Here is a 72089-nt window from a genome sequence, read left to right as displayed (position 1 = left end):
AGCGCCATTAATCTGGGGTGAACTGGTGGGTCGTGGGACCTACGAGGGGGCACCTCTGGCCTTTGGTTATGGCCAGGTTTTACTGCTGGGCTGTAAATAATTCAGGTGGCTGGCCGTGGTCATGTGAGCTGCGGGGGAACATGAATGCTTGAAGCGGCTCCAGCCGAATTGGGGGAGGTGAGGCGGTGTAGCTCGGGCCTTTGCTTTCTCTGGCAGGCTTCAATGGGAAGGGAGGGGAAGTGACCTTGGATATGCCCACAATGATACTCTTCACGTATGCTGCAAATTATATTGAAAACAAAGGGATTCGTATAATGTATAATGCTTATTGATTTTCTAAAGGGTTACACGTCTACATTCTTTGCACCTTTACATAGTCATTTTAAATATGTTAACTATACCAACGTTTCTATTAATCACTACAGGGTGAGTATTTGCAAAAATAGCAGCTCTTGCATTATATGGTAAACACCTTATAATGCCTTATAATACCATTATATGGTAGAGAACGTGAGGTAGCATTAGGGTTGGTGGAGCACGCAGGAACGACAGACCAATATGGTTGACAGCAGTAATACATGTTAACCTCATACATTCACATTTAATTGCATTCTATGTATCTCTTTAAGCAATTTACATGAGCTCATAGTACTGTCGCGCTTGTGTTCCTTTGCACTCTAGCAGCATCAGGTTAGTCATGGCATAAGGACTTGGTATCGCTCTCTTTATATTACCCCTAGAGAAGCACGTAGTAGGAGGCCAGGGGCACTGGGTGTTTGGTCAAGATACCCAAACCTCCTCAGTTATCTACATTTTGTCAAATAATAACACATTTTTCTATTCTTACAGTGTTTGTAGATTTTGACAAGGGGGTAATGCAAAAGAAATATCATTATGATGCAATATATATATATATATATATATATATATATATATATAAACAGTTTCTTGGTATAGGATGGAGGCTTTTGTTTCATTGGGGACGATTTACAGTTATTTTCCAAGCCAGCCCCGCTACCCGGGTCACGCTGAGGATAATGATGCACTGCGGAAGGTGAATGATACAGTGTTTGCTCTAACAATAGCTCATGTCCGACTGTTCGTGGGAATGGGCTTTCAGCGGATCTGCCAGGGAGCGGAGGCAACAGGGGTAGGCGAGGACTCTCTGAAGGTGGGGGCCGTGCTGCAGCGCACAAGGAATCATGTCTTAAGATGGCGTCTGGTTTTCAAAATGATTTCCAGGAGCTAGCCTAATACAGTACGTTTGGTCAATGTGTCAGCCAGTGGTCCACCCACCACCTGGGCCCTGGTGGCAGGAGGTCCCCTGACGAGTCAAGGACCTCACAAGGAGGGGACTGCAGGGGTCAGGGGGTCCCTTGGACCTGTCCTCCCATACAAAACTTACCAATTATTGGATCCACTTTTTGAGCCGTAACCAAATCAGCATCTGGGGTCTCCTTACTCCATTGTGCAGTTGAGAGTTCATTGTGAACATTTGTCTGGGACCTAGTGATAGCAGTGACCTGGATTTCCCCCAACAGAGACTCGATCTCTAGGAGATCCCCTTGGATGGCTCCTGTTTTGGCCAGCTGATCAGCTAAGTCATTTCCAGTTTTGTCTGGTCCCTCTACTTTAGAATGACCCTTGATCTTTTTCCAGTAGATGGTCATCTCATTCGAGGTGACCAGATCATCAATATTTTTAATTAATTTCCCATGTTTCAAGGGTTTCTTGTTAGCACAGAACATGCCTCTGGTTTTCCAGTTAACCAGGTGTTCCACGAACCCGTTCCGTACATAATCCGAATCTGTGATTATGGCCAGTTCGTGGAGTTGATGTTGGACAGCAGTGAGGATGGCTTGATGCACAGCCATCAACTCTGCCACTCAACTACTTCAGGGACCAATCTTGTACCCAGCACCAATCTTGTACCCAGCGGAGGGTTCAGGGTCTCATTCACCCATGCATTCCATACGCCGGCCACAAGTTATTTTTTCCCTATGTTGTCAACATGGTCAGAGCATCCATCCACATAGACAGTGGGCATTCCATCACACTTGTCTTCTTCAAAGACTTTGTGTGGGGAATTTAGGTATGCCACCATGTTGCCCTTGATTTTTAGACTCTCGTCCTTGAGAAGTTTTCTCTGGCACAATCATGCAAGTCAGCCAGACCTTGCGCGAGGGGACTCTTCTTGTTTTGGCCATATCTGACCTCCACAGGAAAGCCTTGCATTGACAGAATCCAGGAAGTAATTCGGGAATTACTCACATTTACGGCCCGGATCCTGTCACTTTGGAGATATTGCAGAGGCTGGTGTGGAGTCTCCACTATGATGTGCTCCCCCTGGATGAACGGGCGGTAATTCTTCAATGCCCACACCACTGCCAGGAGTGCCTTATCACAGTCGTTGAATTTTTCCTCCACAGAGGATAAAGTTTTGCTCGCATAGGAGATTACTTTATTTACCTTGTCATGCTTTTGGTATAATACTGCAGTCAAGCATGTATTAGAGAACCCTGTCTCCAAGAAGAACTCCTTGTTTTTGACAGGGTAAGCTAGGCAAGACGCTTGTGAGAGGCTTCTTTTGAGTTGTCTTAGTGCCTCGGCTTGTTCTGGACCCCATTCCCACTTGACCCCCCCTTCAAAAGATGAATCAGCGGTCTTGTCATCTCTTTGCAGTCGTCAATGAACTTCCTACTGTAATTTGTCAGTCCAAGGAGGCTCCTTAGTTCCCGCAGAGTTGTGGGGTCTTTCAATTTCTGGAGTGCTTCCACTTTCTTTTCCTGGGGACAGAGACCCTGAGGAGTAATCTCATGCCCCAAGAAATTTACACGGGTTCTACATCACTGTGCCTTTTGAAAGGAAAGTTTTGCTACGGCTGCCCTCAACTGGGTCAGAACATAACGGATCTCCGCAGTATGTTACTCCATAGTTGAGCTTTTGATGAGGACATCATCTACATAAGCCAGGTTACCCCTCTCACCCAGGTCGGGCATGGCCTTATGTAAAAAAATGTTGAATTCATTGCCGGAGTTGATGTATCCGAAGGGAGTCCGGGTCCATGTGTACTGCTGCCCCCCAAAGGTAAAGGCCAGCTTGTATTGGTCCTCCCTACTGACAGGTACAGTACAGTATCCATTGGTCCGGTCTATTGCAGTGAATACCTGTGACCCCTGGATCTGGGCCAGCCCTTAGTCAATGTAGGGAAGAGGCCATCGGGAAGTATGGACCCGTTTTTTGAGCTCCCTAAGGTCGGTGCAGAGTCTCCACTTGCCGTTTGGCTTCAATATCCCCAGCACCGGATTATTGAGGGTGCTGTGGACTGGATGGATTATCCCATGGTACTCAAGGTTCTTAATTATTTCAGTGAGGGACTCCATTGATGCGAGAGGCAAGCAATATTGATTCACAAACACTGGAGTCATGCCAGGGTCTGTGGGAATTGTTGTTGTGTGGATGTCGGTGCGACCAAAGTCATATGAGTCCACCGCAAAGATCTTGAAAATCCAAGAAAACTTGTTTCAATTTTTGCTTCTGCTCCAGAGTCTCACAGGCATCAGCTAGGTTGACTCTCTCTTCAACCATCTGCCTGAAACCTGGAAAGACTTCTGGTTTTTTCTATCTCAGCGGCCTCCTCCAGAAGGGTGGAGAAGTCCCTGGTCAAAGTGCTGATTTGGACTGGTGGCTTCAGGTGGGGAAAGCAGCCCGCATGGACCTGGGACCTCATCCCTCCTGAAGTCACAGGTCACATCTTCCTTACCATAAGGGCAGGAAGTGTACACCAGGAAGTTCCCCCCATGCCAGATAAAGATCCTGTCTAGTGTTGTTATGTCATCACTATCACTGTCAAAACAGTCCTTGGGGATTGGTCCGAATAGTTCATTACCTAAATCTGTACCTAAATCTATGGAAAAATGTCGGTCATCAACCGCCATTCCAATGATGGTGCCTGCGGCTAGAGTGATAATCTTGGAGTCGCTGTTATCCACCTCTATTGGAATGGTGTCATCTCTATATTGACTAGTGGTGTTGGGTTTAACCCCAACCCTTGCTGTTGGAGAGAAGCATTTAGATGAATATAAGCATCAGGGTTTTTCAATTTCTGTCCTCTTAACTTTCACTTCCAGGGAGAATTGTCGAGTCCTTTCTGGGATAGTGACTTCCTCTCCCATCTGAATTTCGGCTGCATAAGGCAGCAGTTGAGCTGAACTAAATGCTTTCTCTGGGTCATCAAAGCCCATGGGATTATCCGCTAATCGGGACCAAGCTTTCAAGTTTATTAGGTCCAAACAAATGACAAAGCGATTGAGACTATCACTGCTTAAGTAAAAGGCGACAGTGACGTCTCGCACGACCCAACAATTATGGACTATGCTCTTGTTGCCTATGGAGATTTTGAGCATACACCTGCTTGGCAGGAGATGTTTGGAATTGGGTGTTTCCAGATCAATTTCCCATTTGTCTATCAGTCTAAATGTGGGAATGGCTGGATCTTTTGGGAGTTGGCGGAACATAGCTTCGCTGATGAAGCTCTTACCGTTGTTCACACACACTCGGGTGAGAACATAGTCCTTCTCTTCATTTAACTGAACAGGGATGAACAACTGCTCTCCAATTTGCTGAATATCAGCCAGGCTCTGAGCTAATTTCTCATCTTTCTGGACTATAGGAGTGGGAATGTCTGATTGTGGATTGGTAAAGAGTGTTTCCTTCCAGTGTGGAATACCACCTTAGACTGGAAGGAAGGTTGACTTTCAGAAATAGAGAGGACCCCCCCCATCACCAGTTTGTTGTCCTACTGCTATTAGGGTCACGTCTGAGATTTGGTTGTTCTGGAAGTGAAATTCTACTTGGTCAGATTTGTATTCAACCTTGTGGCAGGTGCCGTTTAAACTAACATAGATGACACTCTGTTTTAATTTTATCGGTCGGCTAGTCTGCGTCCAGAGGACCTTGTTTGCACAATCTATCAGAGGTGACAACCTTCGCAGGAGGTCATTCCCTGGTAAACAAGGGGTGCCCTCTGGAGTCACAACTATGACGGGTGCTTCACCTTGTGTGGCCCAATTTTAATGTCCAAATTTGCAGTCCCCGGGACCTTCCTTTTCCTTCCCGTCAAAGTTCTGAAGTTGTCCAGGAAGAAGGGTAAGAGGAATTTAATAATTCTCCCCCCTTCCTGAATTCAGTTTATCAAAGGCCTTTTTGGACAGAAGGGTAGCTTGGGATCCAGTGTCCATCAGTGCCAAAATGGTACCCTGGCCCTGTATTTGTACCGGGGCATCGAATCTTCCCTCCTTCGCCGCAAGGGGGGACAGATAATATACATTTTTGGACAACTGGTGGGTTAGCTTTTTTGGTTTTGGACACTGATAGAGATTTGGGCAGAATTCTGTTCACAGTCTAGGGAATATGAAAAGAAAAGGTGGCAACTAGAGATGGGAGAAGTTTTGAGTTCCTCTGGTTCTGGTGCTGGGCTGCCCACCCCTTTTTGGAGGCAGTCACCAGGATGGGTTTGAACCAGGGGATTTTTATGCTGTTGGTTCTGGGTATGGATGCTGGGCGGCGCTAGCTCAGTCCCCACATCTACCCAGTCTGGATTTGAATCCTTTGGGACCCATTTTTCTTTGGGAGGAGGTCCCTCATCTCTGAAGGAGAAGATCCTTTTCCCAGAATCATCTGAGGACCCCTCTCCTTCAAATTGGAAGAGCTGTACGTCCTCCACAAAATGGGTCTGTTTGGGTTGTTTCTCCTACCCCACCTCTGCTCCTTGGGTGGCAGACTTTCAGGGCCAGGAGATTTTGGTTCCGGTTCCTGGGTTTCCAGGGGCTTTCTACAAGTGGGGAAGGAAGCTTCCTCCAAGGCTTTACACCCCCCCTTGTGCCTCCTCCCTGGGAACCGGTGGGTTGTCGGGGCGCTCCCCCGTCATTGTTCTGGAGCAACAGGTCCAGAGTTTGAGGCATTCTTTGCCGGCATGGTCATCTGAGGGTTCGGCTGAGCCCTCAGCATGTGACCCAGATCCTGTGCCATGTTTTGGACCTGGCGGTCTAACTGTGAATCCCGCTCAGGCTGATATGGGGTTCTCATTTCACCCCTGGGCTGAACCCAGGAAAGGTAGCTATCCCTTCTCTGATAATACCCGGGTTTGGAAAATGTGGGTACCCCTCCACCCTTGGCCTCCCCTCTCCCGGATTAGGTTGTCTGGGCCCAGGAAATTGGGGAAAGGATTGTTTTGGAGTTGAAAGTTTTGTGGGTACCTGGGGAAAAAGTTCTGCCCAGGATTTGGGGAATTTCTGCCCTCCTGGGGGAAGTGAGGAGGGAAGTTCCCTGGGTTAAGTGCTGTTTGGTTGGATCCCCCTCCCCCCTTGGGCTGGAGGAGTCCACACATAATCCAGGATGGGTCCATTCCCCTTGTAGCAGGGACTTACGTAGTCAGGGGAGTGAAGGATCCCATTTGTGGGACAGACTCCTTGGCTCCCTGTCTGTGACTGGCCCGAGGGCCTTATAGGCTTGGGATTATTCTGATTTTGTGCAGGTGGGTTTTTAGGCACCCCCATCTCCAAATCTAAAATGGGGGCAACCTTCACCTCTGCCACCTTAGCAGCAGCAGGGGTGGTGTTGGTTGGTTTAGGGCTTTTAGGATTATTCTTGATTTCTATGGGCTTTTGCACCTCATAGATTCGGGTGGCCTGTTCAATGGCCCAGTCTAGTGATCTTTTCTCATGAAAATCTCTCACTAGCTGGGTCAAGATGTACCCTTCTGGTAGTCTGCGCAAAGGCATGCTTTAATTCCTGTACAAATTCTTGTGGGGCCTGATGCTCCCCACATTGCAAGTTGTAGGCTGCCTTGCGATGATTTCTATGTACCGAAAAATGCTTCAAGATGGCCGCCCTATAGGTGGACCATCTAGAATGATTTTGGTCCTCCAGCCCCGCAAAGAAACTGGAGTATTCTGGTGAGAAGGTCCATTTCACATACTGAATGCAGCTACTGCTGTCTTTCAAATGGAAAGTTTCCATTATCTGCTCAAAGAGCTCTAAGTGCTCCCAAACAGAATATTTGGCATTCTTATGATAAGGCATGATGACGCTCCTTATTGCCTTGATTTGTTTTAAGGGGTCCTTAAGCAAGGCCCTTTTTGCCTTATTGGCCTTCTTGGTTCGGGTCAACCTGGTCCAATCTTCCTCTGACTCAGAGGCACTGCTCACAGAGGTGCCCGTTTGGTCTTCTGGGAATGGCTGACAGAATGTGGGGACCTAGTCTCCTGTGTCCTGGGGCGCTCAGAGGAGTCTTCTGATTCCTCCTTGCTCCCAGGATTTGATGGGTACCCCCGCCACTGTCCTAGCTGGGCAGAGGTTTTTAGGATGCCCTTAGTGGGCCTACCCTCATGGAGTTCCCCACTAAACTTCACAGTACTTGGGTACCCATACCCAGATGCCCGCCCATCCATTCCTGGGAGGTACTGGTTTATGAGCCCCATACTTCTAATTGGATTGAAATCTGCCATCCCCATGGCCCTGGGCTCATGTGCGCCAGTGGACATGGGGGTGGCAGAGTCCAGGGAATGGGAGAGATGAAGGCCTCTGGTACTAGGGTTCCTGAGGTTATGCTCAGGTGTTTCCCTTTACCAGCGAATCTCATCTCTATCAGCCCCTGCTCCCTGTTGCCATGAAAGAACCTGAGCTTTCTGTTCCTCAATTAAAGCCTTACTAGTCTCTATTAGTCTCTCTTGCATGGCTACCTGCCGGTGGAGCCTGTCATTGTTCTCACAGGGAGTCTCATTTTCTCTCTGTGCTTCCTGGGTTGTTTTTGAGTACTGGGCCAGTCTTTGCTGCAGGAGGGTTACCTCCTGAGTCCTGTCCAGACTGTCCTGTTCCTTCCTTGCCAGAGTATCTTCCACTCTCCTGGTGTGCTCTAACAATCTTTCCTGCTCTTTTTGTAGGTCACCCAGTCACTGAAGGGCCGTGATTTTCTTCCACTTTCGCTTCTAAGTGACGGTCTTCCTGGCCTAAGGTGTCCCTTTCCTGAGCAAGAGCCTGCCTCTGTGCCGCCAGGTCGTCCCTCTGTCTGGCGCTCTTCATCAAATTCTGCCTGGGTGTCCTGGTCTTTCAGCATTAATGTGTTGCTCTCTGCCTTCTCTCCCATCTTCTGGAGAGCTTCTGTTCACAAATGACAGTTTTTCGCGCTTTTGGTCGGTTACTCAGTGTCAGTTTTGTACCAATTTTTCCACATACATGCACATACCTTTTGAGATTAGGGAAACCATCATTGTAGCAGTAGGTATAGGAGAGGTATTCTTCCCTATATAACGTACACAGTTAAAACATATCTTTTTGTCTGTCTTATATGTCCGACATACCACATCCTATTCGTCCAAGTCTTGGGGTGGCTCTTGCCCCCCCTTCTCCTGTTCATGGGTTGACCACTACCTGCCTCCTCTAAATTTCACCATGATTCCTTCACCCCCTTCTGCAACCGTGAGGGACGACTCATGCGCTGCCTCCTTCAAAAATTGGAGTGACCCTTGCAACACTTTGTTAGACACTCAGTGTGGTCCATGCACCCTTCCTCAAAATCTCTGGGTGATCCATGTGCCCCTTTCTCCAAAGCTCTGGATGATCCATCCATACCCATGTCCAAATGTCGGTGATTTCTGCACCTCCTTCTCCTAAGCTCCTCCCCACAGTAATTTAATCTCCCCTTGGAATGTATCCTTCTCTCTTCTTGCAACTCCACTCTCCAGCTTCTTTTGCAGTGGTCTCACTCTCCAACAAATGCCCAGAGAGATTGAACTGTCTGATGTATGTACCATCACCTCTCAAACCCCTGGAAAGGGCTCAGCGTGAGAGTTTGAAATTTTTGCATGTGAATTGTATTTCCTCCTGAATTTTGAGTTGCTTAAATGATATTAATTCCTGAAGACGAAGTCTTGCAGGGCAGCACAAACATGGTCTGTGGTCGGTGAAAGATTCTAAACATGTGATGGGGATTCTTCATCTCTCATTGGCTAACAGAGCATGTTCCCATTGTCACCATCATCCTCATCATCATTAGCACTATTTGGAAAGTTATCTTGTGTTTGGCAATAGCGCATGATGCTTTATGCTCATGTTATGTTAACTGCAGTGTATAAAGGTTGTTTTCTATAGCTTTTCATGGTTGTACATGAGGACACCCCCAGTTCTGTGGAGACCTGCATATTGCATCTCAATGGCATTTTTCCTCAGAAGTGCATAATTATGTAGATGTTTCTTTTGGCCTTGAAGGCTCAGAAAATTCTTATTGGCCGAGGAAAAGAGGAATATCCGAAGTAAACTGCAGTATTTGGGTTTTACACAGATATATCTTCAAATAAACCTATTCAAACAGGCAATGCCTGAACTGTGCCCTCTCCTGTGGAATAACATGGGTTTAATCATGGGGAAAGCTGACAGGTTTACAGTGGGGCGTTAGTCTTAATTTGTACCAATCATTTTGACCTTTGGTGCCTAACTCATAATGCGTCCCAAAATAGGAAAACACTGAAATAGGCATCTGCATGGGTCTCCACAGCCCACAATTCCTAAATGAACACCCTGCAAACTCAATAAAAGAAGCAAGTAACAAACACATGTCTTATCTTGTAATCAATCTTCAGTACGCGTGGTAAAACATATGAACATTAATGGAAAAGCCAGAACTGTGCACATAATGGCTCAGATTGACACTCCACACAACCAACCTAAGAAATTATTTGCGATTCAATGAGAAGCATGAACGCACTCATCCACAATCACTCATAACAATCTCTTGAAATGCCTTCCATTTGAAAAGATTTCTGCAGACAAAAAGCAGAATGCAGCGCATATGCTGTCGGCACCCAGAAACATGATTCAGATCTTCCCAAAATAGTTAGCTGACTTGATTTCACCCGTATTTCTCTGGTAAATGTCTGAAAAACAATACATTCTCTGAAGCCCTTGGGCCGCTTTGGTCAAGACTGCCAATCAGAACGTGCTGCCCAATGCTAAATGTATAATAACTTCTCTGCAAAAGAAACACCACAGCTGATCCAGATGTTATGAACAATTATTGTGCCATCACAAGCCTCCTTTTCTGGTCAAAGAAATATTAAAAGATGACTCTTTCCACAAATTCCCAGATTTGTCGTGAACAAAACTGTAACAGTCTGGGTTCCATCTTGGATACAACGCCTAAACTAACCATGCTATTTATTGAGAAAGTGCTCTTTCATCCTGCGCTAACATGATTTACATCAGACCATGTTGCCAGAGCCTACCCTTCAGTCTAGACTCCATAGGCAGTCAGAAAAATGTGCCTGCTACTCTGGCATGTTTTGCATCAGAAAGAAATGGCATTGGCGTCGCCAGGTTCCAGCGAGAGTTCGATCTCTGTGCTTTACGGCAAAAAGAACCCTCTACCGTTGAGCACTTGGCAAATGTATTATTAGGAAGCATGCCTGTTTCAGTTCCAGCAACACGGAGGAAGTAGAAACCTGTTCCCATTAGCCTTATGTCAACTACATACAGTGCATGTTTATACTCACACACACAACACATAACGAATGCTCGCACACATCGGTTTCGCAATTATATATTGTGGTGTACCATTCTAATATGTGTAGGGGCAATCCCCAAGGGACTGAGTTGGTCCGTCCGCTACCCAATGTGCCTTCAAGAGGGTGGCTGGGGCTACTCGCATAAATACGTAAAACTACCCTGCCAGAAACATTGAAGATCCTACTCGCAAACGGGAGTATAACATACAGACTCCTTCCTGCCCTGCTGGGACAATTCAGGTGATGAAACAGAGAACTTCCAAGAAGATTTTCGCATCCATTTGCAAACCGACAGTGACCACATATACTGATAATAATGGTATTTGGATATACCTTCTGAGAAGAGCAAGGATAAAACTCAACCGTAAACTATGTGTGCCACTTTTTTGCTCGCCAAGCATGGGAGAACCTGGGATGCCACAGACTGAAAAGCTCCTGCAGACAAGAATCCAAGATGGTGCCATTATTGCACAGCTCCTATAAATTGGTGGGAACCCCAGGTGAGAGGAGTACTGCAATTAACCAATATGGAGAGACTGAAGGTTGCACATTTATAGGTCAACTAAGAGAAAACAGATGAAAATCCCAATCAAAACCCATACTACAAATCCCTAGCAGCACGAACCAATCACAAGTGGTGTCATAAATACCCAAACCACTGATGCACTTTAAAGAAGGTTGGGTGAACACAGCAGAGCAGCTACAGACTGGGAGGAGGACGTATTCCTTACTTCTTCTTGCCGAGACAGGGAGACTGCCACTTTTTTTTAAAGTGGCCACTTGTCTGAAGCCTGTTCGAGGCTATGAGAGCCCTGCACAGCTGAATGCAGAGGAAACGGGCCCAATGAAAAGCCCGAGGCCACTGCTGCCTGATTGCGACCTGTCCTGAATGCTAAGAAGTAAGAGGCCAGGAAGACTCCAACCTGGATGCATGTTGTACTAGAAGCTGGGGAGCCACCCAACAGTACAGTGAGAAGCACTGGAGGAATTTCCAGGACAAGTCATAAGGCAACGAGGATGACAAGAATCCTAAAAGAGAAGTCTGATAATCCAGCGACCTGGAAGTGGTTTAGAGGTACATTATAATATCAGGAAAACTGAAGAAGGGTTCAGGCTGTGAGTAGCCCCAGGAAGAATCTTTCCAAGAGAACTTGATTTCTATTATGTTTCAGACTAGGACAGGACATTTGTTAATAGGATTTTGAGCTCTTCGTTTGGCAATGACTTGGACCATTTTGTGCTTCAGTTTAGGGTTAGTCAGGAGGCTAAGTAGTTTTTAAGACTAGGTTTTTGATCTCTTTGTTGGCAACCTCTAGGGACATTGATTTGTGGAATAGGGTGTCCCTAGGCAGACAAGGACTCTTAAGACTAGGAAAAAAACATTATGATTTAGAGAAACCCCACTGGAGATGTTGGATACATGTGGAATATGCCACGTTTTGTTCCATTCCCGACACTGTTTTGATTAGGAATGTCCCTAACATTTGTAGAGCTTTTCTAGTTTCTTTAGGTGTTCCTTGCAAACACTTCCATGACTTGTAGCACATAAACCCACTGGTTTGAAACAAGCCTACCTTGCATCAAGTGCATCATTGCTCAATCTTCCCACAGTATATGTATTCTCTATAACAGATAACATATGAACAATTGAAATTATTATATAAAAAATAAACAGTTCCCACTATTATCAATAAGTGTTTGAATATAATACTAGCATGCAATTCCTGTCCTACTTGTTTCTAGGAAACTAAAGCCTACAGCCAATCACGAATGTGCATAGGCTTCTTAAATACAACACAATACTATGGGGGGGACATACATTAGTGCTAATAGGATAGGCAAGCCAATAGTGACGCTAGCAACTGGAAACTTGTTAAAAGGAGTAGCTAAAAATATATTAAAAGTCCATGGCTACTAAAGGTGATATTTTAAGAATGATCTCAAGCCATGGTTAAAACAAGCACTGGCAATGCATACAGTTTGGGCTTTTGTGTAGGCATGGGAAATGCACTTGCCAGGCACAGCCGTAGTGGTATTAACTACCCATTGTTGGAAGTAGTGCAAAATTGTGCGAGTACCTGGGCATCTGATAGCAGTGCCTGGCAAAAGCTTAAAACGTATGCACAAGCCAAAAATGTTGGCTTTGTCAATACTTGTTTTTAACAGGACTTCAATGAAGGACACACAGGGTGCTTATAAATCGAGTGGCTGAAGGCAGGGCCTGGTAAGACATTTTTACTACACACACAGCGTGTTTACAGCTCCATTTAAGACATTAACTCTCAGAAAAGTACTTTGAACAATCACTGGCAGCCTCTTTGAGTGAAAAATTGGATGGTAAGGCTTGATTAAAGCGAGCTCATAGAGTTCCCATGAGGAGGTGTTTTGGTGGGGAGGGGCAGGAACTTGGTGGGATTGACCATAGGGATTAACAGGGCCATGGGCAGTCAATTGGTGGGCAAATAACCAACATTTCCTGCAAGCTTTGAGTTCCTACTCATATGCCATTTCTCCCTACCTGTACTCCGATTCAATAGTTTTGGCTTTGCCACAAGCGACACCTAAAAGCCCAAACCAAAAATGGAGTAATGTCTACTTGCATATGGTTATTGATGGACACGTTTTAAAGTGCAGGAGTGAAAAACAGAATCATGCACTGGGTCAGTGATGTAGCACACATATATATTTCTCTAATGTGCTCTTTGGTTTCTTTTGTGCACAGTATTTTATGATAGTTCTGTATATAATTTGCTGCATCCACACATGTACCACATGTGAGTGGCCCAGCGTCTCACGTATTTGATTACATATTGTATCCAGACATTTTTGCACTTCTGAACAACAGCCTTAGAATGACACACAGAGCCTTTCAAATTAATCTGAATCAGATCAAAATAACCTAATTAATTAATTGAAGTGCAGCATGTTATCAAAAGCATAGGGAAAAAATAAAACATTTTAGTTAAACACAGCTAAGGCTTAATGTGGTCTCGTAACTATGATTTGAATTGTCTTTGTGAATTATTTGGCTATTTAATATTTTTTCATTTTATTTCAAGTGTTTGGTTTATTAAAAACCTTTCACAACTATAACAGTTAAAATCCCATCCTCCTCGAGGTACACAATAAAAACATAACATCTTAAAATTAAAATGATCTCATCATATTACTTTCCCATTCCCAACGTTCCTTAAGATCCCTGTGCATACAACATCAATCTTCAGATTACAATGTTAATACTTCCTCCAAAAATGTAATTGCTGCAAATATCATTGCATTGTTTTCTTCCGATAATAAACATTTCCCACCATTCATCCACAGTCAGTGTCTTACATTGTGAGGACACCTCGCTCATATATTTTGTTCTTATGTTGATCAATTCCCCACACTCTATTAGGAAGTGCTTTGCAGTTTCCACCCTATCACTTCTCCTGCAGAATCTGCAAGAGTGAGAGTAGCACCCTCCAGTTGTTTCCAGGCACACAGAACTTCTCTCGTAAGGAGGATATTGAGTCTAATCCTCAAAAAAAAAAAAAAAATTCTATCTTTATAACTCGGAAATTTCACCAGGTATCCAGCGATCTGATTTATCGACCTGTATTCCAAAGACTAAGCAGACATTAGTTTATACGTACTTCTTTTTGCCCTGGTATCGATCCAGTCCATGAACGTATTTGCTTTTTACCCTTGTCTGGGTTTTTTAAAAGGACTTCCTCAGACAAGTCGATAGATACCAGCAGTTCCCTGCAAGTAAGTTTCCAGAAAGCTACAATTCCATCCTTTCCTCCTTCATTATTGTTCTTATTCCCTTTTAGAATATCAAATGGAAGAGGGTTAAGGTCTACAATACTTTTCTGGTATAGGCTCAGAGATTTCCATCTCACCATGGAGCTCAAGGTCTGTAGGCCCAAAACTCACTTTCAGAGTAGACCTTCAAGTACTTCCCAAATATCTTGTGGAATTGACAGGGCTGTTTCAGCTCCATACAACAGAATCGGGATAACCTTTTGCTTGCAGAAGATAATTATTGGGCCAGTGTACATTTACTGAACCTACTCTGGAGGACTCTAGTCTGGGCTGCCAGTCTTAGACACTTCAATCTCAAGCCATCCACCCAAAGGTTCTCACTTATGTTACAGTTTATTGAAATTGCCAAATATGTGATCTAGTCTACGATGTCAATCTTGTCCTTAGCAATTGCCCAAGTAAATTTAGGTTTCCGCTTCACACAGGCATTAGAAAGTACCAGGATTTTAGTTTTTTTAAAATTAATCCCGAGTTCATTGGCCTGGCAGTAACTCTCTAGCTATGTCAATCTTCTTTGTAGTCTGATGGGTGTTAGATCGATAACAACCAAATCATCTGCATACATCATCCAGGTGGTTGGGTGGTTATTTAACCTATGAGGGAAAGCTTGTATCCCTTTCTGGCAGTGTGCCATATCTGAGAGATAGAGATTGAAAATTGCCGGTGCCAGGGGCAACCTTGTTTCAGTCCTCTAGAGGTCCTGATTGATTCCGTTAAAAGTCCCTCGGCTGACATTCTTATTTGAATTGAAGTGCCATTATAGAGGGCTCCTATAGTATCCAAGAGGTCTGGTGGGCATGACCAATATGATTATTTTTGCCAAACTTTATCTCTACTATTGAAGGCTTGCTCCAAATCTATAAAGGCCAGGTATACCTTCTGTTTTGTTTGAATTGCCCTCATCTTTAGTATGTTCAAAAGAAAGATTTAGGCATGTCCCCAACCCCGGGACAAAGCCTGCTTGCCTTACATCAAAATGCCCCAAATCATGTACCCATTTCAACAGGATTGAGGCAGCGATCTTCCCTAGAGTATCAAGAAGGGCAATTGGTCTATAATTTTTAGGATCATCCCTGTAACCCTTTTTATAGACAGGGACAATCAAAGGCCTTTCTCCATGACGGTGTTTTTTTTTGGCCCTTATGATCTGATTAATTACGACCCAACAGGATTCTGCCCAATCATCTCGGTTCTCTTTTAGCATATTAATATTTAGACCATCGGGGCCTGCTGCTCTAGATGTATTTAGCTTTATTATTAGTATCCGTAGGTCTTCCTTATCGAATTCTATGGACCAAGGAGCAATGCAATTTCCTGGAACCAGCCTGAGACCACCATCTGAGCCACTAAATAGGTTGGTGAAGTATTTAATCCAGACATTTTCTGGTACCCTGGGGATCATTGAGGCCAATTGGAACATGCCGTTATTATTGAGAAGCTTCCATAGATCTCTCGTGTTTATAAGATAGAATCTTCATTTTTTTAAATTTAAAATATCGTTTATAAACTTTTCATTTGCACACATTACTACATATCTTGTACTATTTGACTTACTATTTATGCATGTTATCTTAAATGCAATCACAAAATTGTAAAATAACAGGATCAATATATTAAGGCAAAGTTAGAATGCACTAATAGTGTAATTTATTGAGGTCCAGGATATGGCAAAGAAATTGCACAATGGTATATATAAGTCTTTTATCATGACCACTCAGTATCCTAGTCCATCTGGAATCAGCATCTAATTGCTGGGCTGACATCTTAAAGAACTCTCCAAACAGTCCTCTTTTTTGGGAGCGTGATGGACAGACCATGATGATATTATGCAGCATTTCTGATGCTTTCTGATCCAGACAAAAATGACAAAATTGGTCAGACCGAGGGATTTGTCTTATTGTCACTAGTCTATACCGCGTTGGGATAATGTTCAATCGAATTTTCATAAACACATCCTGAATATGTTGATCCGGAAATAGTGACAGATATCCTGGAAGTTGATTGATGGCTCGAATATCGGTGGCACATTGACGATTCATGGTGTACGTTGTTTTCCCATGTATAGTTTTAATCCAGTCATTATGCGGGATTTTTAACTTTAGCGTGTTGAGGGCGATTGATAAGCATTTCTATGGACATATTTTCCTTTTTCAGACAGAGTTCTAGCTCGTGTTTCCAAGCTTTCAATATGTTATTGTTCATTGCGTTGTGAATATGACAGAGTATTTTAGTGGCTATAGTTTTGTCAATATTCATCAGTTTCCGGAGTAAGTCTAGTTGGTTCCATAAGACAAAGGATGATAATGACTGGAGTGCCACTTCGAATCTTATTCTGACCATTGGAAAGTTCTTAGGAAGTTTCAGAATCTTCCACCAGAAAGAGGCTTCTATTCTTTGCCAGTTTATCTGAGCTGCATTGATCATCGATTCCATAAGTTATGATGGGTATAACTTTTTGTCGATAATACGCAATGATAGGTTTAAGCAAGAACTTTCCATATTGTCTCAGTAGCAGGCAACGTTGTCTCGCTAGGGATAGCATCTTCCCTTCTATGCTAATCACCCAGTCCTTTTCAGATTTAGATTGGTTTATTGGAATTCCGAGATATTTGAAGATGTTTACTTCTGCTAGATCTTTATCATCTAGTGTAAATTTTGGTCTCCATTTTTGTTTGCTTATGTGTTTCGTTAATTTCATTATTTTTGTTTTTTTGACTTTTATTTGCAGTTCATTGTGCTTCATATAATCTTCCATCATTCGCAGAATGTTCTGTAGACCAGCTGGCTGTCTAGTAGCACGATGTCATCAGCATACATCATATATGGGATTGGCACAGAGTTGATTTTTGGAGGATTTAGTTTATTAACTTTGATGTGATCTGCAAAGTCTGCATTAAAAATATTGTAGAGTGTGGCAGCAATGCCATTATAGTTTCTGCGTCTTCCTGGAAGGATGGACTCTAGTAGCCAATAGCCAATTTCTATATTGCTGTTTTCTTTTCCTTCTCCTACTATTTTTTTCCCTCACCTCCAATTTTCCCGGTCTATGGAACGTAGATCTGATCTCAAAGTTTTCTTCATCGCCCTTACTTCGTGACTCTGATAATATAGTCTTTTAAACTCAGATGTTACACCAATCAGGGGCTTGGTCATAAAGCACATCAGGGCACTCAAGTAGTCTACCCCGCCATGGGTTGCCTTTAGGGCCATTTGATACTTAATTGTCAGGCTTTTTAGATCCATTGATGTTATTCTTAGACGGTTGCCACCCGGTTTAACATTTAATTTATTCATCATTGAGAGTGGGTATACAGTATCACGACCATTGAGGGACAGGGTCAGAAGGTGGTGATCACTATCTCTCATCTAGCTAATTTAGTATTTAACCCTTTACTGAAGTCTCCTGACACAAAATAATAATCTAGGCGTGCTGACTGCCTGTCCCGAGACCATGTAAACTTCCCAGAAATATTGCCTCTTAAAGGGCCATTCACCAAACACACATCACGTTCCTCGAGTTCTGAGACCCTGAGCACCGCCTTTGTACTGAACAGCCTTTAAGGTAACTTTGTACCTGCCTAATTCAAACATTTTATGTTGAGGTCGCTGCATGCTGTTATGTCCAGGCCACTCACCGTTACTCGTAATTCACCTATTAAATTGGCAACTGCCCCCACAATGTCTTCCTCTACAACCCTTGCAGGGTTCCAGTAGAGATTGAGTAGAAGTATGTTCACCAGATCTTGACCCTCTACCGTTTCCCACAACAGAGTCCCTACTTGGATAAATGCATTTAGGTTCCTTGACTCTAGTATAGAGCATGTGCGACCCCTCTTCACCAGTGTTATGAGACCTGCTGATGGCCTTCCTGATGTTCTCTGGATGGTAGGATTAAAGCAAATGTCAAAGCCTTCACATATAGGTTTAGTCAAAAGCCACGTCTCCTGCGAGCAGTATATAATCGTAGGAGGCCATATTGAGTCCCTCTTTTTTAAATAGGTGCGTAAAGCCTCACTAATTCCATGAGGCTAAACGCAGACCAGATCTCTTAATAGGAGGGAGTTATGAACCTGCAGTCTGTGCTAGCGTAGTCGCTAGCACGGTCCAGTTTGCTGGGGGGCTTGCCAAGATCTTTGATTCCGCCGACATTTGTACATTTCTCACGTATCTATTTGTTGCTCAAAAAGTCATTTCCAACCTGAGGCCTACTCCTCCTCCTTTTAGCGCTGATCGCGGGAGGTTCGTTGCCTCATGTCTGGGGATTTCCGTGTGTCTTGATGATGACTTCATGTCAGAGCTTAGATTTCTATCTCTTTCCTGGACATTTTCTCCAGTTCCCCCCCCCACAGATGGTCGGCCAATCTCAATGATTTCAAAGTCTAGAGGAAGTAGGTCGGGACCTGCCTCCGTGAGCAGTTTCGAACCAGCATGGACTGTAGGTTTAAAATCACCCAGTCAAGGAAGCTTTCTTTTGCAAACTCCACACTTTTGATGTCAACAGGACCAATAAATCTGAGCTTGGGGTAGCAGTGGAGCAGTTTTAAGATGTTTTTCCGGTTCATGATCAGACCATCTCTTTCTGGGATCAAGCGTTCTATTGACACCAAAAGGTTCTCATCGCCTTGGGGGATCGGAAGAGGGTTTTTACCCATAGAAGTCTTAACCTCTCGATAAGTCGGAACTTTCCCAGAAGACATATGGCTGAGATCTTCATTGTTGCATCGTGCAAAATGGGGTTGAGGTAGATAATCCTTTATTTGAGCTGGCTGGTGAGTCGTCTCCGATTCCCTTATAGTGAATGTTGGGAGGGATGATTACCCGAGACTCCTCCATCTCAACAAGATTGTAAGTATTGTTGGCCTTTTCTTCATCCACCTCGGTTATTCCATCCGAATATGTTGTTAAATTCATTAAGAGGTGAATATTCTCTTCCAGCTCTTCTTGTTGTGTTGCTGGTCCGCATTCGGAATTCTTTGAGGAGCTTGCCACATCTTCTAGTTCTTCACAGCAACCTAAGGACGTGGGAGAGAAAGATTTCATAAAAATGCTCTAGATTCATTTGTACGGTGGCCTTTTTTAAAAAAATGTGTTGGTTTTTTTACTTTTTTTGTGGTGTCAAGGTCGCGTTTTTCCTCCTTAATCCTCTGTAATTGCTTCTCCCTAAAACCGAATATAGTTTATTGTCCTTATCTGTAGCAGTTGCTGGTTGACTAATTGTTACAGAGACTTCCACAATGTCAGGTACCTGGATGTCTCCATCAGTGCCCATGAAGTGGACTGGGTCATGTGCCTGACTTGATGTTGGAGCTGATTTTTCTCTTTCTATGTTCTTACTTTGACTTTGTTGAGACCCTATTTCCATTATATCATAATTACATCCCTGATGTTGCGAGGTCACAAATCTATTAATAGGGGGCCCCAGATCCAATATTCCTCCTGTAGATTCCAAATGAGGATGGTCACCCCGAGCCCCCTGGTCCAATGGGTTAGATGTAATTAGACCTTTTTTATGTCTTAGCCACTTCTTTTGATCTAGGATTGAGACCATTAAAGTGGTCTTTTCCGCCACGTCTCCTCTTGCCAAGTCGAAAAGCCTTACTTGCCACTGTGGAGTCATCTCGGCTTCTTTGTCAAGCCTAGACTGCATGGGCTCAGAGAAAGACTCCAGATGTATCAGCTTTGTATGTAGGATAGCCAATAGAGTCACTTGGTCCTTCATTGTGTCATTCACATTTTCATACCGCTTTAAAAATGGATGTAATGTCACTGTTAACACTGCCATTATCAGATGCTGCAGGTGGGTGTAATCTACCCCTCCAAGTGTCCGTGCTTGGTGCATCCAAGCATCCCCTATTCCCATTGGGGATTGACTTAGATGTGAGTCAGCAGAGTTGGAAGCCGATGAGGTTGACAGTGAGTCTTTTGATATAGGGTTAGAGGAGGTTTGGAGATCTTGAAATCTGGGCATAAAGCCCACAAGTTCTTCTTGCATTCCTGCATTTCCACCACCCTACCTACATCTTCCCCCATGACCGGATGAAGGTACAAGAGCATTCTATTTTAAGCGAGCAAGATACCACCCTTTATACCAGCGGCCACAGGGGTCGAGGTATTAGTACTGGTATAATCGCTTAGTCTGAATTGGTAGTTCCTTGTAGAGAAAGTCGCTACATCGTGTGGTAGCCGCATTTCCAGGGCAAAGTGTTGACGTTCGAGAAGTGTGCCAGGTGAACGGGGGGCAGTTGGATGGCCAAATCCCACCTCAACTCCGATGGTGAGTCAGGTAGATTAAAGAGCTTTTCAAGGGACGCGTGGGTATCCTCAAATATTGAGGCCTCCTCAGAGGTCAGACCCATAGTCCCTATTGTGCTCTGGGAAGAGTAGCTTGCAAGAGCCCCCATCTTCATTCCTGCTGAAATAATACTGGGACCCATTGTCGTGGGCACAGATGGAGTGGGTAAGGATGGGGATTCAGCAGTGTGGGGTTTCAATGCATTTGTCGGGCTGCATCCAAAGGAAGACTTGTTTGGGGGGCTATGCATCCCTTGCTCTTCTTCTTGCTGCAAATCCCCCTTCCGCTCAAAATCATCCCTAGCAGTATTACGGGCATATATATCCGTTGTACCATTTTTCTGTGTCATTTTTCTGTGTAGGAATCAAGACATATTTTATATGTGGCCATTTCTACTCTCCCTTTAGCCTGCCTTCTAGTGCAAGGACCTGGTAAAGCCATGTCACAGTGGACCAAGGCTTGTGGTTGTGGCAGGTTTAGCAAATAGTATGCAATTAATATGTAGTTGTAGTTATTAACCACTTTTAGTTCCTGGCAGGCACAAGTTCCTAATGCAGCAAGCGGGGGGCACTTTACCGTCTCAACAGGGGGTTATAATTATCTGAAAGGGTCCTCGCACACCGTTGCTCCGCCTGCTCAGACTGCCGAGAGTGCCTCATTCAACTCCTCACTCCGGGAAAATTCCAAGCTCTCCAATGCGAACCTGCAAACATACACCAATGCACTACAAGTTCAGTCGCACCAGCAATGCTGGTAAATGGTTAAGGTGTGTCTCACCACCAGCCGCTGGCATCCCCAGCAAATCCAGAGCAAATTTGGCCACAAGAGCAGGGCGCAGCTGGCCTCACAAACACACAGCAAATTGCTAGCTGCTTCCAACGCTTATCGCTGCAGCTCTCTGCTTTCCGCGTTTGCCGGGATCACCAAAGCCAGAAACCCCCAACAGAAAGTATAGTGCTTAGTATTAGGGATCACATTGTTTCCAAAATTAATTTTTACCAAATAAATTAACTGAGTGCACTACCTAAGATAAAGTAATTGCCCAGGATCATATACGTTATGCAAGTGGGGAAGCCAGGTTTAGAACTCATGTTACTTGGTTGCAGAGTCCATAGCATACTTGCCAGGCCATGGGCTTGAAGGCATTGTGACACTAGGCATATACTCAGAGCTTTATGAGGTCAAGTGCTCTAATATGGAGCTCTAATAGGACCACATTTTCTATTTTTTCAATTGATATTGAAATGTATTGGTAGTCTAAAGCAGAGTCCATGTATGTGTGCATATACTACATGGAATTAAAGTCTGGTATTCAACCCATGCAATATTTTCTATATACCCCTCGATTTAAATATCCCACGTGATGCTAATCTGTAAATAGGTTGCATTTTAAAAATAGTGGGTATTGAAGACACACTTAGTTTTTACCATTACCACCAAGCCTGTAACGAAGCCCAAAATACCTTAAACTGTCCATGCACTAAATTATTTATTATATTTGAGTAAGCCACCCCCCACGCCTCCTCCACTGTTGTATGTGATAAGACAATAGCAAGTCGCGGAGGGCTTCCCTTAGAAGGTCGGGGAACTCTGAGGTGGCTTCCCATATCTTTCTGCATCGCCGAGTACTTTATTTCTACCACAGTGTGCAGAGCGGTCCCCACTTCCCACATGCGTCCTTTAATACTTGATGTTACTCGACCCTCATCGGCAATAGACGTCCTCAAGCAGTTACATAGAAATATGTGAACCCATAAGTTGGAACTAAATCAACAAATATGCAACTTGTAATTTGTGACCAACTAATATTTTAAGCAGTTATACATTTGAAATTAAGCCATGAAGACTGCTTTGAAATAACACTGTCAGGCTATTTACATACCAACGTTCAATGTTACTGCATGATAGAGCTATCTCAAAGATGAACTTTTGGTAGGGAACGGCAGGTTGGGGCTGCAATGGCTATAGATATTAGCATGGTCATGGATAATCAATGGGTGAGTAAATAAACAACGTCCACAAGCTGCTTGTCCCTCCTCACATCCCATCTTGCTCCTCTCCTCTCATATTACAATACCATCATTTCAGCTTATAGGTGGCGCTTTAGCACCACCTAATAGACAAATCTAAGTAGCGGGGTGACAAATTAACATAATGTTTGTACAATACCACCGGAGGTGGCGTGGGAGGACATGTACACACAGCAACATAATACCAGTCTCTTTTAGGACATAGGTGTTGTGATATAGGCATGGTATCATGAGAGAAAAAACAGACACAATGATTCAAGTTTATGAAAACCTTTATTTTGTAAAGAAAGGGCTTTGGAGACTGACTAACATGTCCTACATCTACAATGGGAGTAGTCTCGACCATCAACTAAAATATAAGTCCAAAGTCAGTAAAGTTAGTCAAAACAAAAAGTGTCAGTGTTAAACATATGCTTGCCCTCACACTCATTAATAAAATAATGTGCATGGGATCGGACTAAATAAAAAGTGTGCTTCAAAGTACAGGTCAGGATAGTAGTGGAGCTGGTCCACAGCTCCCTTCCCAAGTCTTGAGCCACTTGGGCTTCAGAATGCATTCCTCAGCTTTCAAAGGCACTGCATAAAGTTCTTCTTACAAAGTTCAAACAGTTCTGGTTGCACAAGTTCAGAGTTCCTTTAGGTAACAATTTCCCTGTGTCACCTCTCCTCAGGTAGTCTGCTGCTTATCATTAAATCACAAGACTTTCAGAGTTCACAACAGGTTGGTGTATTGAGGTATCAGATTTTCAACAATGCCCAGTATTCCTCAACCCCCGCGGGACCACACTGACACCTTGGCTCTCCTCACACAGTTATTCAGCAGTTCAACGTATCAAAGACTTTCGATGAACACACAGTACTTCCAGCCCTGTGTGGGACCACTCTGATACTAAGACCTCTCTTTCAGTTTTCTCTTCTCATCGCGCCCCCAGCACCTTTTTGCTTGGCTTACTTTCATCAGTGTGCACCTTTTTACAAGTCACAAACGTGTTTTCACTGGTTTTCAGCATGCCACCCCCCGCCCTCTTTCTCTCCGTGAACGTTCGCTACTTTGTTTCGCTCAACTTTCTACTTTCACAATGGACAATCGAAGCTTTCCTCTTGCACTACTTATCCCATGCTCGTCCTTGTAATTATCTTATTTCTTGTAACATTTTATCCCTCGTGTTTTCCTGCTATCATTAACCGGGTTCCCCTCTGGCTTTGAACTCACTGGTTGTGATTTCTTTAATGTCACAATTCCGGTCTCATCGACTAAAGACCAAGGGCTCCACGCCAGCACCTCCAACTCTCCTGGGTGGCCTCACTGGCCCAGGATAAAGAACACCCATCCACGGGCTTCACTCTGGAGAACAGCTTTGTACTTAACTCCCTTTTGGCTCCTTTGAGACATGGCTCCCTCGCCACACTTTTGTTATCCCTTTTACACCATAGACTCTCAGCGCCTCGGCCCTCCGTTCTCTCCCAGCAGGTCTCGGGTTGTTTGGGCATCCCAGTTCACCTGTGCTCTTGTACTCCGACTCGTGGACCTCCTTGGGCTCCAGCTCATTCATTCTGTTTCTCTGGCTCACTCCTTTTATACACCTCTGGTGTGCCAACAGTCCTCAGGAGTGTTCATTCTGTATTCAGTGCCTGACTTTGCCTGTCCTTGTTTATGGGACATTGATAGGAATGGAAAAGTAATATGTCCTCCGCCCCTTGCTACTTCTTCTTGGTTTACTTGGGAGAGGATGTCAGTACCTGAGCTTCTTGGTCTGGATGACCGTTAGCGGAATATTAAAGAGGGGATTATGAGTGTTCAGAATAGCGCAGCTGGTTACAGGGTTTTGTGAATTTTCTGGGTCAGTGTTTCTTCTTTTCCCTAGGAGCATATTCCATAAGCACCTCTGGATATATATCCCTTGTGTTCCCTTGTGCTGGAACATACCATGTCTCACCCAAGGTTTCTGTACTCTCATCTCGCAAGGACCCCTCACCCATGTGATCCTCCCTCTCTTGTCTGCCCGTAGGGCTGGGATCCAAAAGCGATGTCCCTTCCCGGGCCACCTGGATAAAGGATCACCGGGATTTGCATAGGAGCAAACCCTCAGGTTTCTCGGTGTGCACTAAGCCGAAGCCATTAATTCACTTAATTGGCAGTAGAATATGTTTCTATCCTACTACAGAGTAATAATCTACTTGTAGTGTTAGTTTCCTTTTATAGGAGCCTAAGTACTAAAATGCAAATTGTTGTAAACTTCATAAACACAGCTAGCTAAACACCTTACACATGAAAAGGAGCAACCTGGGATTTCTGCAAACTGGCTACTACCTACAAGTTTTAAAAGGCACTCCAGAGAAACCTGCAGTGTAGCCACTGTTGTGAATCGTTCTTATTCAGGAGGTTGCACCTTGCTGTTATTCCTGATGAGATTAAATCTGCATTTTAACAGCAGTCAAACAAAAAGTCATCATACAAATGAAATATACCTCTTTGAACCATTCACTTATTTTATTTAGATTTGCTTTCTCGAATTCAGGAAAATATTGAGAAGCCGGTTGTGGGCAGTGTGGGGTTTGCCTTTGTTCTGCATATGTGCAGATGACAGATGCAGCACAAAACAAACAAGAAACGCATAATAATAAGTGCAACTCAGCATGAGTCTGCTTTGGGGTGCTCAGCTCCACAGGCTCACTCCAACCTTTGGTTCTAGTGAGACTCGTCTTCTTTTTAAAATAAAAACAGTGTCCTGAATTTTCCACCAAAGATGCCATGTAAATGTGAAATGCTCTCCTATAGCAAGCATCAGTAACATAACATAACACCCCACTGTTCGAAGTAACAGTTTAACATTCATCTGCATGTTGCTGCAGACCACCCAAAGCTACTAGTACAAACCCCATAAGATACATAAACACCCTCTATAGTCTCTGCAAGATGCTAGTGCCAAGTAGCAGATTTACAAGGTGGGCTACATAGCTTTACTTAAACATAAACCGTTATGCCTTGTTGCACTACATGTATGATGTGCTGCCAGCTTCCCGCATGGTATATAGCAGTGCCTGGCAAAAGCTTGTGCATAAGCAAAAAATGCTTCAGTTGCTTTGCTAATGCTTGTTTACATGATTTCAGTGAACACAGAGAGTGCATACAAATTAAGTGGCTGAAGGCTGGCCTGCTAAAACCATGTGTTTAGGGATTAGCATGGCCATGCAAAGCCAATGGGTGGGCACAACAACAAACAATACCTACAGACTAGTGTCCCTTGTCATTTGTCATTCCCAGTCCACCCCTGTTCCTCCCTATCTGTACTTCAATGCAATAGTTTCAGTTTATAGGTGTTGCAATGCAAGCGACCCCTAAAGGCCCAAACTAAACAGTATAGTTGGGCCAAACAAGTCCATCTGCTGGATTCCTCTTTCCCATCTACTAATATTTTTGTGGCATTGTCTATCCTGGCCATAGGAAATGAGATGTAACATGTATTTTGAAATGTGCTAATCCCAAACTCATCCCAACTACCAGCGGGCAGTCAAGAGCTAAACGTACAAAAATAGCATTGTTATCCTGCAACCCCTTTCAAGACAAAGAATTTTAAATTCAAAGAAAACACACTATTTTAATATTGGGCAGCAATCACCAATGGGGTGATAATTACAATGTAAACGAATGAAATAAACTTGGTTGACCTTCTACTATAACATATCCAAAGCACAGGTGAATAGGAGGTAGATAGCACCCGAGTTAAGATTTCCCCCGCAATGCTCCCTCAAACCCAATTAATCGAATTTTGAGTGGATAGAAAGGAGCAGCAATGAGTCAGGAATGCTAGGGAACAAACAGAAATAAAATCAAAAACCTTTGCAATTGCCTCAATAACACTCGTAATTGGTAGATAATTAATTTAAATGTGCGGTTGAATAAATGGGGTAGATAGGAGTTATCACAGTATCACGGATGTAAGAACACTAGCAACTAAGGGGCAAGGTACCTACAGAGGGCATACAGTTTAAAAATCAACTTTGAAGTGACAAAACAGTGCAGCCAAAATCACACGCACAGAATTTACATTAGCTAAATTACACAGGTTTAAATGTTTAAAAAACGGTTTGAAAAATGGGTGAAATAGACCGAATGGGAATGCGGTTTTTATGTTGCGGGATAGATGCACATCAAAGGGATAATATAAAAGTGAAATAGTGGCTCTAGCTGAATAACTGGATGAGATTTTCAAGGTGAAAGAAAATTCGGTTTTAAAAATTAAAGCAGTTAAAAGAGAAAATCGGTTTAAAAAGGAAAGGACACATTTCACTTAAACTAGATTTAGTGGCTAGATTGTTAAAGAAAGACACAGTACGCTCCAAGGTTAATTTGCAGGGTTAACCTTTCCACCCCGCGTTCATCCCTATGTGGGAATTCATTAAATTATTCAAAATATGGCTAAGGATTTATGCAAGACAGAAATGAATGGAAGAATTGCACTAATAGTAGAAAATCAAGAAACAGAATACACAGAGGATTCAGACTATCTTAAACAAGTTATCACGATATGGATGGGATTCCCTAAGAGGTGGAACAAAGACAAGGTATCAAGATGGGGTAGGCTATGTGTTTCTATGGGATGGGGATGGGGTAATACTCACAACCAGTGCTTGAGTTTGGGACAGCCAACCGAGTTTCTGGACAGCAAGGAAATATCTGGTCACTGGTCACAGTGGCGGGCTCTCCTAACAGAAAACTGCGGGGCTAAGGTCTGGTTACGGCACAGCGGCATGCAGGTAGTGGGGCAAAAGGCCGGTCTGGTCACAGGATACTCCCAAAAAGGGTACCACAGCTTTTCCCCCTTTCTCCCTGAGTTAGTGGGATTTTGTTATGGGGTTTAGTTCTGAAGGGTCGTTCTGCCTGGATAGGAGGGCCTGGATCAAGTATCCCTTTCCTGGAAGTTGAGTCTGGAATCTTGCAGGATGAATATAAAATGTCTGGATACGCAGGCTCTGGAAAATTCAGAAGAGAGTGTCCTTTGTCTATGTGAGCTTCCCCCTTTTATAAGGCGGATGACATTACAGGATTATACGGTGGGGCAGGCTTAGGCTGGACATGTCTCTAACAACTGGATTGGCCAGGGATGACTGTTACTGCCTTCCTGTCAGCTGGTTGGACTTCAAGGACATGACATCAGTTTTTAGGGTGTCTGTTTACTATGCCCAGGCCCTCCCACAGTTAATTTTGGCAAAAATCAGTTTTGACATAAATTTCACATTTTTACAGTTGTGGTGCTCTCGCAAACCACATAGGCAAATGACGTATTCCACACAGAGCATGTCAATCCAACTCCCAGGTCTGTACGACATTGTTTCATGCTTCTAATACTTTTTCGTGATTTTCAGTGGGAAATATTTCACTTACAATTCTATAATTTTATACCTATGTACATATTATCATAAGGCATGTTAGTACGGAATTTCAAAGTGGCACCATATACACATTCCTCAGAATATCCAATTTTCTGCCATTTCCGTCCCTGATATGCTAGTGAAGGCTACCACGTCTTAATCTAAAGCCACAAAAATTGCATTTAAACTATAACACTTTCGCATTACTGCGTTGTCCAATAGCAGAAATAACCGTCTTAAAGTTTATTCATTAAAATAGTCTTTTGAGCCAGATGGCCAGCATTGTCCCCCAGTTGAAGTTGAGGGGAGGTGGTATTTGCAATTTCACACATAAGTGTTCTGGAATCCATTTTATAAGGCTCAAGCCCAGACACAAGGTCTCATGAGCATGTGATATGCTTCCTCTTGGTCCATTCAGAGTTTCCAAGGAGTTGGCCCAATTTGGGGGGGGGGAAGGCAAATCCTGTTGCCAGCACGCAAATGTCCTTTGAAGCCAAGCAGAAAACCCCGTTTTGCTGGTTCCCCAGTACAGCAAATACATTTATTTTGATTTTTCTATTTTTTTTCCTGGGCCAAAAAGCAAGGCTGCTGGAATAAAACATATTAGATTTCAAACAAAACCCCCCTTATATTTCTATGCAAGGACAGGGCCTTAACTCCACATTTCACTTTTAAACAGCATTTTCTTTGTTTGCAAAAAAGCAACTATTTTTACACATGGTTAATTTTCCTTTTCCTGTCAAATTGCAGCCCTAGTCAATTTCTCATACACACCAATCTGTTAAAGGCAAAGGTCCACTGACACTAACATAGCACAGAGGACTAGGCTAGCAGTAAAGTTGTTTGCGATTTCACATATTTTGCCTGACACAGCCTGTCATTTGATGAGAAATGCTATTCTTTTCTGGAACACAACCTGAATATGGCTGGCCATAGCTGGGTCTCACTGGATCAGGACTGTGTATTGTTGAACAGATGAGAAAGGGCATCAGGTTCCATCATTTTAATGCTAAATATTTCCTTTTTCATGGGAAATTTTGGAGCTAGCAGCCAAGCAGAGCTGCTTTTCAACTCTCTTCTTTGGTGCACATCAGGAAACACACTAGCAGCCTTCCTTGGTGTGTTGCCGGTTCCATCTTGCCCAATATGTGCTTGGCAAAGACAGCGCAGCCATTATTTTGGTGACTGCAAAACGCAGTTTTTAAGTCAAGGCAATAGTGCTCAACAGTGCCAGCGCAGCCATTTTGCTGGTAACTGCTGAAGTGCAGATTGGTGATGGAGGGGAATTCTGCTGAGTGGGTAAATGTACCCCACAGTTTGCAGAGAAAAGGAGAAAACAGCAGCAGCATTGGCAGAAACAGGACACTTGGAGGAATAACATTACTCACAGATAACAGGGTATTTTCAGAAAAGCAGCAAAGATACTGACATAGAACTGGATGGCTTTAACAGCAAAGAGGACAAGTGATTCAGCAAAGCAACTACAGCAGACGGGATTCAGTTGCCAAAAGCAGGATTTCCAGGAAAAGTTTAAAAACTGGCAGGCTGTGACCGCTGGCTTGAAAATGGGATTCAAAGCAGCTACAGAAAGCAGAATTCATAAGCCAAAAACAAAATATTCAGAAAAAATTCAAAAACTGTTCCCAGAAGCACAAAGCTAGTACTGCCAGTTAAGGCATTTGATATAACAACGACAACTGTTTAAAGCGAGTTTATAAAAGACCTTCCAGCCCACTTGCCTACCGGGTGAAGCTAACTGCAGTCTCAGGCAGCTGTGCTCCATCAAGTCCACTCCAGGCTCCAGTAGCCTGCATCAATGGATTGTATTTAAGGCCTCTCCAACTCTTGCAGCATAGTTGTCAATAGCTTGTAACAGGTGAACGTAATCAAGTTCTCTCCAGGTCTCAGAATCCTGCTGCAAGCAGATGTTCTTAGTATGCTTCCACCAGCCCTTTGCCTCTTGGACAGCATACATGTTCCAGAATGCATTTTCTGGATTAACCCAAAATATGAAATGGCACATGAAATCAATTGGGGTAAAGCTGCAGCGGTAAAGCTGCTACATTAATGCAGAGGCAGATTGTAGCTTTTAGTAATTATGCCATAAAGATAGTCTCTGAAAATGCGCATGCAGCTGTGCTGGGTGGAAGGCAGGTAGTATCCTGACACTAATGGACATGAATCAACATGCACCTACCCCTTTAAAGTGCTTTTTTATAGGGAATAATCCAGGTCCCATTTTCACCACCTGCTCTTTACAGCCTAATCAGAACTTCCCTCTAGCATTCTTATTAAGTCTCCTTTATGCAGGAAAAAATTTCACTGGCGTTCATTTCTACATCTTCATTTATTTCTATGAGAGAAGGTAAAGATGTTTTTCTTGTTAGTCCTATTAATTATGATGGTATAAGTTATAACAGCCCATTAGATATTATGGTGCAAAATGTAACAAATTCAGCAGATTTTTCTGTCTGACCATTAGATATAATAGTGCTTATGTCTCAGTCAAGGATGTCCTTTTGCAAAAGTGAACATTAATAAGGTACCTTACAGACTTTTTCATAATGTGATGTAAATGAGCATTTTTATATGTACGTATGTATGTTTGTATGTGGTATTTGCCCAGGGCATACTAAGGCCCTAGGGCAACCAATGTTAAACAAACACTTTGTTGGCTAAGTGACTATTGCTGGTAAAAGTGTGCATGTTAAAAAGGAAATGAACTCAAGACCTGAAGCCCTGATGACGACACAGCTGCAAGTAAAGATGAAGGCCCTCACTAGCCAATCATGTGCACTAAACCAGAGGTTAGGTCGCTTCTCAGTCATACCAGTCCTCCGCTACTATAAAGCAAAAGTGGTCCCAGTGGTGACATACGGAGTAGAAGCCATGTTCAACATTCCTGAGTCACTATGGTCACGCCTTGAAGGCATATTTTGGAAAAAGGTGTTGGACGTCCCTTTATCGACTTCTATTGCGATTATTCAGAAAGAATTGGGACTCGCATCCCTGGAATGTACAGTAGAATGGAACAGACTAGCTCTGTTCACGAAATGCTGTATGCCCCACGACCCATGATCCTTCAAATGGTACACAGAGAAATGATATCTGCACGCAATCCAACTCTGAACAGCTGGAGACTGAAAACAATGAAACTCTTGGTAGAGATTGGAAGCTCACTTGAGCAGCTGGTGACTAACCCTGAACGGCTGAAAAAACGAATAAAAGAACAGGACTGGATTTTAAACCTTGAGGCAGCTGGTAGCTACCAATCTGTTGCCCTCTTGCCTTTAGTGCCGAGAACTAAACACGGTTTGCGGCTATCTAAAGCAGTTCCCTGGCAAGAAGGTCAGAGAGCAATTCCTGCATACTCGTCTAAATCTAAATTATATTTTCTTTTTTTTTAATTTATATTGCGCTCGTACACAAGTGTTTTAGAGCGTGACCAGGCAAAGGGAGGGGAAAAGGAGAGAACAAAAAAACGACGATCTTACTAAGTCCAGTGATATTGAGAACGCACAAGTGCATAGGAAAGGGAAAAGGCGGAAGTGCATGGAAGGGGGGAGAGGTGCAAAGTGGGAACAGAGGAGAGAACAGATTAAATAAATAAGTTAGTTAGTTCAAGGAGAAGATTTATGAGAAGGAAAAAGTCCAGGTAACTCAGTTCTGGCTCAGCTATGACTCAAAGCAGCTGGAAGATCGCCAGAAGCTTGGAAAGTAAACCATTACGCCTGGGGGGACCATCTACATGAACCTGAAGGACTGGGTCCTCCACATGTCCCCCTTACAACAAGGTTGGCCACCTTGGGACGCAACACCACATCTTATACCTGTTGTGGTCTACTCTGTGGGAATTTATTTGTGCCCTGTGGACTCTAGGATTTGGCAGCACGGCCAGACATGCAAGTCCACATCTCTGCAAAATGTACTGCCAGCACTTCGACCACTTCAGAGGCCTGTTCTGGCTCCATGGTTTCAATTTTATGACCTATCGTTTTTACTTCAACCAATACCTGGCACTTCTCGCCCACCACAACGCCGCTGTATGCCCCAACTTTCAGTGTTATGCGGACGACACTCAGCTAATTTTCAGGCTACACTCTGCTACCTCTTCTCCCTCTCTCATCTCTGACTGTCTGTCCGCCATCCAGGAGTGGTGTGCCGCCAATGACCTCTGCCTTAGCACCACTAAGACTGAGATTCTCCTCATCAGCACACCCACTCCCTCCTTTCCTGTCTCTCTCTGGCCGGCCTCTCTTGGCCCTCTTCCTGCTCCCACCTGCAAGGCTAAAAACCTTGGGAGTCATCTTCGACTCCACACTCTCCTTCTCTCCTCACATCTCTGACATCTCTAAGAAGTCACACTACCATCTTTCCTCCTCAGAGGTATTCTTCCTTTCCTCTCCTTCCCCCAGAAGTTCGCTGTCTCTAGAGCGCTGGTTCTCTCTAAGCTTGACTACTGCAACTGCGTCTTTCTAAATCTCCCTGCTTCTATTCTCTGCCCTCTGCAACTCATCCAGAACAGGACTGCGAGACTTGCCCTTGGCCTCAAGCCCAGGGATCGTATCTCTCCAGGGCTGAAATCTCTGCACTGGCTCCCAGTGGCTGCGAGGTTTAAGTTCAAAACCCTCTGCATTGTACACAAGGCCTTCTGGGGCCTGGTTCCTCAATACCTTCAACTCTCTCTTCCTAAATATCTTCCTTCTCGAGCCCTTCGCCCATCCGCTTCCAACTCCCTCAAGGTCAGTCGCTTCTCCAAGCAACAAGTTGTTGTTAGATCTCTTTCCTCAGCTAGGGCCGCCCTCTGGAACAGCCTCCCTGCCTCCCTGAAACTTGATGATAACCATCTCTGGTTCTCTTTGCTTCTGCTTTTTCTCCTCCTCTCCCCTGCTGACCTCCTGGTTGAAACTGTGTTGGTTACCTGGCCAACCCCTCACTCTGGCCCAGGTCAACTCTCCCACCACTCGCACACCTGCACTGCCTTCCTGGCAAAAACTGCACTTCGGGACTGTTTTCTGTATCCCTACAGCCCCACTACCAGCACTTACACCTGAAGCCTGCACTTACCCCTGCACTTGCCACCTGTGAGCCTCACTTTTACTATTGTTATTTATTCTCTTATCCCATGTATTGCACTGTCCCCTCCTCTTTCCCTCCTGAACTTTCCCCCTTCCCCCTTTCCCATGCACTTGCTTGATCTGAATGACACCTGGCCTAGTAGGATCGTTGTGTGTCCTCCCTCTGTTCCCCTTCCCCCGCCTCGTTTTGAAACACTTGTGTATAGGGGCGTTATAAATGCCATATCATATCATATATCAGATAAGTGCAGAAGAGAAGTGGGTGGGGGACTGGATGGGTACAGATACAGACCCCAGTGCAAGGCGTGGCCCGGAGGCAGTGCAGGATGTTAGCCGGGTGATCAGGTACCTGGTCCCGAAGGACAGAGGGTGGCCAGGTGCACAATGCCGAGAGAAAACAGATCAGCATCAGCAGAGAAGAGGGGCAAAGGCAGAAGCAAAGAGGAAGGTCTTGAGGGGCTTCCGGAACCGGAGATGGTTCTCCTCAAATTTCAAGGTGACAGGGAGGCTGTTCCAAAGGGAGGCCCCAACCGTAGACAGAGATCTACCTTCAGCTTGTTTCTTGAAAAACGACTGACCCTGAGGGAATTAGAAGTAGAGGAGTGAAGGGCTCGAGGGGGGAGGTATTTACAGAGGGATAGTTGAAGGTATTTTGGACCCGGGGCACAGAAAGACTTGTGGACAATGCAGAGGGTTTTAAATGTAATCCTTCCATCCAGTGGGAGCCAATTAAAGGATTTCAGAGCTGGAGAGATACAATCCCAGGGCTTGAGGCCAAGGATAAGTCTTGCAGTCCTGTTCTGGATTAGTTGTAAACGGCGGAGAGTGGAGGCAGGTAGATTTAGAAAGAGGCTGTTAAAGTAGTCCAACCTAGAGAGAACCAGAGCTTGGGAGACAGTGAGCTTCTGAGGGAAGGAGAGGAAAGGCAGAGTACCTCTGAGGAGGTGTAGTAAGAAGTTTGACTTTTTAGAGATGTCAGAGATGTGTGCAGAGAAGGAAAGCGTGGAATCAAAGATGACCCCAAGGTTCTTGGCCTCACATATAGGGTTAGGAGGAGGGCCAAGGGAGGCCGGCCAGAGAGTGAGGGGAAAGGATGGTGAAGGTGTACTAATGAGGAGGATCTCAATCTTGTTGGCATTTAGATAAAGATCGTTGGCGGCACACCAATTTTGAATGGCAGTTAGGCAATCCAAGATGAGGGATGGAAAGGAGGTGACTGAAGGAAGCCTGAATATGAGTTGGGTGTTATCAGCATAGAAATGGAAATAAGAGCAGAAAATGGAAGTGCAGTAGGCGATAGTTGACAGGACCAATGAGGAGGATCTCACTCTACACCCATAAACGAGGTACAAGCTAATCAGGGATTATCGCAAGGAAACAAGTGTTGTTTCTGCAAAGACGATTCTGAGGTTGAAATCTTGAAACATCTTATAACATTGTGCCCGGCACTCAGGGATGCATGAACAAAACATTTCTGACTTATTCTGTCGGGCTTTCAGGTCACCTTTCCGCAGTAACTGATTTGCAGCTTGGGTTATATGAAAAAATAAAAGAGTATGATGGGGGTGTCTGCTGTGAAGTGAAGACTGAGGGGGGTGAATACTGAATGCCTGGGAGTCAGTAATCGGTGACTGCAGCAGAACCCAAACCCCTGAATGTTATGCCACAGGAAGAAAGTGACCTTGCCCAATATAGACAGTCCTTCCCCATCTGGCGGAGAAGTCATTGGCCTGGCCACTACTGCTTCTGTTGTGCAGGCTAATTTTTAGGGCTTCTGATCATTCTGCATGATACATTGGCAGGCATCAAACGTAGCCGATCCCTACTGGAGTCGCCCTGGGTATGTCGAAGCTAAATTATGGTTATGGGTCCTGGCCAGTGGCCCAAAATCCTGGATCACTTCCCTGACCACCTGCCACCAGCTTAAGTGACAGGTTCCACGGCAAATCATTTCTTGACCATGCAGATAAAACAGGTAAGGCCTTAACCATAGCAAGAGGGAACCCATCGGCCCTTTGGGGCCTACCCACAAAGGTGGCCCTAGTGTACTCTAAAATCTAGGCTGCACACAGAGAAGCCACCTGGGAACTACAACTACCATGGAAGGGTTGGTGCCACCACAGCACAACTTCAAAAAGAGTGGCATGTGAAACTGGTGCTTTTTGGGTGTGTGCTCCCCACTGCGTGCATGCATGTGTGCAGCTTTGCAGTGGAGCAACACACACAGATGCCATAATACTCCAAGCTTCACTGACGTGTGGTGGGTCCGGAGGGACTCATTTGCTCCTGCGGCCCTCCCAACCCCACAAATTAGCACTGCATTCAATTTCTTTAACCTCCCATAATGTTTTTTGTGCAAAACATTCATTCCATTTGTTACTTGCAAAAGTGATTTTTGAGGGTGCTGCTCAGAGGTCAGGCGTTCAAATAAAAGAACAAGCACTTATCTTCTCTCTCTCTCTCTCTTTGCACGTTCTGAATGCTCACAAGGCCTAGTGGGCGCTTTGAAACATAACCTACTTGATGTATAAGCGCCTTACAAATGCACAATAATAAAATACAACTGCTTTGCCAGGCTGCTAAAATGATTTTGTGCAAGGTTTTGGCAAGTATGAATGCAGAATATTCTGAGAAGCATACCTTTCTGCCACACACCTTTTATGGAGGGGCGATTTCTCTAATAACACATTCTTTTATCTTGCACTTTTAAAAGATGAGCTTTCAAAAAAACCTCCATCCTCATCTCCCACTGCTTTTCACAGCTTCGCTTCATGCTGATTGCGGCACTTGGCTTGCTCATTCCTTTTCTGCCAGCTCACAAGTCTCCAGCACAGCAGTAAAATGCAATGTTAACATCGCCCGCCCCCTCCATCCCGCCTCTCTCCATCAGGGTTTTAATCAATCGGTGCATCCAGAGTGCTGCTTCAGGCAGCAAGCCTCGGGTGCTTGCATCATGGATTCATCATTCCACGCGCGCAGCATTGATGTCATCGCTGGAAAAGGCGGGGCTCTGGGAGGAAGCGACCCGGGCTCGTGAAACCTTTCAGCACGTAAAAAAAGACTGCATTGGCGTAAGCTCAGCGGCTTTCGATTCATTCCACTCTGTGCTTCAGTTCAAAAGGCCACAACTCCCTTTTAATGTATTAATCATTCCTTTCAAATCCCTCCTAGCGTTTCACTGCTTCCAATTGTATCAATGCCTTACTCATACCTATTTAGCATTACCTCGTGGGATGCCTGGCAGGTTGTTGCTGTCAATACCCGGCTTATATTTAGCCGTCATGACTCATGATACAATTTTGTGTCCAATTCTAATTTATAGTGTTTCCCACATACACCGATCGTTTTTACATAGCATCTCTGTTACAGAGTTGCAATAGTGTGTTAATTACGGCTTTTCGCTTTTATAAATTTACTTGTCAAGTTTTTTTTATCATCTGTGGGTGTTTTCTCTGCATTTTTTCAGCTTGATTGCAGCAATTAACAAGTCCCCAAAATAAAGTTGATAAATGAACATTAACCCCTTAACTGCCAGGCTATTATGGAAGTCTATTATGCAAGTCTATGAAAAAAGGACGAGCATAGTCATCCCTGGCACTTTTAAAGTAGCGCATAAACCTGCAGAGCGAGCCTTATGATATCTATCACAGTTAGGTCCAGCCATCACAACTGTTGTGTATTGCCCATTTAACGGTGGGCGTATTGCCCCTTTAAAGAAACGAGTCATGACCTCTTCATGACTCGTCTTAATAAAAGGGTCTCTTTTGGCAGGTGAGGGTCACTGCAGCAGAGCCCCATGAAGTGACAACTCTGAGTCCGTGTGGTCAATGGCCCCACCAACATGCTTCGTCAGCTCAAAAGACCATAGGTGCCCTGAAGAAGGCCTGGGTCTGGGATTTCTCTGCTTTGAGCTTTGTGAAGAATGTGGTGGATGCTGTGCTTCCTCCCCAGGTTATCATTAGCACAGCTCCCCTGCAACAGACAGAGGAAGTTTCACCTTGCAGTCCTGTAGGCCACTAAGCCGTGATCAGGCAGGCAGGAGGAAGTGGCATTTGTCCCTTTTATCCGTCCATTCTGATAGAGTGGAAATCCCACTGCATGAGTGCCTTTCTGCACATCAGAAACAGCTACTGTTCACCTTGGTTGCAGGGCTGTCCTTAGGGGCAGCAGTGCCCTGGGCGAATTGACACGCCCCCTCCCCGTGCGCCCATGTTCAACAGGGGGCCGGGTCAAGGATGTGCCACTTCTTTTTTTAACAGGAGGTAATGATGTGAATAGGGTGCATCAGCACCCTATTCTTATTAAATGTGCTCTACCGCAGCGGGCGCATTTAATATCAAAGGGGCGGCTGCCGTGCCTTCACCCACAATGCCAGCTCAGGGGAGCCCTTGAAAGACTCCCTGAGCTGGCGTGGCGGGGGCTAATGGCACCCTGGGGGGGCGTGGCGCCCCTGGCGGTCGCCCAGGCCCGCCACCCGCTAAGGCTGGCTCTGCTTGGTTGATTGTATTTGTTACAGCATTACATAGACCCTCATTATGGGTTGTGAATATGGCATGGTATCTGTTCATAATCAGACGGTAAGTAAAACATGCAGTATTCCTTGTATTGTATATTTTCACTGCTAAAACAGAAAATACCAGAATAGTGAATTGTATGTACTAAGCCAGCCAATCAGGAGGCTAGAAACACGGACTGATACTCCCGATCTATCCCGTGTTCCAAGTCGCCTGATTGCTGGCTCCCCAGCCCGCCATCTTCCCCCACAGATGCCGCAGACATTGACCCCCCAGCCACCTGTTTACTGCTGCTGCAGCAGTGGAAACTGCCACCACAGCTCCTGCAGCTTCTCTCCTTGCTCCCTTTCGCCACCATGGAAAGGGAAGACGGGCTCTATACAGTTCTTGTTCACGGAAAGAAAATACTTTCATGCATCCCCATCCCAGTCCCTGGAACGGTTGCTTAATACCATAATAGATACTACACGCGCAGATAGGTCTGCATGTGACATACAGCCATGAAATTCCACATACAATCTTCACGAATGATGCAAAAGGTAAACACTGTATGATTACAAGTTGGAATAACACACAACAAATGCAGTCACTAACAAAAAATTGTTCCTCAAGCGAAAAACCCAGAGGGAATGACTGCCAAATGGCCAGTTCAGGCCTGGGTGAACCAATATGCTCATATGGTGGAAGGAAACGAGTTGGAGAGGAGATAGAAGGAGCAGAGCCGTATAGGTTGCATGAGGCTGCCCACTGTGCAGAAGGCAAGATCACCACAGTGGAAATTCAGCAGTAAACAAATAATCACCTTCCAGCGACTGAGCTGGCAAAAGGTTACAAAATCTGAACAGAAGATGTATATTGGTTGGGATTAAGGACTTCTATGACTTCTGCACAAACATGTCACAGCACTTGTCTCAAAAAGTCTTTCAGTTATAAAGGGTAAACAGATACAAGTTTATAGCAAACATTCTTCGGGCATATTTTGTTAGCATTGGCCGAGGACCAGCTTTAGTCTTTTGGGATATGCTGATCAACAGCAGAAGCTTCCAAACAACAACTGTACAGTAAGTGCCAAAACAAAAGCCATTCCCAATCAGGGTTCTATAAAATACTGACATCACACACAATGATTCAAAATACTACATTCCCACCAATGTAAGTGAAAACACACATGCATGACAGGCCAGATATATATACTGATATGTAGGATGATGTGAAAATTGAGTTTTACTGTAGGATGTTGTGATAATGGAGTTGTACTGCAGGAGGCAACAAGTAGTAAAAGTGATTAACAATAGAAAATAACAACCATTATTAGCTAAATGGCTTTGGGTAAAGTGGGGAAATGGAACCTAACCAGTCTTTAGGACCCAAGCTAGCACCAGAGGGTCAAGGTGCTGAGGATATCTGGGAAAGGACAGCTAGCTGGTACAGGGACAGAGATCTATCCCTGTCAGGAGGGGTAGGTACCCCTCTCAGCCTGGGGTCGGAGGCCTACAAGGGTTAACAACAGACCAATCTTAACTCAGAGGTGGAATGCTCGAGTTGGGAAGGCCCTAGTACCTAACCCTTCCTCATGTGCCTGGTTGCGTAACAAAAGTACTGCTGTCTGTCATCCCATGCCTACACAGCAGCACCATTCTGGACAGTATCTTTCTCTTTGACAATTAGTATTGTTGGGAAGGGGGCAGCCCCGTCCCACCCCCCGAGGCGCTTTAGAGTGAGGCGGAATGCATTCGAAGCACTATGAAGGGCCAGTGGCCAGGAGGGACGGCGAGAGGGACGCCTTCCCGTTTAACAGGACCCCACGCAAGTATAACCAAATATATTCTATCCACATAGTACAGCATAAGGCGTGAGCAGCATTGCTATTTTGCGTACATATTAGTAACCAAAGGTAGAAAGCAAGGCCTGCATGGTAAATTCAGAATTATATGCACTAGGCCCAAATTCCAGAGACCACAGAAATCCCCAGGACAGCCCACACCCCCAACCGCTACAACACCTATTCATTGTTCTAACAGTGTTGCAAAGATCTCTGAGAGGAATGTGCCCTACAAGGCCGCGATCACAGACCGGCGCCTGGTGTGCATGTTATCTCACACTGGCCAAAGCATGACCCGACCCATTCCCAGGCGACCACGAGGTATAGCCCATATAACTGACTAAAATGTAAGACCTCAGAATTATATGGCACAACATTTATATCAGATTTATCTGCAGATGACAGAATGAGGAAAGAGAGACAAGAATGGCTGCAGAATGCGTGGAGCGGGAAGCGAGTCCGAAGGCAGCAGAAAGATGGAGATTTCTGCCAGTAACAGATTGGTGGTGTTCGGGACCGGAGAAGAGGAACTCTGGTGAAGTTGAGTTGAACGGTGTGCAGCAGGGCCAAAGGAGAGGCGGTCGTGCGGAGCTGTATTGGTTCTGGCAGCGAAGGGCTCCGGAACCGACGCCGGAACCAAACAAGACTCTGCCGAGAAGGGGAAGCTGGCTCAGTGAAAGTTCCTTGCAGCAGCCGCACAGTGAACCGTTGAGTCAGCCTAGGCGAATAAGGGGCCCCGGGACATGCAAACATGTTAAAGAGTATTTGAGAAGCATTTTTGAATACCAACCAAATAGAACCGAAAAGAGAAGGCAAATATGGCACAAATCTACTGATATGAGATGTCAGTTGGGGAAACCTGGAACCAGCATTGCCACAAGCCAAAATACATTACAGAAAGAACAAAGAGGAAAGAGTTGTACAATTCTCCTGACATGAGATATCAGTTGGGGGAAACCTGGAACAAACATTGCCAATAGCCAAGAGACATGGAAAGAAAGCTTGACAGACAGAGCTTGAACAAACCCTCATATATAGTATGTTAGTATGGAGGAAATTGGCACAAGCAATAATGGAAGTCAATAAAGGTATGTTAGTGAAGAAGTACAATTGTGTGATAATTAAGAGAACATGTCAATGTTGGAGAGAGACCTGATAAGAGCATAAGGTAGTGAACTTTTTTGGAAAGAGATACTTGGTAGGAGAGTACACCGGGGATATGTGTGGCCCAAAAGGGGATATTTCTGACAGTAGAGAAAACCAGGATATCAAGAGTTTCCAGTTGAGAGGTTTCCTAGTAGGAGAGTGTAACTGGAAACCCATTTTGTACTGGTGCTTTGAAGAGAAAATTTGTCATATTAAGTTGTTGTTTCAATTCATTGTTGGAGAAAAGACATTTGTTTAACCATCCTACAAAGTAGGAAAGACTTTCATTTGCCATATTTCAACCAGTGTTGTGGAAAAGACATTCTGTTTTGCCATCCTGAAAGACTAGGAGAGACTTCCTCTTTCCTATTTTCCAACCAGTGTTGTGGAAGAGACATTTGTTTTGCCATCTTGAGGAACCTATTAGGTAAAAGAGACATTTGCGTTGCCTTTAAGAGACTGGTCTTGAAACAGAACATTTTGAAAAATGTACCTGAAATAATCCTGGGGAAGGGAAACAACTCCTGGACACAAGGATTGTTTTGGTGGAAGTATATGTTAAATATTTTGCACAGTTTTATTAACTTGAAGTTGAAAACCTTTACCTTGCACCTTTTGTTTGTGTATATTAGTGTGAGGGTCAGATTTAGTTTGGACACAAGGTCAGCCTGCTTTAGTTTTAGTTTCATAGGAAGGGACACTTGCTTTAGGATTGGCTAAATTAGGCCTTTATCCAAACCCCTTTCTATTAATAAAATGGCTAATTTTGAGAATATTACCATGTTGTGTCTGACTCTCTTTCCTGACCCCTCGCAGGATCCACAACATCAGCAGCCTTAATGGGACAGACAGCGAGTACCCAGAGGGAGACCAAGCAGAGCGAGCAAGATGCACAACCACTGTACCACAGCCCAAACCAAGCAAGCGGCTATGTGACTGCCACAATTGCAATATCAAGGTGATTCTGAGTGCGGAGCCCTTCAGCCAATTCCCAGGACACGTCGACCCATGCCAGCACAATGCCAGAGTATGTCAGAGCGTGGAGCATCAGCAGGACTCATGTGATCAAAGACATGTTCTCCTACAGCATCCTGAATCAGCCGGGAGATGCTCAAATGAGATGGACATTAACTGTTGCAGGCCACCGCTGCTGAAGACCAGCAGTCCCATGAATGTAAAAGGGACTGGCTTAAGACCCTTTTAAATGTTTGCATAATTGTAATGCCTCCCTGCGGAAGAGGACAGTCAGCGCTTGGCCCAGGAACCATTAGAGGAAGAGAGCCAATGAAAGTGTTAGGGGTGGAAAAAAACGGAGGACAGGAAGCAGGAAGAGTTGGGTTGATCAAGTGCGGTCAACAGAGGGGCAGGAGGAAAAAAAGACCAGTCGGAGGAAGGATGGATGGATGGATGGATGGATGTCGAAAATAATTGCTGAGGGACTAAGGAAGGGGGGTGGGGGTGTATGTGTGTGTGTGTGTGTGTGTGTGTGGGTGCGTGTGCGTGCGCGTGTGTGTGTGTGTAGAATAATATATTAGTGGTGTGGAGAGTGGAGTAGTAGTAGTGTGGAGAGGGGAGGAGTAGTACAGAGAGGGGAGTAGAAGTAAGGAGTAGAGGGGAGATGAAAGGTAGTAGAAACGAGAAATGGAGAGCAGCAGGGAGTAACATTGGAGTGTGGAGGTGATGACTGAGAGAGGCACATCGTATGGACAGAGGAGGAATTGTCAGGGAAAGAGAGGAAAGATGGATGAAGTAGGGGAGAGAGTAGGCAGCGGTTAGGGAGAGAGACAGCTAGATTTAGGGAGAGGAAGAGTGGGTGTTGTGATGAATTGAGGGAATTCATCCCTTTTCCTAGGGGGGAAGCATCCCCCTTTGAGGCTAGGGAGGTGAGCCCGCTCCACAAGACCCTCCTTAGGAGATACTCCGCCTCCGGCACAAAATTCAGTATCAGACGCTGGGCAGGCTAAATTGGCAAGAAACCGAGGGTCTGAAACCAGTTGGTGGCTTGACCACGAGTAGTTCATGGTGGGCAAGGAGCCCAACCAAGTACAGTGACACCCACTCACAGAGGTATTCCCAATGTAACCACCTGCCAGGAGGGATGCTGGATCGTAGCACCAAAGGGAAGCGAGAAACTGGCAAAGAGACACCAACGGAGAAGGCAACTGCAAAAGAGAAGCCAAGCAGGAAAGAAGGACCCAAGACACTCTCCCATGAATAGAGAGATAACGGGGAGAATGTGAGGACCGGGAAGCCAAAAGGGAAATCGAATGTGTGACCTCCTGGGTCCTGGCCTTCCATCCAATCCCCCTCAGCCTATGCCCTCCCCCAGCACTTGCCTTGGCACCCACTGGCCTGTGCTGTCTCACAGGCCAGCACTTATCGTATTGGCTGGTGACCACTCTTCTCCTAGTGATCTCTGCCTGGCACTTATCGGTTGCTTTCACCGGTTCTGTGGCACTTACCCCTCCCACGCCCCTTCTCTCTCTCTGCATATGCATGCTCTGAATGCTCACAAGGCCTAGTAGGACTGCCTCTTTCTCTGTTCATCATTGTTTTTTTATTTTCCTTCTGTCTCCCCTGTTCCCTCCCCTTTACCCTGTGGGTGCTTTGAAAACCAAATTTCTTGATGTTTAAGCACCTTACAAATGCACAATAAATAAAACAAATAAAAAGAGAAGATATCAGGTTTTACACTGAAAATCTATGTGGATGTAAGGATCAAACTAACTTTACCAAAGAGTCCCAGGAACATAATCTCACAAAATAAGGGAAGAGCCAAAGACCTTATCCAAGAATTGCAAGCCCTGGTACAGAAGGTGGCTAGAGACTATTTGAAAATAAGATATTACAAGAACTCTAAAGCAAAGGAGACATCTGTTTCACCAGGAGAAGGGCATCATTCTCCTGGCCTTAATATGTTTTGAATAGTGGTAGGGCCAGATTGGGTTGGTTTTTTTTTTTAGGTAGACTTTATTTTGATTTTGACATTTCTGGACGACTGACGAGAACCTTAGTTAATGATATAGGTAGGGAACACCCCATAGTTATAGGGCCACAGTGTGTAAGTGGGGCCTGAGTGTTTGAAAGTCACAAATCCATAACCTACATGAACCTGTGGTTTTTAGAGCAGGGACCACCTGGATTGTTCCCTGAGAGAGTTGTAATTAAAGAAGGCCCTTGGCATATTACCATCTGGCACATAACTATGAGAGTTATTATTCTGGTGGTAGTTGTAAACTTTAAATACAAGCCATACCCGAGTTAGGGTGTAGTGGGTAGCATTTTTCATACGTATTGGAGCTGTCTTGGGAAACAGCAATCAAAGGTCACGCTCATCCCAAAAGGACTAGCTTCCCACCAGGATGCTGCATACCAAAAGGGCCTTAAATGCAATTCATAAGGCAAAGGGGAAGTATTGGTTTAGACAGGGATCTGAGCATAACTGGTGGAAGATTCCACCATAGTGTTTCTCTCTATATTCTCTCATTCTTCCTGTCCCCTCCATTTCCTTTAGGAATAAGGAAATTCAACCTTTAGGCCTGTGATGGATTGCCATCTGGCGAGGGTGAAGAAGCCCTGGCTTTTTTTCTTTTTATTAATTAATACAAGGTTGCAGGACATTTCAACTCAGAAAGATTGATATGCTAACCAGTTATCCCTTTTCATAAGCTCCATGCCAAAAGCATAGTGTACCCTTGTGCCCTGCAGGATCAGTAAATCGATCTGCAGTGCTTGCTCTCCAGTTGCACAGCACAGGTTCAGGGGTCACCAATGCTTTCTTGACAGCTGCATTGACAGCCAAGACAGTGCAGTACAGGTGCTACTTTTAAGTTATGCATCTCTGATCCCAATCACATAACTATGAGAGTTGCATCTTGGCAGCAGTAGTAGACTTCAAATATAAGCCATATCTCAGTTAGGGTATGGTGGCTAACATCTCTCATACTTATTGCAGCCCCTTTCATTTGATATTTGATGTAATTATAATAATTATCATAAATGATACATGTATCTGCACGTTGGAATCAGTTCAGCTGTGGAAGGGGTATCTGTATTCTGGTCAGACAGCCTGCCCTGAAAACTGACAGGGCATGAGACTAAATGGCTATGCCTCTCCTTTGATCCATTGTGAGGTCTGGTAACCCCTCTCTCTAACAAGACAGCCTTCCAGCCATAGCTGTAGTGTCACTCATCGACTTGAACCACAGTTATCGAAAGGATAGAGTCTTGAGGGATGCTGCAGGGTATGGTAAGGTAGAGAAAAGAGCCCAGTTGAATCTGGGAAGGTCTGTTGGAGATGAATGAGGTCAACTAGTCCACTGCCAGGCTCATGATACCAAGGGTGTCACAGAACCGATTTGTCAAGGTGCCATGAATGACCGTGTCGAAGGCAAAGGAAAGATCCAGAAGGATACGAATTGATGAAGAGTTAGAATGGAGATTTGAGAGCAAGACTTCCTGGGTGTTCAGTAGAGCAGTTTCCATGCCTCTGGCCGCTCTGATGCCAGACTGGTGGTTGAGGAGACAACCAACAGATTCAGTGTGTTGGATCTGTTGTCCATGAAGGGGGTCATGGAGATAGGGTGGTAGTTAGCTGGGTAAAAGGGTCGGCAGAGGACTTATTGAGGAGAGGATGCACAATGGAGTGCTTGAGGGCCAGCAAAGGAGCCCGTGGCAAACGAGTGATTAAAGAAATTGTCAAGGCTGACACAAGGGAGGCAATGTTGTCCTTGATAGTTCTGAAGGAGCAGGGGAGCACCTGTTTGGAGGAGACTTTCATAAGCAGGACTTGTCTAGAGTCATCATCCGGTACTATCAGCGAGAAAGGGGAGCACAGAAGGGAAGAGAAGAGGGGGGCCAAGGGATGAGAAATAGGAGCTGGGAAGGGAGGAGGAAGAGGAGTAGAGGAGACTGAGGTACAGGATGTCCTGAGCTTTGGTTAAGAAGTGGGAGTCCATTGAAGTACCGAGGGTCAGGAGTGGCCGGGGAGAAGTGAATACTCCATTAGGATTTACGAGTTCCTTGCAGATTTAAAACAGTTTGCCCGTGTTTTTAGTAGCCTCAGAGATGCAGGCTTGGATATGGGCCCTCTTCTTCGAATGGTTCGTATTGCCTTTGGAGCAGGCGGCAGGCCAGTCTTTCAAAGGATGTGCCTGATGCCCACCACTTCCCTCAGCAACTCTGAACTTGCGCTTCAAAGAGGCTAGGTGGGAGTCATACCAGGTGTTGCATTTGGAGGCAGGTTTTATGCGGATCCTCATGACAAGAGCTAGGATGTTAAGGGTGTTGGTAATAGTGCTATGAAGATTAGCAAGGGCAGAGTCAATGTGGGAGTCTGTGGCAGGAGTGGGAGGAGGAATGAAAGTGGCGGCAAAAGCAACAACTGATGACGGAGATGGAGACTGGCAGTGCAGGCAGAGGCTTAGCCGGGGAACCTAAGAGATCCAGGTGGGAGGAAAGGAGAGCATGGTCAGACCAGGAGAGAGGTGTAGTGAGAGGGTTAGCAATGGGGATGTCTGCTGAGATGAGAGCATCCAAGGTATGTCCAGCTGAGTGCATCAGACTGGACGGATGATTTGTGAGGGAAAGAAAGGCACAGAGGCTGCGGAAGAGTCCAGTGGTTGAATCAGGAGAGTCAAGGTGAATATTGAAATGTCTGAGGGCGAGAAGCTTGGAGGTGGAGGCAAGAAGAGGTGAGGTCAGACCACTCTGAGACAAAGAGGGAAACCGGACTAGGGGTCCTGTAGACAGTGGCGAAAGTCAATGAGAGGGTGGGAGAGACACCAAGCCTGCAGATCAGGCATTCAAACGAACAGTAAGTCTGAGTGGGAATGATAGTAGCAGGGACCCATTCAGGGAAGATCAAGGCTACTCCGCCTCCAGACTGGTTAGGCCTGAGCTTAGAGAGGATCTTGTAGCCCTCTGAGAGGAGTGTGTTAAAAGCAGTGAGAGACCTGACAGTGAACCATGTCTCAGTGAGAGTGAGAACATCAAGGTCAAAGTCTTCAAGAAGGAGACAGATGAAGTGTTTAACAGCAGAATGAGAGTTGCCGCCTTTGACGGTCTTCTGAGGAGGGGTACAGGAATGTGGTATTCCCGTTAGTGTTGGAGAAGGGGCAAGAGGGATGGCAGACAGAGGAGTGGCAGCAGAAGGCAGGATGGTGATGAGAGATGGAAGATGCCTATAAAGAAGGAGGAGGTTGAGCTGAGAGCCCTGATAGAAATGAATGATGCACCTAGAGGATGAGAAGCCTGTCAAGAGTACTTCCCATCTGGTGCCACCATTAATTGCTGCTGAAGAGAAAGGGGAGAGGACAGAGACCTTGTGGAGAGTCCATAGGTTCACAGAGGGAGTGACAAAGAGGATGTCTGTGACAGTCTGCCTGGATGAAGTACTGACGTAGGTGTCAGCAATGGGCAGGCCTGGATTGGAGAACAGGATATCTTTTTTTGAACTTTTTCCTACCGGTGCTTTGAGAGAGCGATAGGATAGGTGATAGAGTAGCAGTTAGAGTTAATAGGGGAGACGAAGAGCACCATGGAGGGAGAGAGCTGAGGGATGGAGAGGGGGAGATAGAGAAACTGGGAAAGAGCAATGCACAGATAACTGCACAATGCAGGTCGAACTCACCAGGCGACCTAGCAGAAAGACAGTTGCAGCAAGTCAGGTGCATCAGACATTTCAGGTCGCCGAAAACAGGGTTGGTAGCTTGATGCATGGAGTGTCGCCACTTATTAGATACTTTTGGTAGCTTGGCCTTCCAGGTTTTCCGAAGTGGTGTGCACCATCAGGAGCCCTCCACCATTGGGGCCACTTTGCCGTGCCTGCAGCCAGTCAGCCAGTCTGCAAAGCCCAGCAGATTCGCCACTGTGAATTCCAGCTTCCAACTCAGAAGTGACCAGGAGGGGCAACTGGAAACAATACACTGGTACGCTTATCTCGCCCCTTGACCCTTCACCATGTTAAAAAGTGTACCGTGCAGTGATGGTAATTGTGTTCTTTATCACCCCGCCTATTCCACACCACCTCTACTCCAAAATAAGAGAGTGGGTGGGGGAGGCTGTCCCACTGCCCTGCACCGCCGCCACCTCACTGCCACTTCCACAAGATCTGCTTCACCCGGGGGAGTCCAGGGATAGTGTAGCCCAGTGTCCACTCTTCAATTAGCCAGGACAGTCTGCTCAAGACCCTCCTCTTGCCCAGCCCCAAGGCTTCGAACCATAACTGACTGTCAACTTGAACTACTGGAGAGTCACACAATAACTCTACCAAGAGGACACAATACATCTTGAATCAGCTCAACTCCAAACCAATCCTGGAGAGCACTTTGACCTCCACCGCTCGAATGCCGCCTTTGACCCGCTCTGAGCATTTGAACCTACTCAATGCCAGCGCGCCGCTTGGGCTAACATGACTCTCCAAACCTGAAGTGGGCTTATTCACTTTCCCAACAGTTTGAAGCCAGGTTCGACCCAGTTGAACCACCAAAGACCTGAATAAAATAACTAATGACCCATAAATATCCTTCTTAAAGAACATTGTGGTTGTTGAATTGCCTTTTTCACCTGTATTCTTAACCAGAGTGCTGAATCTTTATTTCTTTGCATGTTCTCTGTTCTTTTTTTCAGGGGTGGGTTTTGTACGGTATTTTTCTATTTAGTTATTTTTGCAGACGGTGTGTGTAATTAAAGTAGATATATTTTTATAGGACCTTGTTGAGCATTTGCTATATTTTAGACTGTTCTACCTTGCATTTTGGGTTGCTACTGAATCGCATTCACACCTCTCTTAAGAGTATAGCTTACCACTGGTCCACGTGATAACAAAAAGCAAAGGGGATATAGCTGTGTTTTGTCTACCTTTGGGATTGGGATTTTTGTTGGTTTGTAGAAGTGTGAGGGCTGTGCATGTGGTTTAGCCACTACTCATTGTGTGAATAAGAGGTGATCATCCCAAAGCCTTACCCTGGACCGCTTCTCAAGTGGCCTGGGAAAGGCAGCCCCTACTTGATCCTGAACCTGGGGGTGGTGTTCTGTGGGAGGATCACATGACTCGGGACTCGGATCAGGGGGAATGGGAGGACCCTCTAAACAATTTCCCTGATGATCCCATAGTCTTAATGGCATATTGTAAAATTGCAGACTTTGATGTTAAAATGAATAAGAACATTAGGGACTTCAAGTCCCATAATGCTCGTGGAACTGAGATGAGGAAGAGGGGCTCAGAGTTACAGAACTGCAGTATGCAGTTTAGTGGTTGTAATGACCCACACCTGAGTGGGACCTTTAAACATTTAAAGTTCCTTCAGGTGTTGGCCATTAGAGAGAAGCAGTGGAAGCAGCAGAAGCAGGAGGGAGAAAGAACCGTGGGACCCACCCCTGGGTTGCAAGCAGGACGCCACATTGACAGAGTGGCAGAAGTCAGGAATCCCGAATGCAGAGGATGCACAGACTAAAGCAGCGCTAAGGCTAGCTGTCCTGTGGGAGAGAGAAGCTCTCCCAATACTGCATCTTACTCCGGTGGTTGGCGTTCATAAAAGTACCCGCAGAGCAGAGAAATCTTCCCCTTCAGGAGGCACGAGCAGCAGCAGTGTAACTAGAGCTGTCAAGCACCCGGACCATCCCGACTAATGAAGAAACCAAAGCAGCGGGTCCAACGGAGATGCAAGGAAAGACCGGTGAGTTGGCCTTTGATAGGTAACCCCGCAGCACGCTGAAATAGACCGCTGACACACACTAAAGCTTTTGAATACCGAACTGTTGAGTTAAAGCATGTTGGGTGCAACTCTATGTTTAAGATAGAACAAATAAAACCATTGCCAAAGTAAAAAGTTAACAATATTAGAACAAAATGACTGCTTGGCGGGAAGGCAGACATCACGTGCCTCAGCCGGTTTGGTCAGTGTGAGGTGAAGGTTATGTGGCTCCGGATACATTTGTCTTGTGTCCCTGAAAGGGGAAAAGATATGGGGGTCATCTAGTGTCAGGGAGCATGGGGGTGAACACTCTGTGCGGGCTCAGTGGAAGGATGAGAGGCTACATTTGTTGCATTAAGGCATCAGTGAGACATGGGCCTTTGGCTGCAGTACTATCATAAGGGGGAGAAAGGTGGGGGCTGTGTGCTCGTTGTGCGCGGCACTGCTGGAGAAGGGAGAGATGGCCCTTCGGTTTTCAAGTTTTGCCCAGTTCGATTAGTGGAATTATAAGTAAACCATTGCAATTGGGTTCGAACATGTTTGCTGTCACTTTATTTGCAACAAGTAAAACGCAGGTTCTGATTATCTAGTGGGCTATGTCTTCATATACACCATGGTCATCATGCTACAGAATTGCTCTATTTACATTAGCCTCGTGACTGCACCTTCTATATTGTACACATGAGTCTTCTAACATCTCAACACATTTGCAAGTATACACAGTACTAAAAAACAATTAAGTATGTGGACCATACATTTTATATCATAAAACATGAGTCGCCTTGCATCTAATACATTTGCAAGAGTATCTGGAACTGGTAGAAATGTAACCCGTATCATAGAACACAAGCATGTGGATCAAGATATCACGTTCATTGCAATCAATTTAGATGAATTATTTGTTGATTGTTCTGTTACATCTCATAGGGACAGCTTCATTACACGTTAACACAGGAGAGAATTTATAGTCTCAGATGGGATTAGCGTTGTGGGTGAAACAGGGTGGCACACAGTCATGGGGCATGCATCTGCCACATCAAAAAGGGTGTGAGGTTGGGGGTTATACACGTTATATATCTTATGTAGCAGTGTCTGCAAGTAAGGAGGCAGGTTTGTGGAGATTAATGGTTTTTTCCAGGACCAGGCTCTGGCCCGGTCATTGACAGGGCAGTGTGGTAAGAAGGAAGGCGAGAGATACAGTGTTCAGTTTGTAACCATTCAAACCCAGTTTTCTGTGATAACAGGGCAGCTGTAGGGACACCCGAGAGGAGGAGGTGGAGGGAGTAGCTGGCTAACTGTGGGCGGCTCAATGGGAGAGCTGCAGGCCTGTAGACTGGCTTTGCTGTGAGGCCTGCTTTGGCATATACAAAACGGAGTCGTGGTTCATTACAAAATGGAGTCAGTAATCAGCCCTTTTCAACCCTCTTCGGGATGTTGCACCTATATGAGTCTTCCAGAGGCTGTCCGGCAACTCTGGCCACAGGCATATGAGCAGCCGTGGGACAAGCATATTGTGCACGCATGGAGGGGAGGGGGCCTAAATGACCTTTCCTCACATACAACTGTCACATCATCCTTACACTCCTGCAGAGTAATTTCATCACACTGCCATCACAGAGAGCCAGACAGAATTTTAGATAGGAGGGGGATAGCTCTGGGGCAACGCGTTTGTCTCGGAAGCAAGACAACAGAACGCAACACAGCTTTGAATCCAGATCCCCTGCTTAGAAACAACTTGCTGGTATTAAGCGCGTTATAAACGAACAACTGATTGAACATCGGAGCTGCATCAAAGGAAAGATAATACAGGCACCTATGGTGAAACATTTTATTGAGAAGGGGCATAGCCAGGGGGATTCACCGGGGTTATTCTTAAGCAAATCCATGGCTGGAATAAGGAAGATACCAATTGCAAGCTTTTGAATTTTGAACAAAAAATGATCTTACAAATTCAAAGCCATTTATCTGGTTTAAATGAGGAGGTGGAATGGCATAATGTGACTCCCATTTAGGGGTACTTCTGTGATTGCTACACCCAATTAACTATTTTGCCTGGATGTTACATCTGGTCAGGGTCTGTATCTGCACTTTGCAGTTGAGGCATTTGACAATGTAATCAGTGTCCCACTATGACAGATAATTCTTACTATATACAGTGATTTGAAATCAAAATGTATTGTACTTTAATCTGTTGGTTAAATAATTACATCGAGTTTGTCAAACAGGCAGCAGCATGTTTTGTGATCGATTGTCAATGGCTTTTAACATCGATTGTATTAAATAGACATTGTGCAAATGTATTTTTCATTGTTATAATGTTCACTACTGTAATTTGAACTATATTTTTAACTATAATTTTTTGCCTAATCCGGATTGCACACTCGGTTATTTACAGTGGTGTGAATGTGTTTGTGTCTAGAGCAATGCCCAAATGTGGAATTGGGCATGGGTGAAATGTGTGTCCTTAGACAAGCAGCGTCCGGTTGTCTTAAGCGGTCCAAGATGGCTGCTGGCATATTTGGATTAGAAAGTCCCTTGTCTATGGCTGTGACTGTATGGTTAAGTGCATATAAAAAACAAGTAAGGGCTGCCGGTGAGGTTTAATATCCTCGAGTGTAGTAGTGCATCGATACGGCTGACTTTTGAAGATGAAATAATGTAATGGTGAGAAACGTAAAACTGTGGAGGAAGATACATGTGTGAGTACACAATGATACATTGGGTTCTTGAATATGATAGTGCTAGTTGTGGAAGTATGTTTAACCTATCCCACGTTAGAGAGAGGTTTACGAGCAGTACAATGTAGTTTCACTGACGGTTTAAGGGTATTGAATGGAAACTAGATTGGAAAGATCAGTGTGTGTTGGCTGCATTTGTAAAATTGATGACACGTTGTGAATGTTGCAAAGGTTATTTGTTTTTTGTGATGTGGGGTACGTTAGATAGAAGTCAGTGGCATTGTCCCAAGTAATTAGGTTTCCATATGTCATTTCCTTAATTCCTAGAAACTTGAAAGTCTACAGTGTTGTTTGACCTATGGGAAATGCATTATTGAAAATTGGGTTTTGGGCAGTAATCACCTTAGATTGCAGCGCGGGTAGGAGAGAGTTTATGTTTTTTTTTCTCCCCCCCACCTCATCATCATGCACTCCATTACTTTTGGCTTGTGTATAGACGTGGGCATGTTTATTCATGTCATAACAATGCAGTGGCCAATTGGAGGCTCTATTTCAATGATGGTCCCAAACTAATAGGACCGTGGAATTAATCCCACAAATACAAAGGTGTGTATCATGCATAATAGGCAGGTATCCTTATGTATTGTGGCTGTGTGCTCTACAGACTGATACAATGATGTTACATACATGTATTGGTATCATTGTTTTGTAATGATGGAATAACAAAATTGATAAAGTAACTGTTGACATGTGTTTATGTTTTTACAGTTTATAAAGAACGTAGTGAGTGATTTTATGCAAAATCCACCCAGAATACAAGAATCTAAATGTACCAAGGACATCCCCTGATGAATGTCCAACCAACGTGGTGCTTGGGACAGAAACATGTTGGGATTATCAATTTTGGACACATAATTTGATATAGATGTCATTGTTTGTCTGAATGTGTCTGTAGGAGGACGTTTTATATGTATTGTATTGTAAGTGGTGTATATTGTATTATTATTTATCTGTTGTATTTGTAAATCAGTTTTGGGTGATATTAATAATTTTTTTATCATTAGTGTTTTTTTGATACTTGTCATATTGACAAAATAAATTGGAGTATGCGATTTTATTAATATCTACTGAGTCCATTTTTTCAGGACTATACAGTAGGATGAGAGATAAGATGATCACCTTATAATGAGATGCTATAAAGATGATGTTAACCTATCTCTTCCTTATATTTATAGAGAGTCTGTATTGCCTTTGGAGCAGGCGGCAGGCCAGTCTGTCAAAGGATGTGCCTGATGTCTGCCACTTCCCTCAGCAACTCTGCATTTGTATTTCAAAGAGGCTAGGTCGAAGTCATACCAGGTGTTGCGCTTGGAGGCAAGCTTCATGCGGATCCTCATGACAAGGATGTTGGTAATAGAGCAATGTAGATTTGCAAGGGTAGAGTCAGTGTGGGAGTCTGTGGCAGGAGTGGGAGGGGGGATACAAGTGGTGGCAAATGTAGCAACTGACACTCGCTTTAGCTGTGAAATGACGGAGGAGATTGGCAGTGCAGGCAGAAGCTTAGCCGGGGGACCTAAGAGATTCAGTTTAGAGGAAGGAGAGATGTGTAGTGAGAGGGTTGGAAATGGGGATGTCTGCTGAGATGAGAGCATCCAAGGTATGTCCAGCTGAGTGCATCGGACTGGAGGGATGATTGGTGAGGGAAAGAAAGGCACAGAGGCTGAGAAAGAGTCCAGTGTCTGAATCAGGAGAGTCAAGATGAATATTGAAGTCTCTGAGGGGGAGAAGCTTGGAGGTGGAGGCAAGAAGAGAAGAGGTGAGGTCAGACCACTCTGAGACAAAGAGGGAAACCGGACCTGGGGTCCTGTAGATGGTGGCGAGAGTCAATGAGAGGGTTGGAGAGACACCAAGCCTGTAGATAGGGCATTTGAAGGAACAGTAGGTCTGAGTGGGAATGATAGTAGCAGGGAATCATTCAGGTGAGATCAAGGCTACTCTGCCTCCAGACTAGTTAGGCCTGGGCTTAGAGAGGATCTTGTAGCCCTCTGGGAGGAGTGTGTCAAAAGCATTGACAGAGCTGGCAGTGAACCATGTCTCAGTGAGAACGAGAATGTCAAGATCAAAGTCTTCAAGAAGGAGACAGAGATCAGAGGAGCGTTTAACAGCAGAGCGAGAGTTGCCACCTTTGAAGGTCTTCCGAGGAGGGGTTCAGGGATGTGATATGCCCGTTGGTGGTGGAGAAGGGGCAAGAGGGATGGCAGACAGAGGAGTGGCAGCAGAATGGAGGACATTGATGTGAGACAGAAGACACCTATCAAGAAGGAGGAGGTTGAACTGAGAGCCCTGGGCCATGCCAGTGCCATTCTGATAGACATTAATGATTCACCTAGAGTATGAGAAGCCTGCCAAGCGGACTTTCCATCTGCTGCCACCATTAATTGGTGACGAAGAGAAAGGGGAGAGGACAGAGACCATGTGGTCAGTCCATAGGTCTGCACAGGGAGTGACAAAGAGGAGGTCCGTGACAGTCTGCCTGGGCGAAGTACTGACGTAGGTATCAGCAATAAGCAGGCCTGGATTGGAGACCAGAATATCTTTTTTGAGCTTTTTCCTTCCAGGCTTTGAGAGAGAATTAGGATAGGTGATAATGTAGCAGTTAGACTAAATTGGTAAAATGAAGAGCACCATGGAGGGAGAGAGCTGAGGGATGGAGAGGGGGAGAGAGATAGAGACTTGGAAACTGCAATGCACAGAGAAACTGCACAATGCAGGTTGAACTCACCAGGTGACCTAGTAATAAGACAGTTGCAGACAAGTCAGGTGCATGAGACATTTCAGGTCGCCGAAAACAGGGTGGGTAGCTCGATGCATGGAGAGTCACCACTTATTATATGCTTAGGGTAGCAGGGCCTTCCAGGGTTTCCGAAGTGGTGTGCACCATCAGGAGCCCTCCACCATTGGGGCCACTTCGCCATACCTCAGACAGCCAGCCAGTCTGCAAAACCCCGCAGATTCGCCACTGTGAATTCCAGCTTCCAACTCAGAAGTGACCAGGAGGGGCAGCTGAAGAGAATACACTGGTACGCTTGATCTCGACCCCTGACCCTTCACCATGTTAACAAAAATATACCGTTCGGTGGTGGTAACTGTGTTCTTTATCACCCCGCCTATTCCACACCACCTCTACTCCAAGATGAGAGAGTGGGTGGGGCAGGCTGTCCCACTGCCCTGCAGCACCGCCAACTCACTGCCACTTCCACATGATCTGCTTCACCCGGGGTGTCCAGGGATAGTGTAGCCCAATGTCCCCTCTCCAATTGGCCAGGGCAGTCTGCTCAAGCCTCTTGTCTGGCCAGCCCACAGATTTCAAACCATAGCCGACCTTCAACTTGAACCACTGGAGAGTCACACAGCAACTCTAACAAGAGGTCACAACGCACCTTGAACCAGCTCAACTCCAAACCAAGCCTGGTGAGCACACTGACCTGCACCACTCGAATGCCGCCTTTGACCCGCTTTGAGCTACTGCATTTGAACCTACTCGATGCCAGCTCACCACTTGGGCTTACATGACTCGCCAAACCTGAACTGGGATGATCCACTTTCCCAACAGTTTCAAGGAAGGTTCGACCCAGTTGAACCACCAAAGACCCGAAAAAATACCTATTGACCCATAAATATCCTTCTTAAAGAACGTTGTGGTTGTTGAATTGCCTTTTACACCCGTATTCTTAATCAGAGTTCTGCATCTTTATTTCTTTGCATGTTCTCTGTTCTTTCCTGCTCAGGGGTGGGATTTGTACAGTGAATTTCTATTTAGTTATTCCTGCAGAGGGTGTATTCAATTAAAGTATATGTATTCTTATAGGACCAGTTGAGCATCTGCAATCTTTTAGACTGTTGTACCTTGCTGTTTGGGTTGCTACTGAATAACATTCACACCTCTCTTAAGAGTATAGCTTACCACTGGTCCATGTGATAACAAAAAGCAAAGGATATTTAGCTGTGGCTTGTCTACCTTTAGAATTTGGATTTTTATTGGTTTGTAGAAGTGTGAGGGCTGTGCAGGTGGTTTAGCCACTAATCATTGTGATGAATCAGAGGTGATCATCCCAAAAACCCTAGCCTGAACCCCCTCTCATGTGACCTGGGAAAGGCAGCCTCTACCTGATCCTGAACCTGAGGGTGGTGTTCTGCAGGAGGATCACATGGGAGGAGACTCGGATCAGGAGGAATGGGAAAACCATCTAAACAATTTCCCTGATGAGCACATAGTCTTAATGGTGTATTGTAAAATTGCAGACTTTGATGTTAAATGATTAAGAACATTAGGGACTTCAAGTCCGATAATGCTCTTGGAACTGAGATGAGGAAGAGGGGCTCAGAGTTACAGAACTGCAGTATGTAGTCTAGTGGTTGTAATGACCAACACCTGAGTGGGACCTTTAAACATTTAAAGTTCTTTCAGGTGTGGATCATTAGAGAGAAGCAGTGGAAGCAGTAGAAGCAGGAGGGAGAAAGAGCCACCAGACCTGCCACTGGGTTGCAAGCGGTACACCACATTGAGAGAGTGGCAAAAGTCTGGAATCCCGAATGCACAGGATGCCCAGCCAGAAGCATCGCTAAGGCTAGCTGTACTGTGGAAGAGAGAGAAGCTGTCCCAATCCTACATTTTACTCCAGTAGTTGGCATTCATCAAAGTACCTTTGGTGCAGAGAAATCTTCCCTTTCAGGAGGCACGAGCAGCAGAAGGGTTACTAGAGCTGTCAAGCGCCCGGACCATCCCGACAGATGAAGAAACCAAAGAAGCAGGTCCAACGGAGCTGCAAGGAAAGACAGGTGAGATGGTCTTTGATAGGTAACCCCGGAGTACTCCGAAATAGATCACTAACAAAAAGTAAAGTTTTTGAATACCGAACTGTTGAATTGAAGCATTTTGGGTGCAACTCTATGTTTAAGAGTGAACGAGTAAAACCATTGCCAAAGTAAAAAGCAAACAATATTCAAACAAAATGACTGTAATCTACAAACAGTTAAATACCTGTAAAATAAGATCATAACCAGCATTGCTTAAGCCAAAGAAAGTTAATTATAAATGAAAAGGGATACAATGTTCCTAATAAGGGATGACTAGAATTGAAACATTGTAAGCTGCATTACCAACAGTTAATTGATGGTATAGAAGGAAAGCAAGGATGGCAGGAGAGAAGCCCTCCTTTTCTGAATCATAAAGTGGAAGAGTTTTAAACCCTTTGGTTGTTGTTGCAAGTCAAAAGGTTTATGCAAGAAGAGGTTTTTGATTACTTTTCGCTAATGATGATTTAAGTGTGGAAAGTCTGAAGCAAACCTTACAACAGAGTACTAGCAGCAATAGTAGGAGTTTTATCCGGGCAGGCGAGGGTACCAGGAAAGGCACAATTAGTGGTTAGTCCTGGCAGGCGAGTGGTCCAGGTAGAAGACAATTTGAAGTACTCCAATGTGGTAAAGGTTGTGGTGGAAACGCAGTGTCAAGTCCACTAAAATGTGTTCTGATGAAATGTTGTAAAAACCATCCTGACGAAACTGTTTTGCTTATGAAAAAGAAATGTGAAATGAGGAAAGGTAATTGGTATTCAAAGAAGAGAATAATTATATTGAATACTGATTGGATATGCGAACACAAAGACTTTCTTGGTGTCTAGCAGATGTTTGTGAAACTTTGACAATTGCTTTGAAGAGTGAGGAAACCTGTTGGAAAATAAAATGTTCCACTTGCCAAGTGAAGGACTTATAGAATGAACAGGAACTTTGTGTCATACTTGGAGTGGAACTTGACTATTGAAAAGAGCTTTCTCGATTTGAACTTTGGTTTGAAATATACTGATTTGATTCTGGGGATGGGGATCCAACCCTGGTGACAAGGAAACATGCTTATCAACTTTCTGTTTGAATATAACTGTTATTTTCTGGAAGTTTAAACAGTTACATAACCCCTGTATGATTTTGTTGTATGTATGAGTGTGAGCGACAGATACGTTTTGGATTTTAGATTATTTTTCCTTTAGCCTTAGTTTGACAGCTAGGGAAGTTGTTGTTAGGTTGGAGACAGGCAGGTGTTTGTCTCTCACCCATATTATTAACTAACATGGCTATTTGTGAGAAAACTCAATCTACTTGTCCATCTCGCATTTTTGAACCGTCACATCATCCTTATACTCCTGCAGAGTAATTTCCTCACACTGCCATCACAGACAGCCAGACAGGATTTTAGATATGAGGGGTTACTAACTTCTAGCCACCATCCTCAGGGAGGAAGGGAGGAAGAAAGATAGCTCAGGGGCAATGCGTTTCTCTTGGTAGCAAGACAACGCAGCGCAACACAGGTTCGAATCATGATCCTGCGCTTAGAAACCACTCGCTAGTATTAAGCGTGTAATAAAGGAACAATTATAGTTATAATAATCCCAGAGTTCAGAGACTCTTGAGTGAGTGAGGGGACGGCATCTCTAGATGAGATTGGGAGGGTCAACCCTTAGAGAGCCCCTTTATTACAAAAACAATAAAAATCCTTCAACTGTCTTCAAGAGTTGGTGTGTTCTTGATTCCATTTGTGACACAGCTCACAATTTCTCTACCTTAATCTTTGTGTGATGGCTCTACAGTGGCAAGCAGGTTATCCAGGTACATCCAAGGGGTTTGAGCTGCGGTTCAACAGAGGTGAGCCTGCTGGTTAGTATTTGAGTATTCACAACCTCAATGACATTTAGGAACTGTGTGGAACCCTTTGAGATGTCCGTCTCTAATGTCACAACTGGCGGTGCGATCATAGGTGATATGTAAGGTTCACTACCGGTCACTCAATGTGATAAGTAGCTTAAAGATGCTTGATCACAGCATGGCCAGCTTAAATACAGTATAGTTCAATTGGCTTTCTCAAGCTGCTTGATAGGAGTAGGAGTTACTTGAGATAATAAAAGGCATTGATTTGCATGAGGCAGTCTCGCAGCTCAGTGCAGCTCGATGCCCCTCAATGGGTAGAAACAAGCTCAAAGTTATTTCTTGGATTACTGAGCAAGGTGCCAGAGGTAATGCCTCAAGACTTTAGAATGCTAGGGCTTCAAAAAAGGGAACAGCGCAGAACTGGAATTGACTTCTGCACAGGTTTAAGAATGTGTAAGCATCCGCAGGTACACTCTCTCCTTCTGGTTTCCTATTTGTTCGAGTTCCTTGGTATTCAGTGCGGGAAAACTCCAACAAGCCTCCAGCATATGCCTCTTATTTGCCAGAGGGTCGGTAGCTGAAGGGTTTTGCACCCATCTTGGAAGAGATATCTTCACCTCTATAGACGGAGACTTCAATGTTCAACAGTTCCAACAAATAACTAACACAATATGGGTTCCCATTTCATTTATAGCTGAAACCTTGCATGTGATTGGAGGATTCCAAGCATTTTTTGGGAAGAGCCAATATAGACCTTTCTACAGTGGAACGTTCTGTCTCTTTTGTAGCCATTCTGAGAATCCAAAGTCTTGGTGGGTATAAATTTTGGGAGAATCAAAAATTATTGGAATAATTTTCAAGTAGGAACATCCATGGTGCACTGCCCATTAAAACATAGGCTCTGCATCTAAGTGTCTTGATAAGGTCACGCCTGATAAGCAGGCTCTCTGGTGATGTTATTAATTCAACCCATTCTTTAGAAGCCTTACCCCTCACAGGCTAGTGAGATGTTGAATGATCACTTGGGTTTAATGAAGATTTCATTGGGTGGGTTGACCCCATACAGTAGAAGTTTTAAAAGAAGACAGCTGTACCAGTAAAGGTACCTACCTTCTTGAACATGAAGTAGTAGAAAGCAAGTTTAGCAACTATTTTTCTGTTAAAATGCTTTTGGGCATAACATATGTTGCCAAGCATGTCACTACATTATATTTTGGCAAAATGGAGCTTTAGTTAATTAATTAATCTTTTATATCCCGCTTAATACCGGAGACCAGTCTGTAAGCACGGGACCGGGTTTCGAACCTGTGTTGCTCTGCGTTGTCTTGCTTTCAAGACAAACTTGTTGCCCCCGAGATATGCTCCCAGATGTATCGATTGGTGTACCTGCCATCCAATGTCTTGGCTGCTAGGACACTACCATCAGGTATTAAAATGAACATTGGATATATACCAACATGTTTTAACATGGAATCCTGTTAATGTATTCATTTAATTGTTCTTTTCATTTATAAAGCGCACTAAGCCCAGAGGCATCAAGGTGCTGTTAACAGATCCCGTTACACACATGCAAAGTTAGGTAGAGAGAGGAACAGGAATACCAGGTTTCCACAAGCAATGTTGGAGGTTGAGAACAGATGAGTAGTCACAGATGAGGATGGATACACAACCCACTATCCCCAGAGCAGTTATGTGAGCAACCAGGATTTTAGAGTTCTCCTGACCACCCAGTATGATTGATATGATATGATATATGATATGATAGTTTATTTGTATAGTGCCTGTACACAATGTGTTTCAAAGCGCTTCAAGGTAAGGGAGGGAACAAGAGAAAAATACAAACAGTGAACATTCTTACATGGCCTTGAACAATAAGAATGTGAAATTAACTATCATACTCAGCCTGGTGACATTTCAGATAGTGCAAGAGCTAAGACACAGACGGGAAGGGAGGAGATGGGCGGGAAGGGAATGGGAACAGACAACTAACGTACTAGGCCTGGCAACATTTCTGATAGAGCCAGAAGATTACAAGAGGAGAGGGTGGGTGGGGGGGATAAGGGAGGAGAGGGACAAAACAAGCGACTAACATACGAGGCCTGGCGACATTTTAGATAGTGCTGGAGATGGAGTAGGAGGAAGAGAAATGAGAGGGAGGGGGAGGAGACAAACGATGTAGCTATCATACCATGTCCAAGGACAGTTCTGATAGAGTAAGTGCCCAGAGAATGAAAGGGAGGAGGGGAGAAGAGAGAGGGACAAGGAAGAATGGAGAAAGGAGAGAACAAGAGTAAACAGTGAAAAGTGTGGAGAAGCAAGAGGGGAGAGACAATACAGTTGCAGGAGTTAATACACACAATGTTGCAGGGAAACAGCAGATGCAAGACAGGATTCAGGAAGAAGATGGGCACATCATGATACAGGATCACCATGAGTACATGATGCAGAGGAAGTCCGGCATGAGAATAGAGACGGGAGAAGCTCCAAGGGTCAAACAAGTCCATAAAGTCCAACTCAAGCATTTTCAACAGCACAGTGATGATAGAGCAATAGTGTATCAAGACAACTCCTGGTGTGGAATGATGAAGGGGGGCCGAGGGAGGGGGCTAAGGGGAATGGGAGATAGGGTAGACAGGAATAAGCAAGGCAGGAAACAAATGCATACAAGAGGGGGGATGGCAAAGGAAGGATCTATGACACCACAGGCAACAATGGGGGGGCAAGGGAATGGCAGACAATACCACAGGCAACCATGGGGGGGGCAAGGAAACAGCAGACAACACCACAGGCAACCATGGGTATGCCAGGGGAATTGCAGACAACACCAGATGCAACCACGGGGCGGGCAATGGAAAGGGGTAGCATTTTGGTAGCAGACAGAGAGCTGACAGGGGCCTTCATCGTGGGCCTTAGTCATCAGGGCCGGCTCCCACCTCCCGGTTGCTGTGATTGGCCTACCTTGGCCAAAGCAAACAATGGGAGGGGGAGTCAGGCCAGACAAAGGAAGAAGCAAGCCTGAAACATTGCGATTCGGTCATCTTTAAAGCCCAAACCGCATGGGTGAACAAATAGGCAGATGTAGAATGAGGTAAAAAAAACACGAACATCCGCCAGATGATTGCTCTAGTTACGATTGTCAATGGAACAGCACATATTTCCAATTTCATTTGAAAGTTTTCCAAAAATGCGCGCACCGGCGCAGTAAGCAACAGAATGTCACAACTTATCCCAACAAACTGCACTGCCCACAGGTGAAGCTTTGCTCAGCGCTCATGGCAGGTGGGAATAAGTTCCATTGTTTAGCTGGGAAAGTTGGAAAGCTTGCACCGCCAGCATTTGTTCATTTACATTTTGGTTATATCAGTCTATTAGTGTAGGCCGCTCTGAGTGGCGTTTCCGATTTGGATCTGGTGATTTTCTGTGACAGGTAGGGGGGAGCTGAGTTGCAAAGGCATATATGTGTAATAGACAAGGTCTTGAATATGATTTGTTCACAAATTGGATGCCAGTGGACACATTGTCTTGCTGCTGAGATGTGTTCATGTTTGGGGCTGTCAGTACTGAGAAAATATGTTTCCCTTAGTCTTCGACTTTGTTGTCATTTCTTGGTAACTTATTATCTATGTGCCAAGTACCTTACAGTACCACACATAGGGGTCCTTTTGTTTTATGGCCCTAGCCACCCTATAAGAATGTGTTGGTGTTTGTACAAGTGTGCCTACAATGAACTGGTGGAAGCAGTTTACTTTTAAAGTATTTTTACGTTGTTTTTATGGACCATACCGCATTTACTGCGTTTGGCCAAAGACTGTGGCCAGTGCCGAAAATGGTCATGCCACGAAGTCTTTCATTCTGTCCTTTGCCCATTTTGTACCTTTGGCTTCCCCCAGGTTGAGAGACCAGGGTATTCCTTATTTGGGCATGCAGACTGTCTGGTCCCAATCCACACTACTGGTGCCAGTATGTCTGGTAGTCCTGAATGAATGGAACCCCTGTGGGCCACGTTGGCCCATGCCTGGCGTGCATGCACAGGAGAAGATCTTCCATTGGCTATCTGAGATTTAAGAAGGCAACTAATCTTGCATAAGAGAAGGGGCTGAGAGAAGGGGCTCTCATCCATTCCAGGTCAAACAACTGAGGTTCACGCTGAATTTGATAAGGAACCATGTATCCTTAATGCAAGAGCAGACTTGAGGAACCGCCGTTGATGTGCTAGGAAGGTTTGGCACCTTGGCCCTGTTGTTGTCCTATCGGACTCCTGCTTTTGCTTTGTACCAAGACGGCCTGCACCAGAACTATCCTTCTCCTTTCTTTGCGAGCTGAATAAAGGCTACTGTGCCACCACAGACGATCATCCCGTCACGCAGCCGCTGAGAGCCAGAGTGTACTGAAACTGCAGGGTTTACACCTACGAGCGAAGTGGACTAGACTACCAAAGTTTGGTTCCAACTGTGGCGAGGGTCCATGAGTACTTTCACCACTTACCGGTTGCACCCTGGCACATCCATCTATTTTTATGCATGAGAATCCCTCAAAAGATACTCCCCTTAACTGGGCTAGCCTGCGCTCCCCATCTATTCCCGAACTCCAAAGGTCGCTCTATCCGCAAGGGTAGACCCTAGTCTAGGAATGGGAACTTATTCTTCATCACCTCAAGTCCCTTTCCTTAGCAGCTACACCCCTTGAAGAGAACCCACTTTTCGTTTTACGCACAACCACGTCTTGTTAACGCACTACTGTACTTTGAGCGCAAGGCTCCTCACTTCATAGGACTGGATTAAATAAGTTAGGGATCGACTATGAAGAAATGCCTAATTTGATATCTGTGTTGAACTGACCCCTTTCTTTTGCAGGTTGTGGTTCTTTTCTCCCCTTTCATCAGCATTAGGTTAAACGCATTATTGTATATATGTTACATAGTGAATAAGCGTGTGTCGTAATTGTTTTCATGATAACTGTGGTTTAATCATGTTTTTGTTATAAAGGCCTATAATAAGTGTATTTTTGATATACATCTGTATAAGGGTAATATGTGGTGTTTTGCTCATTGTGGGCTTCCGATCACTCTCACCACTCCTGAGACTTAGTCTTGACCGCCTGCCAAGCTACCGTAGATTGGTCTGGTTTGCCGCAAAGGTTCCAGTGTTCCACTAAACTAGGGTAGCTTCCTAAACTTCTGCCTACCAGGTCAGAGTTTAGAAATCCATCTTAACAAATTGGTGTACAGCGGTGGGATAAGATTGGAGGTACCCAGTGTTGCGCACTGGTGAAGTGCCCAGGTTGTTCTTAGACAGAAAATACAGTGATCTTAGTTTAAATTGAACTGTAAACCACCTGCCTCACTTATAACATGGAAGAAATTGTGAACATAACTATGAGTGCTTTCAAATCATAAATGCTATGTAAGATCTGTTCAGAAAGAGACTTGTCAGCCTCTGGCACAAAAGCTGAGATGATCCAAAAGATCATGGAATGGCAGGAAAACCAGATTTCAGCTTGACCCTCCGATGACAGTGCAGAAGGTGCCAGGGCTGCTCACAGTAACAGTGCTGACAGGACTGTTGCTGCCTTCATGGAGGAGAAAGGTGATGATCAGGAAGATGTAGAGTCCCATGCTTCTTTTGCTGGCTCTGAGGCAGAGGCCCCGCTGCAATTCAAAAGGCAAGAGCTGCTGTTTAAGCAGAAGGAGCTTGAATTCTGCATGGCTAAGTTAGAAATGGAGAAAGCAGGGAAACAGAAGGACAGGGATCACCAGTTAGAGCTTCCTATGTTACAAGCTACCAATGGCTCCTCTAGAGGATCTAGTAATGGGTCTAGCTCCTCCTCATCTACTTAGTATGTATGTTGACAAGAAAGACATTATGGATTTGTCGACTGCATTTGAGTAGGCATGTGATGTGCAAGAAGTTGTGGATGCTGATAAGATAGCATGGTTGCTCAGTCGACTACCCCATTCTGACTGTAGTTCCATTATGGAAATCTCTAATACTGACAGGAAAGACTTTGCAAAATTGAAGCAAACTCTGGTCTTAATGTTTGAGAAGACTCCGGCCCAAAACTTGAAACGATTCAGAGATTACAAAAAGAAAGAAGGTTATACTTGGTTCTCATATGTAACTGATTCCTTGAAAGCTGGGTGGAAGGTTACAAGGTAACCACCTTTGAGGGTATGATTTGTTTAGTCATGCTTGAACATGTTTTTGCTTGTTCCCGAGAGCTTAAGCGGTTCTTGGCTGATTCTAAGGAGATAAATCCAAGAAGCTAGCCAGTGAAGCAGATTTATGGGTGCCACATAGAGTGTCCCATAAGGACAAGCCAGCTCCTGGTAAGCAGGAGGGAGGAAAAAGTACAAAGATAAGGAGGGTGGGAGATCTGATAGAACGTCCTTCCGTAAGGGCCACAAAAAGTATAACACGTGTAAGTCACATGAGAATGTTCAGAACAGTGGGAATTATCCTCCCAAGCATAATTCTGGTTACAGTAGGCCTTCCAATGTCCCAAGACCCAGTGAATCTTGTGGGGCTTGTGGAGCAAGTGACCATGTGAAGGGGGACCCCAGATGTAAGGTCAAAACCTTGGGGGTCCACTCTGTGAGTCTGGCCTTCCCCTCTTATGAGGAGGAAGAAATGATCACAGGGGCAACCTTCTCTTCAGACTCCTTCCCCAGTGGGATAGAGTCTGACATAGTCTTAGTATCCTTTGTTTCCTCAGCGTCTAGAGCCTCAGAGGCTTATGCTAGTATTCATCATAATACCAAGCCGTACTTTAAGGACAGTGTGCTAATCAATGAAGTTGACACTCCTGCCCCCAGGGATAGTGGAGCCAACAGAACTGTGGTGGATTCCACATTGGTAAACAAGAAGAGCTTGCCAAAGCTCATTTGATGCCCACCAAGTTAGCTGACGGCCCACCTCTCAAGTTCCCAGTAATACCTGTAAATATAACCATTAATGGTACAGTAGTAAGGAACCCTTTGAGTGTACAGAGGCAAGTCCCTGGAAAGGGTCTGCTGTGAAATGACCTCAGAGACTTAGGTCTTGTGGGGGACACAGCAGAAAGACCATGCATAAGGTCACCAACAAATACTGCCCTGGCCAAGTCCAAGGCTAAGCCAAAGTCAAAGGGGAAACCCAAGACTAAGGGAGTCAAGCAACTCAGAAGAGGCAAAGACAATATTCCCCCTAACTCACCTACCACCAAGGTGGAGGTAGTTGGCCAAGCACCTGAACCTGAGGAGGAAGAGGTGCTGCCTGAAAGTCTTAACCCATATTGTCATCCTGAACTCCAAGGTTTATTGGTTGAAGGTGGTCCAGATAGGGAAGAGTTTAGTATGGGCCAACATGAGTGCCCATCTCTAGAAGGCCTAAGGAGACAGGCTGGTTCCCATCTTGAGGGTGAACCTCTTGGGAAACATTGGACTTTTTGGAAAGGTGGGCTCCTGTACAGTGATCCCACAGAGTCTACTAAAGGTGACATGGGCGTTGGTGGTCCCCCTTCAAGTAAGACCCTTCCTCCCATATCTGGTGCATGAAGTTCCTCTAGCTGGTCACCTTAGGATCAAGAGAACCAAGCAGAAGCTATCCATGCATTTCTACTGGCCCAGGATGGGGCCCAGGTAGAAGGCTATTGTAGGGGTTGGTGCCACCCCCTGTGGTGAGGGTGCCATTTGAAAGGGTAGGGATTGACATTGTTGGTCCCCTTGGTCCTCAGACGTCGTCTGGCAATAGGTTTATCTTGGTGCTGGTTAACCATGACATCAGATATCCTGAAGCCATCCCATTGAAGACTGTGACTACCAAGCAAGTTGCAAAAGCATTGCTAGGCATTTTTACTAGGGTTGGATTCCCTAAAGAAGTTGTGTCAGATAGAGGCAGCAACTTTATGACTAAGTACATGCAAGCCATGTGGAAAGAGTGTGGGCTTATCATCCATAAACTAATGGCTTAGTTTAGAGGTATAATAGAACTCTGAAAAGGATGATTGAGTATATGGAAGAACCACAAAGGAGAACGTGGAAACTACAGTTGCCATGCTTACTATTTGCCTACAGAGAGGTACCTCAGGAGGGTGTTTTGTTTCAGCCCCTTTGAGATTCTTTTTGTTCACCCTGTTAGGGGACCACTGGCCATAGTCAATGAAGGGTGTGAGCCCCCTGCTCGTTCCAATACTACCAATGTAGTAGACTATGTGCTGGGTTTAAGGAATAGAATGGTCCTTCTGATGGCTCAGGCCATTGATAAGTTAAAGTCAGGTCAGGCTCTGGTGAAACATTGGTATGACCAGAAGGCTTCACGTATTCACTTCACCCCAGGACAAGAAGTTCTGATTATGAATCCTATTTGGACTAGAGCCCTATAGGACACATTGTCAGGCCCTTACACAGTTGTGGAGAAGCTAGGTGATGTCAACTATTTAGTGGACCTTAGGAGACCTGGTCAGGCCCCCAAAATATTCCACATAGATAGGCTGAAGGAAATAGCAGCAGTAATTTTGGCATCGGAGAGAAAAGAAGAGGAATCTGAACCTCTGCCTGACCTATTCCAAGGTAGACTTTCAGATGGCTGTATTGTGGCCCCTCACCTGGCTCCTACCCAGCAAGAGGAAGTAAGAACTTTTCTTAGGCAGTTCTCCCCCTTGTTCTCACTGAGTCCTGGTTTGACACCTTGGTGTTAACACAATATTGACACAGGGGAAAGTGTACCAACCAGAAGTAGGGGGTACATGATGTCAGATAAGGTGAGATCTTACATCAAGACAGAGGTCAACAAGTAGTTAGATCTTGGGGTGATTGACCCCTCTAGTATGCCATGGTCCAGTCCTGTGGTTATGGTGCCAAAGACAGGTACCGCTGAACTGAGTTTCTGTATGGACTACAGGGCTCTGAATGCTGTCACCAGGACAGATGCACACCCCTTGCCTAGAACTGATGAGCTGGTGGACACCTTAGGTGCCTCCAAGTACCTCAGCACATTTGACCTCACTGCAGGGTATTGGCAAATAGCCCTACCAGAACATTCCAAGGAGAAGACAAGATTCTCAACCCTAGAGGGTCTTTACCAATTCAGGGTAATGCCCTTTGGATTAATGAATGCACCTGTGACTTTTCAAAGGCTTGTGAATCATGTCCTAAATGGGTTGGATGAATTCTGCTTAGCATAGCTGGATGATATAGCAGTCTTCAGTGCATCTAGGAAGAATATATGAAACATCTGGTAATAGTATTACAGGCTCTTTAGAAGGCCCACATGACCATAAAAGCCAGTAAGTGCCAGATTGGACAAGGATTGTGGCCTACCATGGACATTAAGTAGGTCAGCCTCTACCCAGTAAAGTACAAGCAGTACAAGACTGGCTTACCCCCACTGCACAAACTCAGGTGAGAGCCTTCTTAGGTCTCACTGGGTACTATCAAAACTTCATGGCAGACTATGGCACCATAGCTGCCCCTCTGACTGTTCTCATGACTCCAAAGAAACCCAAGAATGTCTCTTGCTCCGAGGAGTGTGAGAAGGCCTTCACTGGCTTAAAAGGCTCCCTGTGGCAGGGCCCTGTCCTTAGGGTGCTTGGCTACAAATGTGCTTTTATTGTGCAGACAGATTAATCTGACACTGGGATAGGAGTAGTACTATCACAGGCAGATGAGAGAGGCAAGGAACACCCGATTGGATTTATTAGTCGCCAGCTTAAGGACAGAGATCTCAGATGGTCCACTGTAGAGAAAGAATGTTTCCCTGTCGTGTGGGCCCTAAGGAAGCTGAGGCCCTACCTCTATGGGACCCACCTCACTGTGTAACCTGACCATAAGCCCTTAGTGAACATGAAAATCGAAAGTTGTTCAGGTAGTCCATAAGCCTGCAAGGGTTTGACTTCACCATTGAGCACAGGCTCGGTGTCCAACATAGCAACACTGATGGGTTGTCCAGAATGTTTAGTCGACCTGAGCATGAGACTCATCCAGAGATGGATTAAGTGCCCCTGTTCTTAGGTCTGTTAGGGGCAAGTGTTAGGAAAGATTTCCCTTAGGCGAAATTTTCCCTCCAGTTGTGAACCCCCCGCCAAACATTTAGCTTTTGTTTGGCTTACCTAACCTGACTTTTTCCAGTGGAGCACAGGTTTCAGCTGCACTCCTCTGGGCTATCGCTCATTTTTTATGGGGGAAGTGACACGTCTTTCAGACTGTCAGCACTGGGAAACTATGTTTCCCTTAGTCTTCGACTTAGTTGCCATTGCTTTGTAACTTTTGATCTATATGCCCAGTATCTTACAGTACCGGGGTCCTTTTGTTTTCTGGCCCTAGCCATCCTATAAGGATTTTTTGGTGTTTGTACAAGTATGCCTAGGATGAACTGGTGGCAGCAGTTTACTTTAAGATAATTTTTACTTTGTTTTTATGGACCATACTGTATTTACTGCATTTGACCCAAGACTGTGGCCAGTGCCGAAAATGGCCATACCACATAGACTTTTGTTCTGTCCTTTGGCCATTTTGCCCCTTTGTCTTCCCCAGGTCGACAGACCCAGTATTTCCTATTTGGGCATGCAGCCTCTCATGAAAACTGCATCTTTTGCGGGCTCCTGCATGTCACGTGTGCTAGTGCCCAGGAAGAGGGTTGGGACTGTCTGGTCCCAATCCACAATCCTGGTGCCAGTATGTCTGGTAGTCCTGAATGAATGGAACCACTGTGGGCCACAATTGGCCCACGCCAGGCGTGCAAGAAAGAGAGCAGATCTGCCATTGGCTATCTGAGATTTGAGCGCAAAATGAATCTTGGATAAGAGAAAGGGCTCTTCATCCATCCCAAGTCGAACAACTGAGTTTCACACCGAACTTCATAAGGAGCCAAGTATCCTTAACGAAAGAGCAGACATGAGGAACAGCCAGTGATGTGCTAGGAAGGTTTGGCACCCAGACCCCGCTGTTGTCCCGTTGGATCCCTGCTTTTGCATCGTACCGAGAAGGTCTGCAAGGGTGCTTTGCCCCTTTGGAGTAGTGGGAACAACTATTCTCTGCACCTCCTACTTACCCTCGCAAAGAGCCCCTTCAGAAGTATTCCAGGCCATCCAGTGAACTGTCCAGCTCAAACCCAGGGTATCGCACAGGAACACTGCCACCCCGAGTTGAGACTCAAGACTTTGGGAATCAATTACTCGTTGTCCTGGGCCCTCTACCACCAAAACTTGTCCTAGCTCCTCTGGGTCACGATTTATGAGAGTGTGCCACACCACAAGCAATTGCAGTCCCTGTGTCGCCCGCTGTTGTGACTGTTACTGTAAATGCCTGCAGATCTGCCCCACCGTGCCCTGAGATGTGCTGCACTGGAACAATCCTTCTCCTTTCTTCGACAGTTGAGTAAAGGCTACTGTCTTGCCACGGACGATCGTCCTGTCCCGCAGCCGGTGAGAGTCGGAGCGTCCTGAAACTGCAGGGTTGACACCGACGAGCGAAGAGGCCTAGGCTGCCAAAGTTTGGTCCGGACTGTGTCGAAGGTCGGTGAGTACTTCCATCACTTAACGGTGGTCCCTAGCACATCCACCTGCTTATATGCACGAGAACCCCTCAAAAGATACTCCCCTTCTCTAGGCTAGGCTGCATTCCCCAGCTATTCCCGAACTACGAAAGTCACTCTATCCGCAAGAGTAGACCCGTCACTTGGAATAAGAACGTATTCTTCATCGCCTCAAGCCCTTTCCTGAGCAGCTGCAGCCCCCTGAAGAGAACCTGCTTTTCATTTTACGCACGGCCGCGCTTTTTTAACGCACTACTGTACTTTGAGTGCAAGGCTCCTCACTTCGTAGGGCTGGACTACATAAGTTAGGGATTGACTACAAAGAACTACCTAATTTGATATCTGTGTTGAACTGACCCCTTTCTGTTGCAGGTGGTGTTTTTTTTCTCCCCTTCCATCAGCATTAGGCTAAACGTATTATTGTATATGTGTTACATAGTGAATAAGCGTGTGTGGTAATTGTTTTCTTAATAACTGGTTTTGTTATAAAGGCCTATAATATATGTATTTTTGATGTACATCTGTCTAAGGGTGATCTGTGGAGTTTTACCGTGTCTGCTTATTGTGGGCTTCCGATCACTCTCACCCCTCCTGAGACTTACAGCCTCATCACGAGTTTGGCGGTAACCCTTAAATGCAGCGGTAAAAGTATTACCGCTGCATTTAAGGGTCTGCCAAATCGCAGGTTTGGCTGTATTTACCCCCTACTCTGAACTGGGGATAAATGCGGCAGGAAAATTCCCATTTGCGGGCGCAATTAGCACTGCGCAATTAGTGCGCGCTAATTGCACCGAAAATTCCCCATTGGGAATTACTGTTACTGCCAAACCCGTGATCCGGCGCTAATAGTGCCGGAGGGTTTGGCGGTAACGCTATTAGCCTGGGCAGTATCCCAGCGGTAATGCTGCTGGGATACCGCCCAACTTGTGATGAGGCCCTTAGTCTTGACCACCTGCCAAGCTACTGTAGATTGGTCTGGTTTGTCCGGAAGGTTCCCCTGTTCCACTAAATTAGGGAGGCCTCCTAAACATCTGCCCACCAGGTCAGAGTTTAGAAATCCATCTTAACAGGAATGTTGAGAGCTGCTCTGATGGCATTGTTCTGTATCACCTGCATCTTCTGGATTTTGTTTAGAGAGGTGCCAGCAAATAAGTCATTATAGTAGTCTAGTCTAGACCCGATGGTGGCTCAGTCAATGGTAATGCAGCTGTCCTGGGAGATGAAGAGTCTGGATTCATTAAGCAGTCTGGACGAGTCTGCAGCAGAAGAGGCTATGGCATTCACTTGGCACCTGAGTGATAGAGTAGCGTCCATATACCCTCCCAGCGTCTTCAATGAGAAGGAACCTGGGATTGGTATGCCGTTGATCTGGAATGCCGCATATTTGGCATCAAGTTTCTTAATCACTGCCGGGGGTCCTACCAAGTGGATCTTAGTTCTTTGGGCGTTCAAGCAGAGACGGTGGTTAACCATCCAGGCTTGGATTTTAGTGCACCCTTTGTTTAGTGAGCATGCGTCAGCAGGATAGTTGCCAGACAAGGGGAAGAGGGTTTGGGTGTCATCGGCATAGGTGGTGTACGATATTCCGATGGAGTCTAGCATGTAACACCCCTTGTTGCAATGTGGATTTAAGCCTTAGCAGATTTTTCTCAGTAATACCATACTTTTCTTTGACCATGGCCTCATTATAAGTATGCCGGTAATAACATTGTGGGCCTTATTACGAGTTTGCTGGTCCGGTAACTACGGTACCGGTAAGCTTGCCGGTACCATAGTTACAGACAGGCAAACTACGAGTTCTGCTTGCAGGTGCCTTTTCACCCGCCAGGTCAGACCTGGTGGGTGAAATGGCACCCGCGAGCAGAGCATGTCGGATGCACCTGCACCA

This window comes from Ambystoma mexicanum, chromosome 2p (assembly GCF_040938575.1).
Source record: "Ambystoma mexicanum isolate Mex_15411 chromosome 2p, UKY_AmexF1_1, whole genome shotgun sequence".
Lineage (NCBI taxonomy): Eukaryota > Metazoa > Chordata > Amphibia > Caudata > Ambystomatidae > Ambystoma > Ambystoma mexicanum.
The sequence above is the reverse complement of the archived record's forward strand: the minus strand, read 5'-3'. Positions refer to the sequence as shown.